General features: G+C 36.9%; 3 protein-coding genes across 6 annotated transcripts; 1 reads left to right on the forward strand and 2 right to left on the reverse strand.

The window, feature by feature from the left end:
* Positions 1 to 1,165: 1,165 nt before the first annotated feature.
* Positions 1,166 to 15,393, reverse strand: MS3_00006957 (uncharacterized protein; the record flags this gene model as incomplete). Of its 3 annotated transcripts, none has more annotated exons than XM_051215199.1 (5): positions 15,098 to 15,393; positions 14,964 to 15,060; positions 14,828 to 14,927; positions 4,353 to 14,793; positions 1,166 to 1,482 (listed from the first exon to the last, which is right to left on the reverse strand). In XM_051215199.1, the coding sequence occupies exon 4, from the start codon at positions 6,956 to 6,958 to the stop codon at positions 6,200 to 6,202; it is 759 nt and encodes a 252-aa protein (XP_051068391.1). In that variant the 5' UTR covers positions 6,959 to 14,793; positions 14,828 to 14,927; positions 14,964 to 15,060; positions 15,098 to 15,393. The 3 variants fall into 3 exon arrangements, with proteins under 3 accessions (XP_051068391.1, XP_051068392.1, XP_012800940.2); XM_012945486.3 differs by lacking the exon at positions 1,166 to 1,482 and having other exon boundaries at positions 6,200 to 6,961; positions 14,592 to 14,793; XM_051215200.1 differs by lacking the exon at positions 1,166 to 1,482 and having other exon boundaries at positions 5,402 to 6,961.
* A 194-nt stretch (positions 15,394 to 15,587) lies between these two features.
* TXN2 (thioredoxin 2) lies at positions 15,588 to 43,608 on the reverse strand. The gene is made up of 9 exons (XM_051215201.1): positions 41,865 to 43,608; positions 41,781 to 41,817; positions 41,585 to 41,721; positions 38,295 to 38,415; positions 37,507 to 37,594; positions 32,722 to 32,762; positions 30,395 to 30,644; positions 23,109 to 23,181; positions 15,588 to 15,869 (listed from the first exon to the last, which is right to left on the reverse strand). The coding sequence occupies exons 1-6, from the start codon at positions 41,885 to 41,887 to the stop codon at positions 32,749 to 32,751; spliced, it is 420 nt and encodes a 139-aa protein (XP_051068393.1). The 5' UTR covers positions 41,888 to 43,608; the 3' UTR covers positions 15,588 to 15,869; positions 23,109 to 23,181; positions 30,395 to 30,644; positions 32,722 to 32,748.
* A 5,593-nt stretch (positions 43,609 to 49,201) lies between these two features.
* SLC3A1_1 (Neutral and basic amino acid transport protein rBAT) lies at positions 49,202 to 54,621 on the forward strand (the record flags this gene model as incomplete). Of its 2 annotated transcripts, XM_035734038.2 has the most annotated exons (10): positions 49,231 to 49,600; positions 49,638 to 49,930; positions 49,969 to 50,088; positions 50,131 to 50,238; positions 50,271 to 50,392; positions 50,427 to 50,564; positions 50,597 to 50,757; positions 52,228 to 52,469; positions 53,354 to 53,473; positions 54,126 to 54,621. In XM_035734038.2, the coding sequence occupies 10 exons, from the start codon at positions 49,231 to 49,233 to the stop codon at positions 54,372 to 54,374; spliced, it is 1,923 nt and encodes a 640-aa protein (XP_035590129.1). In that variant the 3' UTR covers positions 54,375 to 54,621. The 2 variants fall into 2 exon arrangements, with proteins under 2 accessions (XP_051068394.1, XP_035590129.1); XM_051215202.1 differs by having other exon boundaries at positions 49,202 to 49,600; positions 50,271 to 50,564.
* Between the last annotated feature and the right edge of the window lie 17,468 nt (positions 54,622 to 72,089).

Below are 72,089 nucleotides of genomic sequence, written 5' to 3' on the forward strand. Positions count from 1 at the left end.
TTATTCTTTGGATAATTATAATTAAAATCTAGTGATTTTAACTTGAATATCATTTGTTTCTAAACTTCATAAATTTCTTGTTATAGTATATGATGTAAATTATCTTGAAATATTCTAAAACTATCACTTCTAGCTTTATAAGCAAACATGGAGTGACTAGCAGTGGAATTTAGGACGCGCGTCTCGTCCTATTTGGGACTCGTCAGCTGGATGTACCTGCACTTCAGAGTTCATGTTCACTCTGGGGCTCAGATTCAGTACCGTTTGCTTCAAACGCCATTGTGTTATCCACTTAGCTACGAGTCACAAATAAGACGAAACATGCATCAAACTGGATTCCACTGCTAGCCACTATCCATCTTTGCATATAATGCTTGTGACTTAAGGCAATATCGAGGCAATACTCACAGTATGTATATATACCCACAAGAGACTGATCAATTGCAGTCCTGAACATCAATGGGAAGATTCAAACAAACAATACCAAGTGAATTTATAAATAGATATTGTTATTTCTTGATTCGGTTGACCTACAAAAAGCTTACTTCTTACTTTAATTATTGTCTAGACGGGATAAATTTTAATTAAGCAAAACAATATAATCAATAGTAATGTGTTGAGGTGGACCATTTAGATTTTGATCAAACTCTAAAAGTTACCATCCTATATTATCTCTGAATAATTAACAACCTAAACACTCCAGTCATTTTAGACTAGATAATATAAAACCAAAAGTTAACTGTGAACGTTTATAGAAACGAATATTTTATGAAACCAGTAAATAAGAGAGAACAGTTAGAGAACACAACAGTAGTCGATTTGAAACAGACAGAAGTATATACATATTCAGCCAGTATGACAAAGAAATGCAGTGTACACTACCCGAGAAGCATGAAATAAGACTGACTACTATACAGGCAATCCAAAAATGGATTACATAATCGGTTTGGGCACCCCGGGCAGTACCACAGCCCTCAGACAAATCAAATGAGACTTGTGTGGCGCATATGTATCTGGTGCCCTCTTGTACCAATACCTGTGTTCAAGGAAATAATTATTAAGAGTTCGACTAAACCTACAAGTGTGTAAAAAAAAATAAGACTAATCTAAGGGTATATCACTAATGATTTGTGGTCTACATATGATATTTTAAACCAATTACTTGCTAAACTGTAACGCGGAGTTATATTAATCTGTAAATAATTTTCAACAGTGTACATATTGGAAGACTATCTGTTGAATAGAAGACTAGATGATTCCGCAAAAATGTAAATAACAATGATATCAAGCTTCCAATAAAAATTGAATCACTATATTTCAAATAAAAGAAAACTAATACACTGACCTGAACAGGGTCAAAAATAAATGGAATTAGTTTAGAGTAAGATTGGTCATCTGATTAGGTTAAGAGTTCACATGAACAACACACGTGCATATAAGAATTATTGCATTGATATCAACAATTCATTCTGGAAATTTATTCTGAAAATGAATGGATAAGTGAAATGTGTGAAACTTTGAAAGTTATTCTCCAGAGGATGTATATTATTTATGCGTTGAACTACTGGTTTAAAGTACTTTCACGTTACTCTAATCTCATTTGGTTTCATTAAACTCATTAACTGTTGATTTATCTATAACCGTACAGAATTTTCAACTCATTATTTATATATTTGTTACTCAGTTTCAGATCATAAATAACTTAGTTATGTACAGATTGAGATTTCTTATTTACGGTATGTCTATATATAAGGCCATTTGGAAATGAATAGAGAATTAAATAGGGTAAAGCAATAGTTACACAGAATTCGGAAATTGATAAGATGGACTGTGTAATAACTAGAGAAGATTTAATGAGTTTACAGAGATTTTAACAATCAGTTTAGTCAATATTACATATGAATCAAAAGATAGTTATAAGGTGGATAAAATAACGAACAACAAAATACAAATTAATAATAATAATATTTGGAAGAAATTGAAGGAGAATAACGAATTTAGCATAGCAGTGATTAATTAGCAACTATCTCTTTCCGCGCATATTGGTTTAACAGTCGAATTCACAAGTCGATCTAAGTGAGACCACCATTGGATACCTAGAAGCACTGGACGACTGTTTCATCCTTGTATGAGACTTCTCAGTAGTGCATAATCACGTTCTCGAATATGGGAATAGAACCCAGGACCTTCGGTGTTGCACGAAAACACTTAACCTCTAGACTACTGAGCATGCATCCAAATGTGTTAATGTCTAACTTCAATCGATCCATAATCTTGTGCAACTCTTAATTCATTATCTGAGATGGATAACTGTCTCTATCCGATACGGTTGGACTCCATTGGTCACGACTTCTCACGAATCAACTAGTGAGCACATGATTATCATCAGTATGGGGATCTGTAGAAATGGTTAAAATACTCCAATCTCTACAGTGATCATATTAATTTAGTTTACTTTTAAACAGTTACCGCTTCAGTGAAGTATTTGAAGTTGTGTTTTTTTATTTGCGGATAATTTCGAACAATTGATAAAAGTCGGATAATGTGCCTATTGATGATGAAGTGTTGAACTATTGTATTGTAGCACCTTTTAATCATAAGTTCATTGAAATGTATTAGATCTTACTTAATTCATAATAAAATATATATACTATCTACTAATATGTTTTGAATATCATTGCAAAAACCAAATACCTACTATCATAGATTTCATTAGTTTATCAAGAATAATATAGTTTTACCGCTTAATTGTATACAACTTGCAAAATCATTTGAGTCTATCAGATTTCTAACACTATTCTCTTTCTTGAAAACAAAATATAACCGACAGTTACTGTTGAATATTTGGGGTCGGCGTAACTATCGTAACCGGTGGTTGGAGATTTTCTGTGACGTGGCTTAGAATCGATCACAATGGTGTAGGTGTATACACTCCCTATCTTCCCTTAAACTAAGAGATTAAAATTGCTTCATATCTTTCTTTCTACGAACTAATTCTTTCTTCCTGTACTATATCCTCATATGCAATCTTTCTCCTATATATTACCACCTTTGACGTAACCACTCCTATGAATCCGGTGTTCATCTTGCTGTGCTAATGCGGTATGGCAACCTGGACCGATGCATATATGTGCCTGGTCCTACGTTGTAGCTGACTGACTGACTGAATGTATTGTAATGTATTTCTATTGTAATTACAATAATTATAAAAGTGTTGAATAAAATGTCAAAAAAGGTACTAATATAAACTGAAATGATAATATTGTAAAGAAAGTATAAACAGGGGGGAGGGGCAAATCATATGATAATTGACAATACAAAAAAGCTTGATTTTAATTCATTATTATAATGTATAAATAATTATTTATGAAAAGAGAATTAATGAAAGGATCTACAACAGGATTTTGATTCCTTTTTTTCATACTTGATAATGTCTTAAACGATCGGGTTGTATGATCTCTATAAGATTTGATCCAGAATGTTGTGATAGGCCAAAAGATTTCAAGCCAAAGTAACTATTTATCATTCCACAGATATATTCCATAAACATGTTATATCCCGACGAGAATAATGAATGCTAACTGTTAGAATCTATTTATGGACTAATACTATACACATATTTTTATTGTGTAATTGTTAAGTAACTAAACTATGTATATTCATATCCCTCTTATTTTAAGCTTTATTTTGACCTATGAACTATTATTATACGATTTACCGTTCTTGGGTTATGCCCTGTCTATCAATCACTATCTCCCTTATTCATAGCCACATTTGACTAAATCTTGTACAAATGTTGTTTTCTATTTTACGGTGCGATGTGATCTGTTTGGTTTGTATATAAACCCAGTATGTTTGGAATACATGATTCATATCTCAGAGGCTGAGATTGGTGTTCTGGACTTAACAGACAGGTCTAAGCAGGAAGAAGGACCGATAAGGACTGTTCGTACGGGTTTACGCGTCATTGGTTCGGCCGATAAGTCACTGTTCCCTAATTGACGGTGTATGATGATTAGCAGCATTTGAATTATAGTACGAACTAAGAATCCCAGAAATAACGTAATCCGATCAAGAAGTACTAGATAAGCACGAACGACTGTACCGTATTTGGAATTCGAAATCAAGCATTCAACAAGTACAAAGGAATCATTAGTTCATTCAAACACCACACGTTATATATTAACAGAGCACAAGTTATAAAACGAACCTCGCCGCTTTAATTTTTCAGTCTAATTATGACATCGGTAAACTGGGTTTAATACGGAAGGCTCCAAATATACTAAAAAGGGACACCCATTTTTAATAGATAATTTTAAAGAATAATTATGTACAAAGAAACAAAACCTCACCTGGTAATAAAATGTGGTGACACGTATGAGGGTCTGAGTATTTGAAAGGGAAAAAATGAGTGATCAATAAGTAACTAAATGAAATCTGATTTACGCTTCAAAAATGAGCTCATAGCATGTTTTAGGAAACCTGATCAGTATGTTAGTAGTCACCGATGGGACCCGACATATTCAAGAAAATATTACGTAGATAAAGCATACCTTTTATGAATTTACTGCAGAGTGCAAAAACAATTAATTTCCCACACATTTTCCGAACCGTTCAGACGATTCGCTCACCAGAATGTCCCCTTTGTCATAGAAAAAGACTGATATAGGCTGTCTGAAAAAGACTACTTGTGACATTATAATGAGTAATGTTTCCTTTAAAACTCCGCTTTCTTGGACAGACTGATGTCTACCATTCATGGAGCACACGCAAATCTGTTGTTTAACTATGTTCTCTCCCCAGACCTGAAGGACTTTGGATAAATCTCCCTGAGGCAAGGAATAAACATTGCCGAAGTCTCGTAACGATGACTATCCTGGGAATTTATTAATCAATCACTTACGTGTCATATAGTCTAAATGAGATCGATAAACCTAACTATTGTAATTACTAATTAAAAATACATATTCATCTTACGATCATATTTGCCTGCTCCTTGGTGCTAATCGAATTCTACTGACCACTGGTTTAGAAAAACACTTACTACGTGTACCACTTTTCTACGTTGAGAGACTCCACGTACCTGATAGGAAACCCTGACCGACATATTTCAAGCTAGTTGACACTCGTTTACATGATGAGAATTGTTGCTACCGGTGAGGAACGAGACCATTTCACCCCGGCATCACACTCAAAAACGTCACCACTAAACTATTAGGACCGTAACTGACAACCTGTAGGACTGAGATGTTTGCACTGTTATTGTCAATAACATATTTTTGTAAGCTAATTGATGCTGATTGAATTTTAACGCCCAACGATTTGTTTTCTGTCAACTGATACTTGTAAAACCATTTTACATCAAAATATTAATCCTACTTCACTTTGTAGAAGACTGCAATAAAAACTCAGAATGTGTATTTTCTGCCATAAAAAACTCAACCAACACATCATAGTTCACAAGTTCCGTGTGCTTTCTCTTTTGATATTATTAGTTAACTGAGATTTCAAATAACCGTTTGAGGTAAAAGAAGATAAACAAAGCATAAAATAATGGTAGTTCAAGATAGAAAGGAAGATTGTTTAGATAATCAAATAAAAATCGTTGTTAACTACAAGGAGAAATCAAAGATAACCGGGAAGAAAACACAGGCATCATTTCATCACAAACAACTCCCAACATACCTCTGCTAGAGAATACATAGTCGCTAAAGAAGCACGTAGAACTGATGATATCCAGTCATTTGTCTTTCTTCAGATGTACGCTCAATAAGCATGTGAATAAAACAATGCTGGAAGACAAAACCGTCAAATTGTAATGTTAACAATAAAAATAATAATACATGTGATTACAAAATAAAGATAGAAGAGGAATTACGATAGCCAAGCATGTGAATAAATAAATAAATAAATGAGTCAATAATTTTGATTTAATTCCCATAATTAGCTGAGATTAAACTTGAGTTTACACTGTGAATATCACAGAATAGGATGTGGAGGATAGATTGAGCAAGATAAATAAATAAATAAATAGATTTAATACACAATAACTAAATATGTATAAATCTTGAATTAGATAGTGTGCGTGAGTGTGCAGATTCATTTGAAGGAGAATAAAGACAGTGAAAGAACTCTTGAGTCGATTGGAAATTAATAGAAAAAATAGAATATAATGATTGTATTTTTTAAAAAAAATTAATCATAATAAATCGTCAATAAACTCTTTATACTGTTGAACGTGACTAGAATTATGCAATGACGACAGCTCTCTAGGTAAATTCATCTCATTCATGATTAAGTTGCAAGAAGAGTTTATTGTATGAGGTGATGATGATGATGATGACGATGATGTTGATTTAATGTCATGTTTAACTTGATCATCAGTGAGTAAAGATGACTGATCAATAACTACTAATGTAGAATTAACATTCTTAGGAATCATTGAATTAAAATTATAAAATGCATTATCACCTTCACGTATATCTTTTGATGGCTGTCCACATTGTTGAAAGTTCACATCGATAAGACTGACCTGTGCATGAGTAGTAACAGACCCTGGTACTAGTGGAGGTGGCGGTGGACATCGGACAATATTTAATTTATTCGAATGGGAATTACCTTGAGAAATTATAGGAAATTTTGGATTAAGTTGAGTACGCTTTTCAGTACTAACTGTGGAATTATTAATATTTGTAGTCGGCGCAATTGTAAGTGTTGGTAGATTATTAGATGAATAAGTGTAAACTGAAGATTGACCTATTAACGGATTGATTTGAAGTAATGACTCTGTTGAAGGATGTATGGATCCGATAGATTCAGAAGGATTTTGACTATCATTGGTACTACAGTCTGTATAAATTGGTAAAGTATCACAGTGTAATTTTCGACTGCTAACGGAAGGCATTTCAGTATTCTGGTTAAAAATATTAGTTAGAACAGAATCCATGAGGAATGCCATTTTCTGAAATTAGAAGTAAATAAATAACTCTTGACAGAGAAAATTGGTACTATATTAATTGAATAATTTCAACTGCTGTTAAAGTATACAGAAAACACTATAGACAGAGATGGATGGTGGCTAACAGTGAAGTTCAGGATGCCGTCTCGTCTTATTTGGGACTCGTTAGACGAATGTACCTGCATCCCAGAGTTGATATTCACTCCAAGGCTCGAAACTAGTATCATTCACTTCAAACGCCATAGTGTTATCCACTTAGCTACCGATTTCAGATAGTCACTAGCTTAATGTTCGCAATAACTATTACAATTTTAACATAAATCAATCAATCAATCAGTTAGTCATAAACGTATAACTTCATAAATCTGTCCATTGGTCCCAACAGATACACTACATCAGCACAGATAGATGTCAGATTATTAGTAGTGGGGGCAGAATCACTGGTTGTAGAAAACATTTGGCACAGACAATATGATTCGGCAGGAAAGAATGAGTTTGAACAACAAAAAGTATGAGATAATTTTAAAACTAATGATCTAAGAGAAGACGAAGAATGAGTGCATCTGTTCCAATGCGAGTCATGTTATAGTGAACAGAATACCAGTGTGGACCAATCCAATGTATTTAACACAAAATTACAAGACTTGTTAATAAAATCTAACAATCATAAAGTAAATGCTTAATTTGCAAAATGTCCGCAAATTGTCTCAAAATGACTCACACTTCATTGTTCTTGTATTTTCATACAAATTGCATCCTGTCCCCATTCTTTACTGTTCGATCCTCTTGTCTCTCTGCTGTCAGACCTATTCACGACTAGCATCATATACTACTTATGTCAATATAAGTAGCACACACCACAATGTCACTTAGCATCTATAATCACTAGTCACAACAGTCACGCGGATTCCAATCAAGTTATTTGGAACTATATACACTGCACAAACCAACAGTCAGCGAGTTGATAGACTGATACCACGTCTTAGCTTGATCGTCCTCAGTTTTGTTCTAACCTACTCCTACACCAGTCAACGTATTGTGTCGAGGTAGGCAGTGATTGTCCATACGCAACATATATCCAAATTTCAACTTAGTCGATGAAGAGTCACCACCTTATCAATCTACTTGCCATTTATAACTCATTAACCAACCATAGGTTTTCAATACTTTAGGCTTTGAGTCACAAGTGCTAATAAAACCACAGAGGTTTATCCGAAAAGAAATAAATGAAGTGATGTTCGGACTAGTGAGTTAATTGTTTAATTACAACTGATTTAATCAATAAGTTACTGTTCCACAAAAGTGTAATTCAAACTCCCTTTATAATCCTGTTTAATGACCATTTGATAAAATGTTACACAATAAACGGGATAGTATGATAAAACTTCGAACAGATAATTATGGTGATGGGTTTGTTACTTACATCCACGTAGAAGTTAAGGTAATTAATGACCAGTAAATGACAATAAATATGTTGGTTACACTAAAACTTGATGAATACATACACAAATGTCATTATTTTTCACGTATAATTATTCAAAGTTTACAGGTAGAAGCAGTTATCTTACAGACTTTAACTAAAAAGGAAACGCTTTCCTAAATGAATGAAATTGATGGTGTAAATCTGCACAATCGGTTCTGTATGTGAATAGGCGCATATGCCATTTGATTACAGAGCCCTGTTCACAAAGAGATTACATATATATTTATAAAGACAAATCAGTCATGCTTTCTATTTAATATAGTAATGCCTAAATAGGTGATGGTCGTTAAATGAATATAACTGACTATTACGGTAGATTTCCCTTTTTCTCCCAACCTCTCTTATTAGCTTATAGTTTTCATCCTTAAAGTGTCTTTTTGTATAGCAATTGTTAAATCTATTCGATGGTGTTTAATATCTCCAATCCCCTACTTCGAACTCCAACTAACAACACAAAATATAAAAACCATACTAATTAAATCTACCTTCGTTATCTAAACAATCAACAATGAGCAGCAGAATGGACTACCTTGTGTTTTCTCTCGTAATATGACAGTAGTTCAAATGTATAATAAAGATTATTCAACAAGCTCCATTATAAGCACGGGCGGTAGTGACATAGCCTGGTTGCACAAAACGAATTAGCTGGAGCGGAGTTCGAACTAAGGACTTAGTGACCCGAAGTTGAACCCCTTATCAACTAAGCTACAACTCAAGAATTTTGCCACTTGGTAGCTCGTTTATCAGGTACAGACTCGTGTCCCTGACTTTGAGACACACTTATTGTGAGGATTAGTGGTACCAACACGGAACCAAAGCCGAACCAGGTGGAGCGAGATTTAAACCTGCGATTTGGTGGATGAAAGCTGAGTATTAACAAATGAACCAATTAAAATGGTAGTGAACAAATAAAAAAATTATCTAATATCCAGCAAAGATGTGCACTGGTCGAAGTTGAAACGACTGAGATCAGTAGACTGAAGTTAATAACAAGAGGAAAAATCACTGAAGATTATTACAGTAGCAGAAGTTAGAACATAAAAATATGAGAATACAACAAAGGGAGTGAAGGTGTGAGGGAATGAAAAGTAATGAGATGATAGAAATTCCCAAGATCAACAGCGGGTTGACAAATGAACGGACCTGTGTCATCAAGACCGATGTCTGATAATGAAACTTTTACATTCATGTACAACTTAAATCAATGACTTCATGAACTTACTCATCTATAACCCACTTAATACCAACCCAATTTTATGCTGAATACAGTATCAAAAAAGGAGTTGGATGGGTATTTACAGAACAAGCCCTAATAGATTAAGTCAGTATAAGTTTACAAAAACATATCCATTAATTTCCCATAACTACCTAACACTAAGAGGAACAAAAGTACAGTTCCCATGACAGTAACACTATAACCAGATAAGGCTTTGATGATATCCAAGATCAAATACTTGTAAATTAGTTTTTGTATCTATTTTTATCATGTATATGTTGAATTGACTGTTAATGTTTGTAAAGATGGTGTTTTATTTTGTCAGTGAACCCTGAAAACTGAATATATGCTAAAAAAAATAAGCGCAGTCTTACGTGTGCACGAACTTGATAAAATGACTGAACTGTACAATCTTTTCATCCTAATTTAACCTTGCATCAATCGAAAAGCGAGTTGTTTACAGTGTATGCTGGACACAGGCACATATTATAACTACATGGTTCGCAGTAAAATCAAAATAATAGCGAATGAGATTTATTAATCAATTAAAACAGATGACCTTATATTGCTTTTACAACAAAAAAAACAGAGCAAGCTTACTAAAAAATAAATATCATCCATTAATACTGTCAACTATGAGTAATCCAAGCTCAGTTAGTTAACAATTCAATCGATGATCTCAAGTATGATCGATAGCTTTGGATTACTTAAGGTATGATCTAAGTTCTATGGCGAATTAGATTACGAAGTACTCTATATATTGGGATTAAGGCTAAAAAACTGACCTGTTACTTTGAAAGTTAAGCGTCTTCATACAGTTATAATAATTCGAGAATATGAGTAAACAACACATCCCCAGAAAAAATGCAATGTTTTGGACATAACATTCAGTTTTTCACACTACATACTGTCATTCCTAGCTCATTACAAACTTATAGCCAGTCAGTCAGCTTCATTATCAGAGTCTGGCACGGATGTGCAGAGGTCAAAGTTGTCATATTTCATTAGCATAACCAGATAAAATCAACAAGATGTGTAGCAGAAGGGATCTAAGTAACATAGTACCAATCACAATGAAAAATAAAAATTAAGGGTAGGATTCGAAAAAACAGTGAAGAGTTATACATAGAGGAACATCGGGATTCAAGATCGAGAGGATAATAAAGAGTGCATCTGCACAGTCGCGAACGATTCTAAGCTATTCCACACACAGTATCCAGCCACTGGTTGGTGTTATCGTGTATACCCCACCCAGATAGTCTGCATCTGCCTACATCACTTAGACCAACAGTCATCGACTTCATTTCATGTTTTGTCTGAACTTACAAAACAGTAGAATGACTTTACGACAAATTTATATGTGGTAAATTGTGAATATAAGCTTCATCTCTAAAAAACCAGCCTCTGACTAATTCAAATGTTTTATATTTGTCTGTGAGTGGAAATTATTGAAAGATGAAAATATCCTTTTGAGGATTTTATCTAGGATTGAGGTTGATTTGAACATTACTACTTAACTGGTTTCAAGTATCATATATTGGTCAATTTCAATGAGGCTTATCTTGCATTTGAATGATACAGCTCACCTCCCATGGAGTAAATCCACTTTAAAAAAGCCCATTGAAAAAATAAAAATCCTTTAATTCGGAAATCTCACTGCCATTATGAAACAAAAGAAGTACAGTGATTGCGTCACAAATGGTTTTATAAAACCACTTCTATCAAACAACTACAAGTTATGAATATGGTACGAGTGGTTATAGTCAGACAGTTTATAGAAACAGAATAAGAATTTTTAATGGCTATTGATTGGTACTTTAAGGTGTGCATAAATTGTCAAGGATAATACAGTTGAGAATCGAACGTCAGCTTTTACACTAAGATTCGGTTTTTCGATTAAAGGAATTTTTTGGTTTACTTTAAAGGTAAACTGATGGGGTTACAGAGAGGTATGGCATTTATCGAACGACGCACTTTGCTATTGGTACACTGAAGATGTATCCTATTTCACACACTACAGGGAGTGCTTCAAAGTACATATGTTGTTTTTCTCAATGTAAGTGACTAAGGACTTACATTTTGTAATAAATCACTACCACACACAGGACTGGAAAACCTAAACATTAGGTCAATATTTCTTAATATAGTATGAAGTATAACTGACTCATCTATTTTACGATCAGTTATCAGGGCTTAATTCAGTACAATAGATAGCCTTCAGGTGTGAGGTTTACTTCCGAGCGGCCTTTCAACAAATAATCGACAACAGTAGACGTAGCTCAAGTCCACAAAACGTACTAATTTACGAGCGCCACATAAATCATTCGATTTGTGTAAGGGTTGGGATATTGCCTGGGTGCCTAAACCGAAGCAGGTGGTTTTCTTAGGGGGGCCACACCCCTAAAGGTCTGATCCACAAGGCAGTGGGGCAACGTTAAGAGATGCAGTCCCATGGTAGCCGATGACCAACGATTGGTTCACACACCGATTGTTCCTTCAGGATACTGGTTCTCATGTGTATCATTGGTTTGGAGTCAGGGTTCTCCAATTCCCCTAGGTGGACTCTCCGTGTCCACTAACCCGGTTAAAGCACTGGACATTCGCTTTTCGTCCTCTCAATTTTGTAAACAACACCCCGCTGCGCGGAAGAGAATCGAATGGTTTATGTGGAACATATCTATTTGGTGCCTCCTTGTACCAATGTTTATGCGTTTAAATAAATAAATTTACGAGAGCTATATTCTGAACAAAAGCTTTAGTCGTTTTGTTATTATCAACCAATACGATCATCTCATAGTAAATACAATGAAGAGGTTCTGCAACATATGTTCAGGCACAGCGACGATAATCCAATTAGTGTCACTATTTTGAAACATTGAATTCGGTGCCTTGGATATGTATTACGGATGTCGTACCAGAGGATTCCACAGCGTTGGTTCTTCACGACTCACTGGTTGAGGTCTTACAGATGGTGCAACAGTGGCTGGAGACGTTATCAGACATGACTCAGAATAAAGCCAGTTGCGATTCCGCTGTAACTCTTTCTTACTTTCATCATAAAAATAGACGTAACTTCTTTGATTTAGTTCTTTTTGGTTACATTTTTGCTAACTGAACTGTTTCTCTGATTATTAGTATTATTCCACTCTCATACACCGATTTCTGTTTGTTGTTGTTCTTTTATTATACGCACTTTACATTATCTCTCCATGGCCTCACTGTTATTGTGTGGTGCATATGTATTTGGTGCCCCTTTGTACCAATGTGTTCAAATAAATAAATAATAAACTCCTTAGTTGCATTCCTAGAGATGAGGCAACACAGTGGCCTGAGATGTTGTCAAACGCGGTTCAGAATGGATGCCACTGGCGGTCCTGATGTGATTTCCCCCTACTTTCCTCATATGAGAGAAACTTTCACTGGAAGGACCCTTTCTAGTTGTATTTTCCTTAGCTGAACTGCTTCTCCCACTTTTTTTCTTTTATATCATACTCACCTTTCTTTAACTATCTCTTTGCAATCTTATTTTTATTGTGACGCATACATATATTGGTGTCCAATATTTGATTTCAAATAAATAAAAAGCGTTGTGAAGAGCTTTTCCTATATCAAGAACCTCGAAATGAAAGCAGATTTATATTGATATGTTCAGTGAAAATCCATGCAAGGAAGAGACCTGAACCATAGGTAGGTAGTATCTCTGGAAATAGTAATGTTTTGTGGGAAACATCTCATACCAGCTACACTTTAGCAAGGCCAGCAGTATGAAATGTCGTTTTTTACCTAACTACTTTTTGATTAATCTGTATGGTAGAACCGGTAAACTTTATACGTGGAAACATGGCTATCTTCTAAGCAGGCCTTAAAATACGAGACTGATTAAACAAGCTAACATAATCTAGTCTTTTTTGGAGGGGTTGTGTAGGTTGTGAAACGTCAATCAATTCACGATATTCAATACACGCAGACAATTAAATCACGACCAATGTAATTTAAAACTAGGATGAAAAGCACGATATATTGTCTCTTAAATCGTTGCATTATAGCCGAATTATTTAATACCTTATTCCTTACTCAATGTTAGGTAAATCAATGTAACAGTTGAATCTTGTGCTGATCTAGGTTTCTCTAGAAATAAGGGAGTTGATAAACCAGTGGCCAATTAGTGTCCAACATGCTAATCATTTGTTACAAACGAAGATTATAAAATTATCATTACGCCCCTATCTAGCGACCGAAAAGAATTAGGACCAATTTAGATAGATAAAGCCGATATATGTATGGAGTAACATATTCTTTTTCATCACAATCTGAACAAACCACACATAAAAGACATTTCCTTAAAGCTACTTACATGATGACTACAACTTCTACATCTGCACTGTTTGATTTCAACCGACACTATAAGCAAAAACACATACATTCACTGATTTCACGGTGGGACTATAATTTATGGACGACCTTTGAGCGACGCTAAAAGGACATTGATAATGTCCACCTACATAATACGGCTAAATGAGGGTTATAAACCAGTGTGAGGAACTAAAATTAATATCTAAATTGATAGTTAGGGTTTGGAAATAGATCTTTGGTTTTCATTACAAACTTACATTAACTATAATGCTAAAAATATTTAGCCAAATGAATGAATTAATTTTGAGCCAAAATTCAAGACCTGTCGTCGTAAATCTGACTGGTTCGTCCATAAATTATAGTCTCACAAGCTGCGGTAAACTGTGGCTATGCCGTAACTGCTTTTTCTGTCTATTTCCTATAATGCAGATTATGGCTTTTATAGCAAGTGCCTCTTGTCAGCAATATAATAAAATAATAATTCATAAGCATCGAAACCGTGCTGAAATGCATAAACTTGCTTTGAAGGTGTAATACGATGAAACATCAGGAGAAAAAAGATAAGGGAACTAGTAACTAACTTCAGGTTTACAGCTCTCTTCAACCCATTTTATCACTGATGCTGAGAGGTCAGTAAAAGAATTGAATACAATATAATTGTCAAATGAACGGAACATGGCGTCAAAAAACACTCGAAACACTCCTAGTTTTGTATCATCTGGAATCGGCTCGACTGATCTACATTCGTAATTCGGACTGTTTTGAACTATTTTCTCATAATTCCTGAATTTAAGAAACAACTACGTTGAAGACTTACAAGCATAGTATTCGAAGAGCTTTAACCTCCTTTTCTAGACTTTCGACTTCTGACAATTTTTGGTACTTTTGCCTTCCAAGCCTTTCAATCATATAGATAGCTGTAATGGTTGAAAAAATATACTACTTTTCACTACCTTTATGTAATATGCTCGATTTACTCATCCTAACGGACGGAGAGGGTGATTCGTTTTTCATTGGATGGACGAGCTCTAATAACCCTTCAAAACCCCTCTAAATTAGGCATGGAAACTATAGCAGTACAACCAACCTTTATAGCATTTCGACGACGCTGCTCCGCTTCAGTGTGCAGCTTACGCCTACGTTCTCTAATGCCATAACTTTCCACAGATGAGTAGTTTTCATCTTCTAGGTCTGATTCGTATAAAGTTTTAACACCTGTATTATGTGATAAGCTGCTTTCTGTGTTCAGCGCCATCTGCTATCGTCCAGACAACAACCCGAAAGATCTAGCGCAATACTTGACCTTCCCTCTGAACTCGAAATTCAAACTCCAAACTCTGATAGACGAATTAGAAAACTATCATTATGGACCTGCTTAGAAATAGAGCTTTCACGTTTCTTAAAACAACGGAAATGTAGGGGAGAATATCAAAAAGGTAATTGTTTCCTTTGAAATACAGAAAGAAAATTTAATAGTGTTTATAAGATTGGTAAAATAATATATTTTCTTATTTTATGTGACACTGTATAAGCACCTATCTTGGACTGTCAGGTTTTCCTTTGAACTACATGAGGTTTGCGTGTCAGATATTAATTAATTTTCGTTGTTGCAGTGGGGCGTGATATTTGCGGAGATAGTTAGAATTGATATACTTTTGGTTCACCACATATTCAAATATTCATATTTTGGCAACGCCTTTACTGGTAACACCTTTATGATCGATGAATAACAACACATTCAAACCAGAATTCAAACGGTTCAAATAGTTCAAATGGTTTTGGACGGAACAGAAGAAGCTTTCGTTTAACGGGCTTCCGTGTCTAATAGCAGGGGATCACCAAATTCTCCAGGCAGGAACCTAGGTATGTTAACAATAAAAGAGTAAAAGAAATTGGTAAATCATAGTGTGACGCTGTCCTTGGTCCTTAAGAATAGGTCAAGTTGCCTCTTAAAGGACTCTTGGGAAGTCGTTTGGACTAGGTCGGTCGGCAGCGAATTCCAGCATTTGACAACTCTTAAAGAGTAGAAGTTGTGTCTACAGTCCGTTCTGCTATATTCTGTCTCCAATTTCTGGGTGTTACCCCTTAGTTTTGTATTGGAACTAAGCTTAAGTAGGTGTTTAAAAGGATGTCCAGAAGTGTTAGGGATACTGTAAGCCATTAGAAGGTCACCTCCAAGATGCCTATACTCTAATGGGTAAAGGTCTAGTGAATGGAGGCGCTCTTCGTAAGGTTTAAACTTGAGTCCTCGAACTGATTTCGTGGTTCGCCGTTGGATACGCTCCAAAGTGTCCTTATCCTTTTGGAGTGAGAGGGAAGTACTACGTTTCCTCACTGTAAGTGGGGACGGATGAAACTACTGAAGATTGTTTGGAAAGTTCTTCCATCAAACTGTCCGAAAATGCGCTTCAACGTTACCAGTGCAAGGTTTGCTCGGAAGGCATTTTTGTCACAGTTAGCGTAAGACTTTAAATCATGGGGCACCAGGACTCCTAAATCTTTTTCGACTTGGGATATTACTAGGGAAAAGTTTCCTAAGTTGTAACTGTAGTTTGCGACATGTCGCAGATGGACTACTTTACACTTTGAGGTGTTAAAAGTAAGTCCGTTATTATCTGCCCAACTTTGAAATCGAGTCAGATCCTCCTAAAGTGCCTGTATATCGTCTTGGTTGCGTATCTCTCTCCAAAGTTTCACGTCATCGGCAAAAAGTAATAAGTCTGACGTTACCTGTTGAGGAAGTTCGTTTATGCAGATCAAGAAGAGAAGAGGTTTTAGTACTGAGCCCTGGGGGACTCCACTAGGACATTCCATAGCCTGAGATCAAGTGAAACTAACCCTGGCCTTAAAATGTCGATTTTTCAGGTACGAAGTAAGCCAATCGATTAGAGGTGGTCTGATACTCAATCGTTTGAGCTTATTGATAAGACATGTATGGTTAACCTTAGCAAAAGCTTTTGAGAAATCTAGGTAGATGATATCAGCCTTCCCCTTGTGATCAAGGATGCTTGTCCATCTGTCCACTGCAGTCAGAAGGTTGGTTATACAAGAGTAGCCCTTCCTGGAACCATGCTGTTGGGGTGAGAAGAAATTTAAGGACAGTAAATAGTCATTAATACCATCGCATATCAGGGACTTCATGATTTTTGAAGGTATTGAGAGAAGAGCCACTGGTCGACAACTTGAAGGTTCGCTGCGTCGACCTCCTTTGAAAATTGGTGTGATGTGAGCCAGCTTCCAATTTTTCGGTGGTTTTCCCCGGCTTAGCGAGTGTGAGAACATCACTCTAAGCGGCGTTGCCAGGATTGGGGCTGCTTCCCTCAGTATGGCAGAATGGATCATATCCGGGCCAGCAGAAGTGTCTATTCTTAAGTGCTGCAGTTTCCGGAACACCAAGTCAGTGTTCAGGTTCACTTCAGAAATTCCTTTGGAGTTTCAGATGAAGCTTTCATCAGTACTGTTGATGTGGGTCGGTTGAAATGTCCGAGAGTATTGTTCGGCCAAAAAGTTAGCAGCGTCGCCGTCGTCGTTGATCGGGCCGTTAAAACCTAGCAGTTGGGAAACTCCAGTTTTGGCTTGACGAAGAGAGGCTGCATAACAGGATAAGCTTTCGGATTAGAGACTAATCTATCCATGAGCTCTATCTAGTACTGAAGCCTGTCTTCTCTTATAGCCTTTGTGCATATGTTCCTTATATGCTTGTATTGCCTGTACGCTCCGTTGTTGTCAGTTTGTTTGTACTCTGCCCAACAGTGCCTTTTGCGGCTTAGCAGGCGAAGAGTGCGGTTCCTGATGATTGTGGGTTGCTGATAGCCATGGGGGACCGTTTGTGGAACCGAATGATTTGTAGCACATATGAGCGTGTGCAGTAAGAAGTCCCACTGAGCATCCACATCGAGTTGAGGGTGAACATCCCAATCCACCTGTTGTAGATATTCCTGTAGAGCTGACAGATTCAACCGTTTGAAATCCCAGTGCACGTTGTTGGTGGGATATCTTAGCTCAGTTTTGGTGACGAAAATGAAAGCTATAACGGCGTGATCGCTTTTTCCCAAGGGAGCCAGGATTGAGAGGTTGTCAACTAGTAATTCTTCGTTTGTAAATACACAGTCTAAGCGCGATGGTGTCTGACTGTTTCTCCATTGAGTTGCCGACTTCACATTTTCGTATAATCCCAAGTCCTCAATGAGGTTGAATAACCGTGCTCCAGTTGAGTTTTCACCTCCAATATACGTATGTTCCGCGAAGTTGACCCCAGGGAGATTGAAGTCCCCTAGAATCAGGATATGAATGAAACCGAGACGCGTAGAGCGGGATAGTCCTTCCAGCATACGACTGTCATACTCGATGTCAGCAGTGGACTTCCCGTATATGACTCCGACTAGACACCTCGAAGTAGTAGACAATCTTACAGAGCACCATATGGATTCCTCAAGATTGTTAAACTCGAGGTTATGAACTTGGTGTACCTCCAAACAAGATCGTATGTATATGGCTACTCCACCCCCAATTCCTGATTTTCTGTCGTTGCGAAACAAAGACATCACAGGTACTACTAACTCATGGTCCGAGAACTGAGAAGATATCCAAGTTTCAGATATTCCTACCAGATGAGCCTTATTAATAATGGTAAGTTCACGTAGCTCATCCATTTTGTTTGATAGACTCGCGGCGTTCATGTATAAGCAGTTTATGCTTTCAATTTGAAACTCGTGAGCTTCTTCCTGTTTGTCTGTATGAGTCTTACGTGAATGGACAGGCAGCCTACCTATATAAGGTTTGCCGAGTTGGTAGGCCCTGTCATTTACACGTTTTTTTATCATCAAGACAGTCCACAAGTGGAATGGTCAGTCCAACTTGCCTTCGTGCTTGGTCCTAGCTTTATATGGCCTATCCGGGTGCATGTGGATTCCAGTTGGCAACCGACGTCTGTTGGCACGAAATGCCTCCAGAGTTGCAGCCGCCATATGGGAGGATGGGAAAGTTATCTTTGTTAGCTGGGGTCTGGAATCACTGTCCTTCTTGGCTAGTCTCGTCACACGTTGAGTCAGTATGTTTTTGAGCCTCAACCACTGTTTGATGAATTTTTATTCCCTAATATCAAAGTTTGCTTGATTAGGGTCCGTGTTTTCCGGTACACCTTGCACAATTAAATTTAGTTCGCGGAAAAACTCGCGAGATTCTTTAGGGATGTTCCGGATGAGATTGCGCTCAGAATACGGTATGTCGGGCAGTATTCTTACGTTCCCATCGGATTTCAGTAAATAACTCGCTAGCAAGACATCCTCTACGTCGGTAGCATTCTTAAGTGTTACACGAAGTAGCCTCGGGTGTTTTTGATGCTTAGATTCCTTTCCTCCAGTGAGCCGTGTGACTGTCAAAGGCTCTACTCTAGGAAGTTCAAGTTTCTTATTCAATTCACCCCAAAGTTTCCTGTCATTTTTTGTCCTGCAAACTGAGAGGACGGTCAGGGCTGTCTTTGAGGTTCATGATTATGAGACAGTCATCACGAACCGTTATTGTTTTCCCAGGTTTTCCGGTGCGTTCAGGTTCAGCACCTTGTTTTTTGGAGGTCGGAGCATGTTTGTAAATTCTAGGCTCTTTGATGACCGGACAGACGTTCTTTGCGGTAGACTGTGCGACCAAATCACTAGTTGATTTCCGTACAACACCTGAGATGTTCAACTTAGACGGTAACGCCTGATCCTTTTTAGCTCTTTTAACGTGGGTCCAATCACCTACAGAGTTTTCGGGGACCACTTTCGCATTCAAGGACCCCAAGCTGGGAGACCTGAGTTTACTGAGGGAGTCGATTACCACCGACGTAATGATGGTGCTGAGTTTCAACATGTCATCATTAGTCCTAACACATGCTCCATCAATGGCAGGCCTGTCAACATCCCTGTTCTTCTTTTCGTTGTGCACTCTTGTTTGTCTACCCGTTTTGTGACTGTCTTTTACCAGGTTTCCTGACAACTTACTCTGCAGACCTGTCAGTAGGACAATGACGTTACTCAGCAAGACTACAGCATCCGTGCTGCACGTAACACAGAAGTGAAGTTCGAAGATAAACTTGGAAGGTTACCGATATGTCGAGTAACGTTTGATCTAAGCTGGGTATTATATGCAAGGGATGTGTAGAACGGCTTACCCACTCGTGATGTGATATGGATGTGTGACCAAGCGCCTTGTAGGAATAGTTTACATATACTTATTTTGCAAGTAGTTTTTGTTGTTTGCACTTTTTATTGATTCTCATAATTTGTACAACTACCATTATTGACTGTGAAAGTATTGTTTCAAAAAAAGTGACCTTTGAACTTCCTTTCTGTTTTTGGAATACCCCATACATGATACATTGATAATCACTCACAAATATACTGCTGCGCATATGTGCTTCTTGTTTTCAATTATCTACCAATAAGATAACTGAACTCCATTATACTTGCTGTCAACGTTGACAGATCGCAGTAATGTCCTCATTACATGTTATACCTGGATACACGGCTCGAATGGTAGAAATTATTTTTGAAATCAATATTAATACACAATTTTGAGTGACAAGGCCGAAGGGAACTACAACACGCCTAGCCTTGAAAATTTAAGTAACGTCAGTATATTTTTATATGATTTATAGTTAGTATATTGACACAATAATTTTCTTCATGGTAACTTTATCATTACTTTTGGACTTGAAATATTTTGGTCCACTACGGCCTTCAGCTGCTGTATGTTCACTAAAACTACGAAGGTCAGCATCAGTGCTGAAGACTTGTATAACTATATATTTTGCGGACGTATTTACTGTTGCACCATTCTTCCTGTAGCAGTTTTAACCATTTGACTCTAGTTATGACTCCAAATTATCTCAATCTGAGGCTTGTAAGATTTCTGTCGACTGCTACCCCTGTTAAATGTTAGTGCATTGCATGAGCTTTCTGGGTCATCGTTTCGCTTTTTCTTTTGTTCTCTTTTCTAGTCCTCCCTGCTTACGCTACTCTGTGTGCTCCCCTAGTACATATAGGGCCTTCAAGCTAGACGTGAACTCGTACATTTTTATCGACCCCTGTTCACGCTTAACTGGTCGGAAAAACAACCATATGTTATAATCCTGTCGTAAGTCCTTCAACTACCCCTACCTTCTTGTCAGACTGCTTTCTCTAGTATCAAAACCTGGTGTGTATGTGTATACACTTTCTTGCTGTTTGACCCCAAACATCCAGAAGCAGCCTGGCTCGTTGAAAATATATTCTATTCGTATCTTTTTTCAATGAAATTAACACACTTAGAGTTTGTAGGAGTAAATAAACCTGCAGTGGCATTGGACCCCAACCACAGGAACTTTGTAGCCGAGCATAGAGTTACTGAAATGATTTATATTCAACGGTTAACATAAAGAGAAGGTTAACGATGGAGTATGTGGGAATATTCAGTTAGATAAATTGGATGGCATGGTTCAGCCTCGCAGACGTGGTCAATCTGTACAACTTGTTTTCACTCACATTAAATATATTACTCCATTTTTAGCCTAAATATGTTCTTCCGAAACTCCAGACGTCATATTGTTAATTGTTACGATGCGATGAGTCATTGTAGACAATGATGTGACTTCCATGCAAGATCGTAGCTTAATAGCTCGATCGATAATAATAGCTGGTCATCCATATTAATTATTAGCCACAATGGTTTGTTAACAAGCTTTAGTAGCATATACATGCTTCGGCGAAATAAACTTGTCAAGACACCAAACTCTAAGAAATATGGCCTTAAAATGATGTAAATATACATTGGATAGCAGCGTGAGAAAAGACTGAATGGTTATCTGGACCTAGTCCTTCATATTATTTCTTCACCTAACTATCCACTCTACCTTAAACTATGAACTATCCTATAGTATCTTTTCTTCAACCACTGCCTGCCTAATTTCCAGTTTTCGAGTTCCACTGCCAAACAACGAAGACAATACTCCGGAAATTTGCGGTGAGTTTAAGCTATGATGCTTTCGCAACCCTAATATAATTTCAGATTGCTTATACGTTGAAAGCCAAGTATTTACCTAGGCTCTAGGATTGTCACTAAATCAACCAAGTAGCAAATTCAATAGCACCATACACCCAGGAACTACTTGGAATGCTGGGTGTTCAATCTAGTTGCTTTTGGATCATTACTACTTGTCGCAACTGGTCTTATATACGTCAAATCTGTTGGATGATCTAATCCCTAAAAGTAATCCAGGTGGGTTTTGCTATTTTGCTGGGTGATTTACTGTTTTGATGCTTAATATGTATATATTTTCACTCAGACTAGCCTTATATATTTCATACAAACCACTCGTAAATCGCTTATGGCATAAGGTAATTTAATAACCTTTACAACAACATACTACCATGGAAAAGTATGTTGTTTACAGGAGAAGCGTATTAGATTCAAAAAATTATTTGACACATAGTTGTAATTGCCTCTGTCATACATTTATAACTATCACCAGACTAATTACAGCATTTTCTTATGAAAAGCTTATAACTCCTCATATTCCTAACTGAAGTACAATAAGCCGTCTCAACTTCAGAATTTTTTTATTTTTGCCGACTTATTTCTTAATTCTGTTCCTTATCAACCTGCATGTTAGCCTAGCTTATACGTGCATTGTATTATATCATGACAAGTCAGGGAATAGAAGTTGCGAAGTATGTAGTGGAGTACTCTGCTTGGTTTATTGTTTTATCCACAGAAATTGTATACTGTCGAAATATCGAAAGGAATATCACTACTTTAACACGACAGACCGATTCAACATATAAATACATATTCTTGTAAAGTCAAGTAGACACTTAGTTCATCGAAGCCATATCTTCAGAGTATGTAAGAGCTCTTATGTAGTCCATTTTAATGACCAATTTCTTGACGCTCTTCCCTCTTTCACGTTCTGGATTAATCTTAAAGTATCTAAATATCGTTTATGTGGAAAATGTAGAAGTCAGTCATCTAGTTTTATGTCCAACAGATAAGTATAAATCGGTGATTAATAGAAGTTATTATGCAACCAATGTCATGATAATAATTAATATTATAATTATCACAAACAATTCATAGCTCACGATGGTTTGATAGACACAAATAGGATATAAACGATTGTGTCATATTCTACTGTGTGCACCAATTAATAATTACCTGTGAATATAAACGAATAGAGATACGTAATCTTAATTTGCAAGAGAACGCTGTAGAACATAAATTTTTGAATAGATAAATAAATTACAGTAAATATTAAACATTTATCGTGCTTCATAGCTGGTTGTCGTCTTTTTAGAAATATTTATTTTCTACGGGATGGAATTGCCGACCCGATGCCTAACCTTCATGCCTTAGCCGGCCTTGGAACCGGCAGTAACTCTAGGTGAGCTATATGCGGACATGAACAAATCCAGATGAAGACAACCAGTGTAGCAGTAGCTTCTGCATCAGTGAGTTTCAACATTCAAAAAGGGAAAAAGTATGATCATCAAATACAATACAGAGAACACCAACACAATCACACTTGGTGGAGAAACTTTGAAAGAGGTTGAATTCTTCCACGTACCATGGTAGCATCACTGATGAACAAGGAGGATCCGATGCAAATGTACTGGGGATGATTGGCAAAGTAAGGGCATCATTACTGCAGTTGAAGAGCATATAGAACTCAAACCAACTCTCAACCAATGTCAAATTGGGAATCTTCGGTACGAATATTAAGACAGTTCTAATCTCTGAAGCTGAAACGTGGAGAACTACCACAACCATCATCAAAAAGGTAAAAGTATTCATAAGCAAGTGTCTTCGTAAGATACTGAATGTTCGTTGACCGGATACCATCAGCAACAGCCTACTGGGGGGAGAACAAACCCGCTTACAGCTGAGGAGGAAATCAGAAAAAGACGCCTGGAATGTGTTAGACATACTTTACGAAATCTTCAAACTACATCACGACGCAAGTAGTAACTTGGAATCCTGTAGGGAAGTGGAAAAGAAGAAGGCCGAAGAACATAATACGTTGAGAATCGGAAGCAGATGTAAAAAGGATGAACAGCAACTGGAAACAACTGTAAAGGATTGCTCAGGACAGGGTTGGATGGAGAGCACTGGTGTGCATCCTATTCTCCTAGATGTGAGGTAACAGGAGTAAGTAGGTAAGTTTATTGAAACTTACCAGTCCTTCGGGCGCGAGTAATTGCTTGATTGCGGCCGGTTCTGGGTAATGAAGAATGACCACCACTTTTATTTTGCAGAGATTGGATGTCTTGAACATCAACAGTGTTTCTGAGGAAATATAGTGAGTCATTTCCGATTTAACATTTCTGAATGTTCACAGTAATACCGTGCTTTTGAAGACAAAGTCCAGATACCGGAGATGGCATTCTCTGTCCGGACTTGCAATCGAGTAGTCATCAACATACGCATATACGAAGTTGAGATCTCGGAAAACGTCATCGGTGAACCATTGGAAGGTTGGGGCAGCATTTCTTAAGCCGAAAGGCATGCACGAAATCCCGTAGAGACCGAAAGGATTAGTGACACAGGTTTTAAGAATGTCGTCAGCAGCCATGGAAATCTGGTTATATGATTTAACCAAGTCGATTTTTGAAAAAAACAGCTGTACCTTTCATGGTAGCTGTCAAATCATGAATGTGGGGCAACGAAAATCGATCAAGAATGGTTTACGCATTCAATCGCCGATAGTATCCAGTTGGACGCCAGTTTTTGCTGTCCTTTTTAGGGACCATATTCAGGGTAAATGCCCATGGACTGTTTGACGGCCGAATGATCCCTAAATCTATCATGTGATTGAATTCGTTCCAAGGTAACCACAGCTTTTCGAGAGCTAGGCGGCGCGCTTTCGAGGATATAGGTGGTCCTGTATTCGTGATGTGATGTGCGAAACTGCTGGTTGAACACGACAATTTCGGTTGCGTCTGGTATATCTCAGAGTACTCATCGAATATTTGTTGGTGGTATGGATCGATCGTGTGCCTTACTGTAACTGGAGATAATCTACAACCGTAAAAAGTTACACAAACAGATAAATTGGTGTTTCCGTCTACTCAGTATATGTGAACGAATGAACTGGTATTTACTTTTATAGATTACATTAATTTAACAGCGAATGCTTGGGATGCATACTGTGAACCAGTGAATGTTGTAATTTGTAGGTCATGCCTTTAAAAATGGGGTGTACCTGCCCTTGCAGAAATATATAATAATAACCTCCGTTTGCGAGTATCGATAAGTAAATTGTGATCTTGCAGCAAGTGTATACCAATGATTAGCACAGAAAAACCTACAACAACGAAAATCCAGTGCATCGGTTTGTGTTAACCCACGTTAAGATAGACAAACCGCTTGCCATATATGGAGATCGGTTTTCCGTTTTCCGCCTGAAAGTTTAAAACCGGTTCGTGCAGTCGATCGTCAGAATTTGCTAGAGGAACGCTAACTTCTGCGCCAGCGTCTAAGTGTTAGCGAACTTCCGTAATCGCATCAGCGACGCATAACAGACGGCTATGTTCGCCGGCCATGATTGCTGTCAACATATGTCGGCTGGGAAGTCTCACGAAACGTTTTTCATGTCGGTCGGTCTAGAGCTCAAGAATTCGCAGGGTTTTCTGCAATTTTGAGATTTTCCGTACTGATTGTGATACCAACATCACTCGGCGTTATCTGTCTCTCGTGGTATAGAAACAGGTCGTTTTCGCGAAGAACTCTTTCGAGGAGTTCGTGAAAGTTTATGGTCAATACGAATACGAAGGTAACGTCAGCGAATGACATAGTTTCGTAATGTCATTCCGCGTCGTTTGATGTTTTTCCCAGGCTGAAAAATCCCCGGTGTTAGAAGATTTAGTGATTCCTAGAATGCGTTTGGCAGATGCAACCAGCTCGTCTACAGCGTTTTTTTGAAACAAGGCAAGCACTGCTTGCACCTGTTGAGGATGTTTAGACAAGAAAAGCTGTCTAAACAGGCCATCATCGAAGGTCCATCGACCAGGTACTTCTCTCATTCGTAACAACATGTTCGTTGTTGAGCCGTGTTGTAGATCGATGTTAATAAATGAATGGATTTAACCTTTGTTGATCGGTTAGATTTCCGCGTTTCAGAATAGACAGTTTTAGAGTTTCGTAATGGTCCGAGAAATCACTTGTAAACATACTAGGTGTTATGTGCCTGTTAAATTCGCGCGTTAGTGCCTTGACTACTGCGAGGTATTGTGCACGTGTGCCGTTGATGCCATACTCGTAAAAGTCAGCCTTTGCGTAGCGGAACGAGGTTTCGATATTGTCCGGCCAGCATGGCATCAACTGAAATGAGGGTGGTGTCATATCCTTGATCTTAAGCACCTTAGGAGTCATGGTGAATATGAAGTACAGGAATGGAGGAGGAAAAGTATCCAAAAACATTGCCCCCAAATGCCCTGGTACGGCCGAGAGTGAGAAGAGTCCGCTCTTCCTCTCGAAATACTCTCACGCGGCCACACGTGTACAGCCTCTGCCCGAGAAGTCCTACTCATTGCCTTCTCGTGGCGAGGGTGTTGTTTACGAAAACGAGAGGACGAAAAGCGAATGTCCGGAGCTTTAACCGGATCCCAGACCAATGGTGCATATGGGCTCCAGTATCCTGCGGGAACAAATGGCGTGTGAACCAATTGTTGGTCACCGGCTACCATGGGACTGCATCTCCTCACGATGCTCCACTGCCTTGTGGATCAGACTTTGGGTCAAAGGCTCGGGGAGTGGCCCCCCAAGATAACCACCTGCTTCGGTCCGGGCACCCGGGCAGTATCGCTGCCCACACGCAAATAATGAACTCTCTATATCTATGGAAACTACTTTTCTAGCTTCGAATAACAATCAAATGATTATTATTATTATTGTTATTATTATTTACCACATTATTCACCCTCTTTTATACTTATACAGCGGCTCGTCTTTGGTGGAAATTCGACTGTATCTAAACGTTCTCGAGTCACTGTCCGGTTGAAAATTGCATGTTACCACTGAATATGAGTACTGAAGCAGTTTTTCTGAAACCACATGCACCATTCAAACTGGCTGCCTTCAACGTTCGCACACTTATGCAGGTTGGACAACAGATAGGGCTGGCTATGTCTTTGGAAAGTCTTAATACCGATGTCTGCTGTCTATCCGAGACCCGTATTCAAGACTCTAGTGAAGTACTACAAATTCGCTCTCCATCTGTCGCTTCGAAAAGCTTGTTTTACGTGCGCTTATCCGGAGACCCTGTGGCATCTTCATCTGGTCTTGCTGGCGTTGGTGTCGCACTAAGCGCTAGAGCTGAGGCAGCACTAATCGATTGGATCCCCATTAACAGTCGGTTATGTGCTGTTAGATTAGAGAGTTCCATCAAAGTGAGAAGAAATCGGAATGAGAAACGATGTCTTTTCGTCATCTCCGCCTATGCCCCGACAGATTGCAACCCGGATGCAATCAATGATGAGTTTTACCACCAGTTATCTGTTCTCCAGAAAGTGCGTTCGACAGATATTGTAGTACTAGCCGGAGACGTGAATGCTCAGGTCGGGCGTCTAGGCACGGAAGAGAGTCGTTTAGGTGGACGATGGGGACTCGTTGGTCACAGGTCAGATAACGGGGACCGTCTACTGCAACTGTGCACAGACCACAACCTGTTTCTGGCTAGCACTAACTTTCGGCACAGTCATCGCCGATGTGCCACCTGGCGTCCTCTCTCTGCATCCCAAGCCTGGACTCAGGTTGATCACATCACGATCAGCTACCGCTAGAGTGGTTGTGTACAAGACTGCCGCTCCTTTTAAAGTACCTATCTGGACTCTGACCATGCCTTGTTCTGCGCCAATCTTGCCTTACTTTTCAGTGGACAACGAAGTGACCGCCACCAAAAGATTGATGTTAGCAAGCTGGTTGCAACTTCTGTTGCAAGTAAGTATCGAACCGAGCTAGCCTCTAGGCTAGCTACCACTCCACCGAAAAGTATAGATGAGCATTGGTTGCAATTGCATGACGCCATGAAAATGGCGGGAACAGTCAGTTGTGGGTTTGCGAAACGTCCCGCTTTTAAGCACTGGGTTTCTTCTGGTTCCTTACAACTCATTGAAGCCCGTCGGTCTACTCCGGGTGACCGTGAGTTTGACCATAAACGAAGGAAGTTACGTACTGAAATTGGGCAAAGCTTGCGTAAGGACCGAGAAGCCTGGTGGTCGAAGCGTGCTAATGAGCTGGAAGCAGCAGCTGCATCTGGTAACTACCGAAAGCTCTTCCAGCTCATCCGAGCCACTGACAGCAAGAAGTCTGGTGTGAGCGAAACAATCTGCGAGGATGATGGGATGCTAATCACTAACATCCATCGACGTCTTGGACGGTGGGCAGAATTTTTCGAAGGGCAGTTCGACTGGCCTGCTGCTCCGGCAACATCGGTCAGACTGTCCTGCCCTCCATGGCCGGTGGCGACTGATCCACCAAATGAGGCGGAAGTCCGCAAGGAACTCCAACTCTTGAAGCGTTACAAATCACCTGGCCCAGATAACTTAGCTCCGGCTATTTTTAAAGATGGTGGTGACTTTCTGACCAAGGAACTGACGGCGTTGTTTACAAAGGTCTGGGAGTTAGAGAGTGTACCAACGTCATGGAATGAGTCGATAGTTGTCCCTATCTTTAAAAAGGGTACACGTCGTTCCTGTAACAACTATCGGGGATAAGTCTACTTCCGATTGCGTCCAAGCTATTGGCTGCCGTCAAACTTTGTAGGTTGTTCAAAACCCGAGAAAGATTGACTTGCGAGGAGCAGGCTGGGTTTCGTTCTGGTCGAGGATGTATTGATCATATCTTCACCCTCCGCCAAATGTTAGAACATCGCCATACTTATCAAAGGCCAACAATCGTAGTGTTTCTTGACATCAGGGCTGCCTTCGATTCGTTGGATAGGACTGTTCTCTAGGATTGTCTATTGAAGAAGGGTGTGCCTGAGAAGTTTATTAACATCCTAAAAGCCCTATATACAAACACCTCAGGCAGAGTGAGGGCATACAACCACCTCTCTCCATTGTTCCATTCGAGCAGTGGGGTTAGGCAGGGTTGCCCAATCTCACCATTCCTCTTCAACTTTGCCATCGATGACATTCTGGAAACAGCTCTGATGGATGTAAGTAACGGCGGTGTGGATCTGTTGCCTGGAGAAAGACTTCTCGACCTTGAGTATGCGGACGATATTGTCTTACTGTGCGATAATGCCCAAGGCATGCAATCCGCATTTAATCAGTTGGTGATCAGTGTCCGTAGGCATGGTATGTGCTTTGCACCTTTGAAGTGCAAACTGCTTCTACAAGACTAGCAGGATTCTAATCTTGTATGCACCCTGGATGGTGAGCAGATAGAAGTAATTGAGAAGTTCGTGTATCTGGGTAGCTGCATAAGTGCTTGTGGGGGTGTGAGTGATGAGATCAATGCACGTATAGTGAAAGCCAGAGCGGCTTATGCCAGTCTGGGCCATCTTTGGTGCCTTCGTGACGTCAGTCTGGCTGTAAAAGGTCGGATCTACAACGCGTCGGTGAGAGCAGTTTTGCTCTATGCTTGTGAAACCTGGTCTCTCCGAGTTGAGGACGTTAGACGACTCTCTGTGTTCGATCATCGCTGTCTCCGAAGGATTGCTAACATCCAGTGGCAACACCATGTTAGTAATGCAAAGGTTCGGAATCGTGTGTTCGGGCACAGAGACGATAATCCAACTGGTGTCACCATCTTGAAACACCAACTTCGGTAACTTGGACATGTTCTACGAATGTCGTCCCAGAGAATTACACGTCGTGCATTATTTGCCGACGATGGGACTGGTTGGAAAAAGCGGAGAGGTGGTCAGTGCATGACATGGTCTCGTGGTATGGAAGAAAGCTGCAAAGGACTGGTTTGTGTTGGTCCTTCTCGACTCCCTGGCTGGGGTCCGAGAGATGGTGCCACACAGAGGCTGGAGACGTTATCAGATATGGCTCAGAATAGAAGTCAGTGGCGATCCTGTTGTAACCTTCTTTTACTTTCTCCATAAAAAGTGGTTGTGTCCCCCTTAACTGAAAGATTTCTTCTGATTGTGCCTTTCCGTTCCCTCATTATTACTATTATTACTACCACACTACTTTACACCAACCTCTTCGTCATTGTTCTCTTTTTTTCACGCTCCTTACTTTTTTCTTTCCCTTCAAATTCTCATTGTTTTGTGTGGTGCATATATATTGGCGCTCTCTTGTACCAATATTTATGTGTTCAAATAAATAAATAAATAAAACCAAAAACACTAAAAAATAACACGACGTAAAAATTAAATTGAAGCAATGATATATGAAATTCCAAATACGAACAGACTCACGGTTTAGGAGTTGGTGTACCAGATCACGTCGGTTAAACGATGAAGATGCTACAAGTATTTGTAGTTTGACAACACCTTCTAGAATTGAATCATGCCCACCCAGTGAGATCGAAATTCAGAAGCTAGGAGGTTCAAAATTATACTTCATAGGTTATCAATACATCAAGCAGTGATTGATCTAAACTGGCTAGCGGTTGCGAGAAAAGTTGAGCACGGCGTTACTACTCGTGATCTGATGCGGATGCGTGATCTGCAAAAAACGTGAATTTCATTCCCAATAAACACTTATGAGGTCTTTTAGCAAACTAAAACACAGATAATGCTTCTCGCTGAGTTTGTGAATAATCTTATTCAGCAGCTTAAACCAATTTGAAGGAAGTAGTATCAGACTTCATGCGCGTAACAATAGAACCACCCCATGTTGAAGATCGGATCAGTTCACTTATACGTACAATATCATATGTACTACTTCTCAGAGACCATGAGGAACTAATCGCCTTTAAAGAAAGTCTAGATTACACTGTACTTGAAGTTTTATAGGTTGAATCCTCATCTATCTAACTAAAACAACGAAATTCCTTCCAGAAATGATTAAGATAATGTCTTAAGCCTTTTCAAGTTTTTTAAATCCAGTATTGACGGTCCTGTTTCACTAACACAAATCCCACAAGGTATATATGAACTATCACCTCTTAATAGCAATTCAGATCATCCTCACACGAGCAGTATGTGTCTAGTAGTCAGCGATGCTGAAACTTCAGTGGGTTTTACTACAGCCTTAGAATCTTAACATTAAAAGTTTTTGAATGAAATCATGGACTCTATACTGCCTATATCAATAATGAAATCATGAAATGAACAAAAGAAGGTACATAATCGCTCCTGAATACGGACATTGACTATCGAAATCATGGATAAATATAGATGATCATTAGAAACGCCCAACATAATAAAGTACGAACTACAGGGTTCATCACCACTAGTAGCAAAGTGTAGAGTAGCTTGATTGACCTATTTGATATGTGTTGTTTTACAACACTTAACGCATTTGGCACGACGCCAGATACATGAATTACGAAAGTGAAGTTTACTACAAAGTGAGCATTTATTAAACCTGTTTTCACCTATGTAACCTGCTCTACAGTGTTTTCTTGGATCATTTTCCATATTGCCACGAGAATGAGAACCATTAATAAAGGAACGCGAGTTTGAGCGACACCTAAAATGAATTTTATCATGACGACTGGGGAAACTACTAGACATTTTCGCTGTTTGTTGTAATTTCTTGGAACAGACGCTTGAACTTCTCAGTTGACTTTCTTTCTAAATTCGGAATACTGACATCGGCAAGCAACCAATCGCAAACTTCAGTTTTTAATCAATCTCCAAAATTGCTCTTCACGGTCCGTTTTCGTAGTTCAAGTATGAAGTTTTAACTTTCTGATCATTTTGTCACACCAAAGCTAGCACAATGTAGATGACCGAATAGTAACCCCTTAAGAGATACACGTGATAATGAAATTGGTATCACTGTGGAAACCAGGCTCTTTAGCAGGTTATAAGCTCTTTGTCGATGAACATCAGGAAATAAGTTGTGAATTGATCATTTATAAAAGGTCATTTCTAGTCATGCACCAGATTTCGAATCGGTTTATGCAGTCTTCCCACTTGGATTAATATCGAACTATCCAAGATTTGACTCCATCGTGACCCAAGTATTATAATTTAAAATATTCGGCTTAGTGTGCTAAGAATTTCTAAACTGGTGCAATCTGAGGCAGGTAGAACTAGATGAGCGCAAATGAACCTATTATATTTGGAATTCGTAATCAGCACGAAATCAAGTAAAAAGTAATCATCAGTTCGTGCAAATCACACACTGTATCACAAGGATTTTATTTTATACGTCCATCACCAAAATGAACGTAAAAGTTTTACTAAATAAGTCACAGCAATTGCTTGTGAAAGTGCCAAAAACTTTAAGTCACAATTAGTCTACAAAACACAGGAATTTTTTTAAGGTTTTCAAATAACCTTGAGGGATAAGCAGTTAGTAATTATTCAGTGTTTTGTCACCTTTACGGTAAGAGAACCTACCTCGTGGAGTAAAGCTCTGTGACGTAATTCACAAAACAAATAAATTCTACACGTATGGTCACTTCGAAAATATTGTCAACTGGTCAAACAGTGTTGACCCCATTTTTAGCCATGGACTTTAATGCCTTAAACCTACTCTACCTGACAACTTGAATTATTCGCCAAAAAACGAATTTAATACTCGGATGCTTGAATAAAGTTTAGATAACAACAAGACAACTTGAACTCACTTCATTTCGTGGTTTTTGTTTAGCGGCCTAGAACCATATTCCTATTAGAGTGTAAAGGTTGGATTTGATATGATATGGAGCGAAGGATATAAGTGACAAAATAAACCAAAATAACAATAAAGGTGTGATAATTAGGAGTATTTAAACAATAGTAAAAGCTAGGAATCCCATAAATAACACAATATAACTAAGAGGTACTAGATGAACACGAACGAACATATTGTATTTATAATTCGAAATCAAGTAGCCAACAATGACAAAGGAATTATGAGTTCATACAAATACTGCATCCGCCACAGCTTGTATTGGAGTCTAAGTTTCTGTATTCGAATGAGCGTCTTCTCCTTAATTTCATCCAATGCCTGTCCAAAAGTGTACTGAATATAGGCTCTGAACTATCTACAATGTACTCATTAGTATAAGAACTAATAACTCAGCTTGGAACGGACTAAGTTGGGTCCTGGAACTGTATACAGTCACCACGTTGGTTGTGTACTAAAACCACTGATATCTAGAATTTACATCATAGACTTCGCAACACTATCCTCCCCCAAAAAATACTATTGGGTACTGACGTCGCAATGTTATGACCAATTTGACGTTCCCGATTCGCAATGCCGGGGAAATATCATAAGGAACATTTGAAACTGTTGAGATACAATGAAGGTTGACAAATAACGCCAAGATACAGTAGTTCCGGTGGAGCACGAAGCCGATATTGACTAAGTGACATAGCCATTTAAAAAGCCCGGAACTACTAAAATTCCGAAATAATCTGCTGTGTAAATGTAGAATTGATAGTAACGCATCCACAGAGTCAAATAATCGAAACACAATAACTCAGTAACCAAGCGGTACTAACAGAAATAAAAATAAGCTTCGTATGTATAAATTTATAACACCGGAAAACCTTTTAATCGAGTCTGATTAGTCAGTATGTACATAAATCAGGACAGATCGGTTCATGTTTGTTCAGAGGTGGACAAACGATTGTCACGTCGCTCAAGAGGTTAGCGATGAAAGTTTTCAATAGCAATGCACGTTTTTAACAAATATAAGTGATCTCTATCGCTTAGGAATAGTCTTTTTAGTGAATGTGACAATTGTAGTAATAATCGCAATCACTCAATTTGGCAACTTCGTACCCAACTATTATCAGTAAACCCACCAACCTAACAAAGGATAGATCAGATACTCCTGGGAAAAGGTTTTTTTGTCTCCATTGAGTAGTGTAGGTTTGACTAGTGTTGAGAAATTGCTGAGAACACCTCAAGCATCTTGTGCCAATGAGCTGTATGTCAAAGGATCAAGCGTGAAGAGGATCGTGGTCAACTGTCATCATTTATTGCAAATACCGAACCACCACTAAAGTTTAGTGATTGAGTCAGACAAAATTACGATAGTTATAGACGAACCATAAAATAACATCGGAAGATTTAAAAAATTATAAAGATGCGTGATTCTAGCGTCATACGAACCAAAGTAGTAGATGAGTTTACAGGTAGCGGCATCAAAATGTGCTGACTTCACATTTAAGTGAATATGAGACATCTTCACATTAAAGCGTAACACAAAGAGACTTTCACAAATCATACAGAAACATACAGGAAGGGTCTTACACTTCTGTTAGATAACAGCAAGTCCTCTAAGCACATGAACTAGAAAAATAAGACATGCAGTTATCAAGGAAACAACCCTAACCTAACCGTATGGACGAGTTTCTATATCGTATGCATTATGAATTTAGAACTTCTGAACCTTTATCAAACCTTAACAAGTTTTTAAATCATGTAAAAGAAGAATATCCACTGTAATTCATTACTTTCTTATAATATATTTTCACCTTATACTGTCTTCTGATTGGCTAATAATTGTCAAGGTCATTTAAGATTCGTTCAAAGGTCGTCCCTAAATTAGAGTCTCGCTGGTATATGTACTGAAGATTACAATTTCCTATGAGGAGAGTAGAGTTATCCGGAAGGTAAAAATGACACGTTGGTTACATATTGCCTGAACTAGTAAAGTCTATCCAAAAAATGGGATAAATCACTCAGGATTGTAATAACATACCTTACAACGAGGATTGTATTAACAATATAGAAAAACTCACCAATGAATAGTTAATCAAGTCTCATATTTCCTATATTCTTCGTAGCAAACCCTTATTTTTAGTAAAACATAATAGAATGTCTCCAAATTTCACCAAATAAGCCACTGGCTATTAGTCTGAAATATGTAAAACTTACAAGTATTTACAGTAACATGAATTTTGTTCTGTGTTTACTGAATATCTAAAGGACTTGTAGATTGATAAATAATCTAGAGGACGAAATGTGTTTTCAAAAGACAACCAGTAAGTCAAACAGAATCAGTTTGAGAAACAGAAGAAATTTTTGGCTGATTTTGTGATTGTTAGCAAAAGAGATCATCATCTTTAAAAAGATTTCCCGGAAAATGTCATCCCTGTCAACAATTGCAAGGTTTTTACACTAAGTTTATTTTTAGCAACCTGAACTTCAATACAATGAATGAGAATGCCTTTATCTTCTTCCTTCCTGCCAGCCGACTACAGTGAAAAACCCAAGTTCGTACAGAATATTTTCTTAATTGAAACACCAGATTAAGTGAACTTTATTTGAATTAATCCAACTGTATATCAACCAACTCAACGACAACTAATTAGAAATATATATATATATATATATATATATATATATTGTCAAAGTAGTCAATGCATTTCAGAAACATAAACAGTGTTCAGTGTATCCAGCGCGTCTATTTGGTAGACAAAGATAGGGAAATTAATTAACAGAAGTGAACAAGATAAAAATAACTAATAAATAATAAGTTTCATAGTTCACATCACGGATTGATATTAATTAAACCACTATTTAAAAATAGGAAACACCGAACATGTTTCTTCCTAGTACGGGACTCCCCAGGAGTGTAGATCCACAATCCTGTCTGGGATGGAACCCAGGACAGTGGTGTTAACTATGAAATTCAGAATCTTCTACAAACCCCCTAGACCATTTATAACCAAGGACTCATCAGTGACTAATTTCAAGAGGCGATCCACGAAGTGCTAGCGAGCTGTGACCGGTGGAGCTCAACATTATCAGGGGTGAGACAGTCACCCAGCAATGACATCGGAAAATAACCGCCCAATATCTGGAACTGACTGAAGTTAAACTTTTATTCCAACGAATGCCAGATTATGAGTTAAACGGTTAAGTGCTTGCCGCTAGACTTGGATTATTGACAAACAGATTTAACACGAATAACGAGCCTTATAGATAAATTATTGAGGTTTTTATCACAAACTAATACTATCCATTACGCAAGAATGAACTTCCCAAGAAATCCTGACTGGTTTCTCCGTATACTTTACGCCCGCCAATCAATCCAAATCAGTCAACATTCCCATCTCTAGATCACTGACCGATTCCACTCATCGCCCTTCACCGGAATCTTTATTCAGAATCATTCATAAAGATGAACTGATTCTATCAAGAGTTGGATAACAAATACCCCTAACACGGAGACTGGCAATTTATTAATTCGACCCTTGTTTTTGTGTTCAAGAGAGGTATTTCTAATCGCTTCTTTTACCATGGTCCTAACACTCCCTTCATACGCTGTAAGCTGTTTCTGATATATTTATTCACCTGAAGAATAGAAGGAAGAGAATAACATTTTCCACACCTATTTTATGCTTAATTTTGATTCGCGCTACCCTATCATATAACTTTAATTGATACTCAGATTTTTTGTAACTTTACTAATGGTAATATTTTTCTGTGGACTGATATAATTTGCTTAACTAAAGATGCAAGACCGCAGGATTAGTAAATGATGTTGTCAAAAAAGAAATTTTCTTCGCTGAACCGTCTTTTGCTTAATGACACAACGGATTTCTTTCGTAGTTTTAAAATTGGTAAGTATAAAAAGAGATCGCTAAATTAATGGTATCATTAGTAAACAAAATCTGGCTTTGAGATTGAAGATTAGGAAGCGCATAACATGATGAAAACTCAAAAGCTAAATGATAATAAAGGGTGAATACAACTTCTTTATAGTAATTGATTGTAGAAACTGACAAATATCGCACACAACACGATGATTTCACCGATATCGACGGCGAATTGTATCCACCATTTGGAAACAGTTCAGTCCAACAAACAATAATTGACGTTATATTTTGGTTTGGTCAGCCTTATTATTATTTTATTCTATCCCAATATTGGCTTGCATAGCATTTTGTCAGCTCGAAATGTGTAGCATATATCTCGACTACCACAGTCAGTAAGAATTTGATCTTATCAACCGAATTACCATCTCTACCTAGAACCATCCACCTAAACGCAGGACTACTTACTTACCCTGCAGTTCCAGAAAGACACGTACACTTAACTGACGAATCCCAAATAAGCATAACACACACCTTTGAATTCCATAAACAGTCGCAACTAAACACGATTATTTCAATAATTTTTCATTCATTAAACTATGACTAGTTTGAAGATATCATTCAATTACAGGAAACAAAAAGCACACAATAATGATCAAGTATAGTTACACTTAAACTTAATGCAACCAGTTTCATATATAACAATCATACATTTTAGGAAATGCACATATAAAACATCCTAAAATATTTAACAACAAGGGAACAATAGGAAATCTATTAATTGGTTGATTAGTTGAAGAAAATTATCAATTCAAACGTTATTATATTGAATTGTCGCGTCTAACCATTATGCGCTAATACATATTCTATCTTACGTCTAATGAACTCCTCTTCTTTGGCTCCTTCAAAACGTTCAATTTCTTTGCCATTTTTGATGGAAATCACAGTTGGAACAACTTTAATCTAAATAACAATAAACAAGAAAGAAATAATCCATGATTTGATAGACAGATGCTGTGTAATGCATTAATCATGTACAAGTTTGATATACAAGGACTTGTAGTCATCATCTATCAGTTGAACGGAGTGTATTTTTACACACCTGCTACTGGTGATGACATTAAGTTATATCAATTGAAATCATTCGCACATAATATTAAACGATCAAGGATAAACTTCAACTACACAACCATTGTACATCGGAGAGCAATGGACAGTTGTTTTTTCATAGATGGAAACTGTTTACAAATGCATACACTTATAACCCTGACATGAAACAGGACTCAAGACCTTCAGAATCGATTCATAATTAATGATAATATTAATAGCACTACCAATTTTATGTTGCAATCGGCTTACCAGGTACAGATTCATATGCTGGGTTTTTAGCCACCTATTAATTGTGAAGGCTGATGATCTTATCAGGCTGCCCAAACTGAAGTAAATGGAGTGGAATTCCAGCATATTACCTAGTATGATTGAAAGTCGAACATAGTAACCAATAAAGTCACCGTCACATGTTTTCATGCTACTTCAGACAACCGACATTTGATTCATTAGAAAACAATATAGACGTCTAAAATTTACTCAGTATCATATTAATTGAAATGCTAAACAACAAAAAATTAAATAAATAATAGCCTGAATGTCAGAACTATTTTACCTTATATTTTTCGGCAACAGTATCTAACTGATCGACATCAACTTTAGCGAGTAGCACAGAATTCATATACGATTTCATTATATTTTCCAACCTTGGACCTAAAATTTTACAAGGTCCACACCTAGATTTAAAAAAGAGACAAATAAAGACAAAGGATTTATACGTAGGGTTATCTAACACAAACAAACCTAGTTCTTCAAGTAGTTAGAAAAAAACTCACAAACACAAATATGACAAATCGAACCACCATAAAGTACACCTTTCACATAGAATAACTCTGATATTCATTACTCAACAAATCTCTGGAATTTTACCAATACAACTTGTTCCGTTGCCGTGATTTATGGAGACTTTAATTGAAATTAGATTGATATCGACCGCATTGGACTAAATTTTTAGGAGGGGTGTTTGGTTTAGCTAAGTCGAACGAGTGGAGAAGTGTATTCATAACTGTTTACTAACATAATTGTGTGTGGGTTGGGATATTGCCAGGACACCCATAATGAAGCAAGTGGTTATTTTAGGTAGCCACCTCCCAGCTTCTGACATAGAAGTATAATCCACAACGAGCAACGTCAGATGTAGTTCCATGGCAGTCGGTGACCAGGATAGGTCTACACACCATTGTTTACACAAGATCGTAGATCCTAAGTACATCACTGGTTTTGAATAAAAGTTTTCCAACTGCTATAGATGCATCGTCCGTATTCACTAACACGGTTTAAGTACCAGAAGTTCGCTTTTCATTCTTTTCCCCCAAAACAGTGCAGCTGCATCAAGGTGGTAAATATGACTTCCTTAGCAGAGGATATAAACCCATTCCTGTGTGAAAGTATTTCTAGGGGGAGGGCTGGCCCTCTAACCTTGATCATATCAGGACATATAGGAGTGCATATTCTTGAGTAGTTCAACAATAAGATGATGACAAGATTGGTAAGTATTAAATGTAAGTCATATCGCAATTGATTGGAAAGTGGATGACCTACAAACTGACTTTCTTCAATCGCCTACATTTTATCATGTTTATTTTGTGTTCATATTTTGTACATAAGCACGTTATTTTGCTACATGAGAAAAATATTGATCTGGACAATGACCTTGTCTTTGATTTCGAATCATTTGAGGGATTACGTCAAGAATACAGCTTGGTGAGAAGCCATCACCCAACCACACTTTTTATCATTCCTTACCGTCCATTGATCAGAGTGATTTTAACGACCAAAAATTTGTTTCATCGAATCACTAAAACCCTCCTCCAAAACATAGGAAAAACTTACTCAATACTCTCTGGCTTTCAGTGTTTCACAGTTGATATAAATCTCTGACGAAATCTAACCTATCATATCAAATTAGGACGTATTACAAATGGTGAAATTTTACATTAGCACAGAGACAGAAAATTAGTAGGACAAAAATTAAACAAGCCGGATTAATGAATAGTAAAAAGTGAAAACATTAGAAGAATAATTTGAAAAGAGCTAATGAAACAGGGTATCGAAATATTTGAAACAAGATTGAAACTCAGGAAAACAGTTGGTAGGAAAAAATCGTACCACCACTACCGAGATTGATTTTAAGCCATGTTACATAAACTCCGTGGTCAGGAACTACGATTATTATATGGACCGCTTTTCGATATCGTTTTTGATATATGATGAGCAAATTAGAAGTGATCTGAAGGACAAGTGCATATTATTGGCTAAGAAATGGACTGATTTTCTAAGACGGAGATTATATATATATATATATATATATATATATATATATATATATATGCATTTTATTCGGCAGCCCAATATACTTTCTCGTCTAGTCTTGTGTTCCCACTCAAGTAGGTGGGGGGTTGCGCGTAGCACATCATGTATCACTAAAAGATTTTGGACACCAACCGTCATAACAGTTCGACTCAACCATAAATGGTTTCACGAAGTCATGTTAGGATTATAACAGACCATACATTTCAGGTATTAATGCCAAGGTTCGACCTGGTAGTTTCAAATAAATTGAACACCAAGTAGAAAGTTGACAATAATTATACTTTGTTTTGTTATATCCCAATGAGTAGAAAAGTCTATTCATGATGTTTCGTGACTTGATCCGGTCATTTACTTACTCTGGAGAAGTGGCTTAGATCAAATCACAAAATGTCATAAATACAATTTTTCTACTCACTAAGATATAGCAAAAATATATACATATTTATTATTGACCATACTTAGACTTGTTTCACTCTATTTTTATGATAACCATCATTGAACATCAAGACAGAAGGTAATTAAGTGTATGAGTAGCACATATCCTAATTACATTAGTCGATGAAAGTTCGCAACTCACTAATACACACTTGATATCCTACACTAAATCTCTGATCCATTCATTTGGTGAATATATGTTCAATTACATTATCTCCTTATTTAGTCATTATTCAACTTTACCTTGAACGAATTCTAGACATCTGATTTTATTAAGGTACTGTTTTATAAGTCTTATTTATTATGAGTTATTTTTTGGTGTTATATTGCGTCAAGCACTACGTTTTTTTCTATATTACGTAAATAATTTTGTGCAAATTTATGCTACCAACCAAGGGAGCTTTTATTGTCATGAAACTGGATGACAAGTGTTTGGATAGGTAAATCATAGCCCGTGTAAGGTTTGACTAGTATATTAATACTATACTGCCCATATATATATATATATTCCAGTGACTAGCAGTGTGATTCGAGTCGCACACTTCGACATGTTCATAGCTCGTTAACCTGATGTCCCCGATACATTACATTATTGGTGTTCACATTAAAAACGGGCATTGGGATTGAGTCTCAGTTTGCTAGACTCTACTACTAGTCAGTACCTAAAGTATGAGCATCCACTGCTTCTCAAAAATCACTTCGTCATGAGAACTTAAAACATATAAGACAAAAACTCAAAATCGATACATTATATCATGTAATTGTGGGTAGATAAAGACACTAAATGTCATAAACAGCCCCCATATGATTCAAAGCAATCGCAAAACCAAAGTATTCACAAGATTTCGAGTCTGCAAGTGAGAACGATACAACCCTACAATGACTTTCCTTAAAAATGAAGACATATTTCAGAACTATAGATTATGATCTAGTTGATAGCACACACGCTCATACTAAAAATTCTTAATATTGAACAATCGAATTTAGTTAGTCGAAACACATGAGGAGAAGTGATACACAGCTTTCAACCAGTAACTTTTGGGATATCAACAGAAAATTAGCATTCAACTCTGTATAAGTTACACAATAATTACTCACCATTTAGCATGAAAGTCAACAATGACGGGTGCTGAATTATTTAACACACGTTTGTCAAAATCACTATCATCTTGAATATTTGTGATTCCATACTCCGGATAAGTAGTTGTATTTGATAATAAACGTGAAAACGGTACCTGGTTGTTTAAATTAGCATTATTTTTCAGTATTTATTTTATTTGAAAATAAGACCTACTGAACAAAATGCAGATCCAACAGTGCATTTAAGCAGACTGAAAGTAACAAACAAAACATTACATACACTTTATTGACATCTTACCGTATTGAGGGGAAATTAATCATCTGAAATATAAGTCAGGTCAATGAATTATTTTGGAAAAAATCAAAGGTTTGAATCGAGAAGAAAGAAATTTGCAATCGATATATCTTTATTAATTAATCATTAGGTTGTACATCCATAAATCCTAAACGTGTTTCATTCTGACGACGAGTAAGTGCACCGGAAACATCAATGTAACGCTCTACACAATTGACTATACAACTCTCAGTTCTAGAGTCAAGTGAATTACTTAATTTCGTAACACATTTATCCCAACAGATTGAAGTTAACTGATGACCCAACTGTTGGAATCGTTGTTTTTGCAATTCTTGAAGCAGCTGACGCTGCAACCCTTCATCATTAGTCATTCAAATTTGAGATTTCTTAAATAACAACTACAAAATAGAAAACAGTTAAAACTTGGGACATATGATGTGGCAATTAATAATAATATTGAAGAGAGTAATCAGGAAGAAACAAAACAAACAGTCCATGTATAAACTATGGAAGCACACAAGGCTGGTTTAACAGTGATAATAAATGTGTAGATGTTATGCTGACGAATTTCCAAACCATCAGGATACTTAATACACGCAGCTGAATCAAATGGAATATCAACACAAGTTCAAAGGAACACTTTCCAACTAGCAACAAGCGCACGACTTTCAGTCACACAATCTAGCAAAACGAAACAGCACCATAAGATTCCCAAAACAAATTATTTGCGTCCAAGCATCAAACTTTAACATTCTCACTGTATATTAGGCTGACTGAAGTTGATTGATTTTTTGACAGAATTGTCCCAAGTGGCAACATTTTACAAGCATCTAGACTTGCGTTTGAAGAGGATATATGACAACTTCTGATGAAATAGTTGAGTGTTATAAAAAAGTAGAGGAATCCTAGACCAGTGAGAAAAAGTGCTGTTAACAGTAGCTAGAAGCTGGACACGAGTAAGGTTCGAAAACACTAACACTAAGAACGAAGAGTTATGATTCACTATGAAGACTGAATGAACGCAAGGGTAGAAATGAACTATTACGCCGAACGACCTCGAAATCGTTGCCTAGTTGAACGAGAGCAAGGAGAAAGCAACGACTTGCCATATGATACTTCCTCATTTTTATTGCTGTTAAGTACGTTTGCAGTATAGCCGATGTTAATTCATGATAGAAACAAGGATGCCGAAAACCCTATCTTCAAAATCTGAGGACTTTTGGGGTTTGCTTTGAAGTCGGACGAAAATGTATGGTATTCCCCCAACATCAAACAAAGCCATAAACTTTCTTCGAGTTTTGGGGATTTCCACAAAGCAAGTTGAGATTTTGACGAAAAATCTCAGATCAGGGGAAATTGTGGGGTTTTGTCAGGTTGCCCTAAACCTTTTTATTACGGCGCCACAAAAAAGAAACATGTTGCACTTAATTCAAATTCTTAAGCCCAGTGATTGAAAATGATTTAATCTGGTCAAAAAACATAATTCTTAATGATAAAGGCAAGACCCGTGACTAGTCGAGCACTCAAACACCTTATTTTTAAAATCGCCTCACTTTAGTGTACACGACCTTGAGAGGTCAAAATGTTGGCAGGCTCTCTGTTTCCGAATACCATGAAGTGGCAGTGGTAAGAAACTCAACGTTTTTAGGTAAGTCTCGTTAGCTTATAGTTTAATTTCATGGTATATATGCTTAATTATCTACAGTCAGCTACTTTAAGTAACATAGCAGTTCAGATTAAAGGATAATCACGATACCTCTTTAGTTTAGCCTACTAGGTATTTGAATGAGGTACTGAAGCATATAAGTTTAGAAACCAGAGCAATTTTATTTCTTATTCCCGTTAATGTGCCCAAGCGTTGAAATTACGAGACGAACATCATGATATTCTGTAGTCCTAGTAGAGTAGTGTTCTACGTCTTGATTAAATGCAATTGGCAGTGGATCAACACTAAGTGTCTGTTTAACTACAGACAATTTAAATTTATTGTACAGAAAATCTCCTTGGATAGTTTTCCGTAAAACGAGATGCAAGCACATTGGAATACATTAGTAGTTCGGAAATAAGAAGTGGACTTGCTATGAGAGAAATAGTTTCGGCATTAAAGTGAGTGTTATTGTAATCAACAGTGATCCTGGGAGTACTGACCACTGAAGCTGCAACGACGTTATCCGGAAATATGGTTTGAGCGAAGAAGAGCTGGAATCTCCAGGCTGTTGAATATAATTATAACAGACTTTCGGCCTAATCTGCCCAGGATCACACGATATAACAACTTCTAACTGACGTTTACAGAATCTCATAAATCGCACACCGTTTTTCAGATACCTTTTGTTGTAAGGCTGTTCCTGCATCATCTTATATGTCCCGGTTGAGATCATTGCTCAAACAAAACATGGCGATGCAACCGGTAAGCTTTGATTTATGAAGACGCCTGCATGATGACAGTTATTTACCCTTTTACTTTATGATCCTGGAAGTCTGGCTTCCTACTTCAGCCCAAACAAAATACTTACAACACATACGGTTAGCGGATTTCCGGCTTTTCATTGTTAAGCTTACGTTCACGCTTCTCGTAATTTGCCCAAGTGGTCTAATGATGCTATATATTCAATAAAAACCTTCATCAATAGACTAACAGCATTTCTGACTTGGTCTCAGATTGTCAGATACATGGGTCTAGTGGTCCTACTAAATATACCACTGGTATCCATTGCTAGACACTCAGTACTGGTTCGACTCCTTGACAGAAGAGGGTTATCCATAATACTAAATAGAATGACAAAACGAAAACCGTTTACTATCATAGTTCTCTACTACACCATTATTAATATTTAGGGGTGAATATACGGAAAGCTAAACAATCCCAGGCGACACCAACATTTTTTCCAGCCGAAAATGCTTGCCCTCGCATTTGGTATCTACAAAGAGATTATTCAAAACAAAAAGCATCACTATTTTGTCACATAGAGCACGTTAGCGTGCCGGAAAGAATAAACAGGCCAGCTGACCAAAGTACTAGCAAAAAACGAGAAGACCAGATTGATTCGAAGTCATAAGCATTTATAGAACATTTATAGAACAACGTAAATGACGGAATTTCAGTAAACTACTGGAATAAAGGTTGCAGCGACACGAAAACGCTGGCACGAATCACAGAACTAGGATAGCCGATGGCAATCGCTTACAAAGAGGGTTGAGATGATAAATTCCGCTGCATTCTGACTGGTCGCCAGGCTAACTGCCACAACTACGAACTAAGGTTAAGTATACTTCCAGTCCGAAGTGGCTGCCAGAACGCATGCCCACATAATTTTCTCGCGTGTGTGCACTCCAATTATTGCCTTTAACTTTCTGTTCTGCAGCTAACTAAGATTTCTGAAATGTCTCGGTGTTTCCTGCCTGTGGCTAAAGGCAGTACCATTGCACCAACTAATTCCATTATGGCTTTTACAGACCTGGATGTTCTCTCTTGACAGAGACTGCTCGATTAAAAGTTCTTCAGTTGAGCAAGATTCGATTGTGGTTTTGAAATTCTTTAACCAGTTCCGACAACAAATCATCTCCAAAATGCATCGCGGTTAACTAAATAGAGTTCACACTGCACAACTACATCCAAAAATACAAAACTTTGACTGTGATAGTGTCTATTGGTTGACACTGATTGTTATCATAGCATTCCAGTTTTGAACTTGACGTTAAGCATGTCGTCATCATCAGATTGCGTACTGAAAAATTTAAACTATAGGTAATTCGGGTATCTCAGGGTTTCAAAATTTTTAAATTCCTTTAGCTGAATGGTTTGCGTTTGACCGAAGCTGGGGATCACTCACATTCGACTCCAAATTAATTGAATTAGATCTCTGATTATAATTCGGTCAGTGTTTGCCGATCCTGTTTACCGAAATTCATTTTCAATCTTTAAATCGGACAAATCATAAATAAATATTCGCCAATAACTTAGTCCACTTACCACACTCGAAACAAAAGTGTATCGTTTTACTTACGTGGCTAATTAATTTGACACTTACATTAGTGATTTATGCAATCTCAATATGTGTTCAGAAGACGAACAGAAAAAGCTATTAACGTTAGTTATTACTCATATAATTTTCCCTCCTCAGACAAGTTACATATTATTATGTCAGTCCCTTCAAAAATGAAGATACTCATGATGGTTAGATTTGTTTATGTTTGTATACAAAAGACTTATTCGATATTTACAAATAATTTAAAACAGTATTATCTCAAACTGCATTTATCAAACAACCACCAGACATCCTTGGTCAACAACCTCATTATGGTGGTGAACCAAATATTAAAAAATTTTGAAGACCACTTTCGTTTCAACAAATCTGACCATAGTCCATTTGTGACCACATAAACAATGCATTTCACTTACTCGAGTTCAGATTGATACAAATGAACACACTACAGTTGGTTTCATATTCACTCAGATAGTGAAAAACAACTACGTCAAACTCCTGGTTGACTGGGATATAAGCTGTGAAATAGCCACAAACATTATGAAAATTGACGTAAGACGGCAAAAATGCTGTTCACAGCTAATAAATAAATGCATCCAAAATACTCGATGATATGTGGTGTGAGCGAGAACACATAGAATAAATTGTCTTCATGCCTGCAATGTGTGCTTGCACCGAATTTTCTACGTGCTTGCCTCGAATGTACAGAACTAAATGATTTCCACCAAATGGAAACTCAAATAAAATAATAACAAAACGGTAGTAACATACATTTGGCCTCATTGCTACTGGTTCGAGAGAAAACACGAAGAGGTGCTGTACATTTGCGCTTTAGTTATGTTAGCAGCAACAGGCTAGTCTTCACACAATCACGCATATAAAAGAAATAAATTGGAAACAAATCTAACCATACAAGAACGACAAAAGAACAATGAGAATAACGTATTTTATTTTGGGAAATGAGAATACCCAAAGACTAATGACCATTCGTTGAAACAACAGCTACATCTCTTTCAAACCAAGAATTTAATATAACGACTAAACTCTTGATATTTAAGTTCAAAGTTTAGAATATATCTAGCCTCCTTAACAGTGACCTGTGGATTCTGTAGACTCAAAATGCTCCATATCAAAGTTATCCCTCCTTCTCATTACTCGATAAACTCCGATATTATGAAACCAAATATAATTGCTAAACAGAATGACATGATTTCCAGTATACTCTAAATTCAGTGAGTGTCATGAAGAAGGTTGCTTTAGTATGTCTGTGCACAATCAAGCGATCAGGTGAAGTTGTAGCTATTTCTAACTACCCATGGTTTTGACAACGTTATCATCCTAGCTTTATATCCTCTTTTCACGACCCACATGTTTTATGTTGTGGTGGACCAAATAATATATTAACTCAAAAATGATAACAGAGTTATTAAGTACAAATAGTAATGTCAATATATATCAGCTAAACGTTATAAACACAACAAAAATTAGAGACGTTACTTAGTTCAGCAGGTTTTTGCGTGTTTCGGCTGAGTTTGGTACCAAAATCCACAATTATGGATGATTGAAGATTCCAGTAAGATTGATGTCTTTCCACTGACATAACCAAGCGTAGAATATAGTCTAATTTGGTTGCAGTCTATATATGTAGACGGTAGTTGATTTAGAGTTCAGTTAACACAGTCACGAGCAATGAAGAACAAAAGGTATGTGTATAGCAGTGTATTTGTTAGTAGGTAACAACGTGTGTTATGCTATGAGTGTAACACGACGGAAGAAAGTGTGTTCAGGGTTATGCACTTAAACAGTACGTGCAATCATTTAATGGTAAATGTACAGGCTATGAAAAACTAACAGAATAAATACAACCAACATCAAAAACTATTTACAAAATAAGCTTGTCATGCATATCTCCACATAGCTCCCCCCAGAGTGTCCAGAGGTAACACTGGTTATAATAACAACAACGAAAAATTGTGAGAGTAAGGTATACACATGTATGCAAAATAATATTTGCGGTAATAACCAAAAAGAAAAAACGTGGAGATGGGTACGAACTGCGCGTTAGTAATGTACATTGCGATAGTATACAAAGTAGTATGAATGTAGGGTAGCACGACAAAAAAATTGAGAATGCGGTCATTCACTGTCTTGTTTTGTTAATAATAACAATAACGTGCAAAGCTGTTAATAAGCCCACAAAAATTGAATTGTTTACTTTATGTACGATAAATAAATGATTAGCTAGGATTCACTCGTTTATTATTGCGACAAAAATTTTTAAAAAATCTGTGACAAAACGAGTAAAATGTAATTAATTATATACACGTGTGAAAAGAAAAAATAGTAGATTTTATTTGGAAATTGAGTGAATTTAACAGTGCAATATATAAGTGATTGTTTGTTCTGATTTTTTTATTCAGCAAAATGTACATAACGTTTGGGTTTCTTTACAGTCCTGTCTGAACGTGTTAAGCAAGTGGGCTTGATGCTTGGATTTTCATCCTCCTCTGCTCTCGTAGTAACTAGTGGGAGGGGTTGATTAACTGCAGTGCTATCTTTGTCTTGTTGCGCTTCGTAGAAAGCTGGCTTTATTCTACCAATAGCGATAGTCTCCTTCTTTCCACTTTCGTTGGTGATGAAGTGTTTGTTTTTTTGTTTAATTACTTGGTAAGGTCCTTCGTACGGTTGTTTCAATGGCTTTTTAACTGCGTCGACTCGAACAAAAACAAATTTACAAGTCCCTAGGTGTTTATCAAGTCGTACGCGGTTGTTGCGTTCACGCGGAGGTATCGCTTTAATGTTTTGCATTGTTTGTGATAGACGGCTTACGAAACCACTTGGATCATTTGACACTGTTGATTCTTGATCAACCAACTGACCTGGCAATGTTAATTTAGTACCATAAACTAGTTCAGCTGAAGTGCAACATTTGTTTAAGCGAGGTTTCGTCTAATTTGTACGGACCTGAGAGTTGTTTCATATGCCGTAACAAGTGAGATGGTCTCTTGTCACCTAGTTCGCATGCTGTTAACAGTTGCTGAAGTCTTTTTCGTCAGATACTGATATGCGTTGTATTACAGCTGCTTTAATTTCTTGGCAAGAATCGGTCTCTGGTACTTGGTCGATCAGGTCTCGACTTCAGTAGCGATTTAGATAGGGACTGCGCTTGTCATCCATATCTCCACAATGTTGGGCGTTAAGTCAATAAGTGAATACTAAAAGATTTTAAAGTTTGTCACGTCATCAAAAATTTGTATAAGAGTAAAAGCCTTCACCTTTATATTTCGAATGACCGATTAAGCAGCTTGCTATTTTGTTTTTCTTTTCTATTGTCATCTACATTTCATCATTCTCACTTTACAAGCGGTTGGTTTGTGTAAAGTATGAGTTTGAGCGGTACCAATGGTAGAGTTCCATACGACGAGGAGGTGGGGTTTTTACCAACCTCAAAAGATAGTCCTGATACAAATGAAAATGAAGCAGGACAAAAAGACACCTATCGTTTACTTACAAGAGAAGACTTGATGCAGCTAGACAGCAAAGAGCCGTTGTGGTTACGTCTTAGATGGGGTCTATTTATATTGTTTTGGATTGTTTGGATTGGACTTCTCTTAGCGGCAATCTTAATAATAGTGTTCACTCCCAAGTGTCCTCCAAGACCTGTTCTGCCTTTCTGGAGATCAAGTGCTGGGTATTGGGTCAACCCATTTGCTTACGCGGATTCTACCGGTGACAAAATCGGAGATCTACGAGGTTAGTTAAGTTCATATCCTTCTTCTCTTACATTTAGGCTTGGTCGAAAGACTCGGATATATCAAAAGTACTATAGGTGCGGGATTCATTGTCCTCAGTTCTATTTTCTCCGGTCAGTTTACTAATGACCAGAAAACATTGGGTCTTGTGGACGATTTCTATACTATTGATCCTGCCGCTGGTACTATGGAGGATTTTAAGTATTTTGTGAGGTCATGCCACAAAAATGGTATTCATGTGGTCTTGACCATGGACTTTAATTCTGTCTCTGCGAAACATTCATGGACTGATTCAACGTCTATGCTCGAACCATATCCGAGTGGTGGACGGGTAAGAACATGATAAAAACGTTTCTACTATTTCGTTAGATTTCCCGTTTAGGTGGCGATGCAAGAACCGTTATACAAGGCACCGGATATTACTCTGTTCTTGGTTCACAGTTTGTTGATCTTAATCTGAGAGAGTCAGTTACATTAGATCGTGTTTCTGTAAGTTAAGCCGTAGCATAATGAAGTTTGAATCCATTGTAGGATGTGGCAAAGTTTTGGCTCAATGAGGGCATAGATGGCATTCTTTTAGACAATGTTGCTTTCTATGTTGAAAACAGTGCAGAACCCACCGCCCCGATTACAAAAGAGGTGCGTTTTTCTCAGTTAATTTTATTCAATAGTTGGGTTCAAAATGGTTTGCTAAATATCCGACATCACAAATTTACCTGAATGAATCAGTGGAGGTTGTTCGCAGAATTAGGAAGGTTGTCGATGAAATGTCGGAGTCCAGTGGGAAACCAAAGTAAGTTACTTGTGTGTTACTGTAAACGTCTAAGGTTATTGGCAGTTGATGCTGGTAATACAGGATATGGTATTAGTGAGAAGGAAGACCCTTCCATGCAGTATCTCGGGACGAAAGATTCGCCAGCAGCACATGTAGTTGTAAGCCGTCAGTTTGTTAAGCAGCGTGGTTGGTAAGCTGTTCTATTCGAAGCTTATTTTGTAGGAAAGCATCTCCAACTAATCCTCTCGTGATAAACAACAATATTTTGACGTATGATATGCTAAGTGTGGATGACAGAGATTCCATGGCTTTGGCAGCTGCTTCAACTACTGACCCTAGACAGTCTGATCTAGTTGCTTTGGCTTCTACGTTTCTGCTTCCAGGTGAGCGTCGTCATTTGTGTTGAATTTATTTCCTTTTCAATACTATAAACAAACTTAGTGGTGATTCCTTTAACATGCTGAAATTCCAATTGTATGTTTCAAATAAGTGCTTATTTAGTCTTTTAAGTCACTTTACATGACGTCACGTCATTTTACACACTATTGAGTTATGTGTCATGTGTGTTCTGCAATTGAGTTTGTCGTTTGTCACAAGAAGCTTAAACAATTGTTTTTACATCGGTTAAAAACGTACTGAAGAAGAACCATGGACTTGTTCCTGACTAAGTTCATCAGTATCCCGAGTAGTGGCAGTATTGAAGAGCTATAGAGATCTGAAGTCCCGAATTATCAAGCTACACATTACCATTTATATCCTTTTACGTGTCAAGATTACTATGTACTAATAATTGCTTTATGAAATACTGATTTTGTTGCAGTAAAACCTTTCAGCACTAATTACGCAAGATAACAATAAATTTACCTTTTAGCGTACGCTGAGATGTAATTATGCGAATAGTGTGTTCTGCGTTCTTTAGTAGTCCCTTTCTGCACCAATCTGTATTGAGAGGTTGATGCCAGCTTAATTGGTACAACTTCATCCATCATGTATTGGATGTAGAAATTCCCATGTAACTGTCTCTGGTTCCTTCCAAAGGTAAGAAACAGTGAACATGACAACAATCACGGGTTCTTCAGTCTAGTCTCACCGTTACTTGACATAGTGGTGTTTAAGCCCTTTATAGAAACATGTAAGTATGTAGAAGCACGACTTTTAATTATTCTATTTGATGTAACGTGAGACCGAAAGATTTATTGCAATATCTGCAGAGTTATGGAAATCGATGGCCCAAACGTCTAAGTAAACCGATTAGTCATTCAGAAATGTATCGCTCCAAAACAGTATCAAACCCATCAGAACAGTTTGTGAATTTTCTAGTCAGTCACTAAAGATGTGGTGACAAATGCAAATTATCTCACGTTACCTTATTTGATATCAGCATAATAGGAGGAGTTTCGCGTAGTGGAAACTGAGATAAAAACACTGATGTCGACGGTAGTAGACAACTGCGTATAGGAAACTTAGTTCGAAGATAGCGAATGAAATTACGACTAGTAACAAGTTCAGAGCTCATCATCAAATATGGGATGAACGCATCTACATCACTGATCGGTTTTAACCTGTCTCGAACCACAGCAACTGGAAACGAATGTGCTGTCGATTTTTATGTTATTGTTCCAATAAATAACAACCTTAACGATTTAGCATACTGTAAACACAGTAAGTGAATGGGGAGAATGAATTCATTACCAATCTGTAAATTAGTTAGTTGTGACCATCATAATAATCCGTCACAATTACGTTGCTGTGTTCTGTCGCAAATACAGTCAGTTATTCCTTTAGCAAACCCTGTACTTTCCCTGAGTTTTGCAATTTTTGGGAGTATATTTTTGTGCTTGCTGTATTTCTAGGCACTTGTCTACTGTATTATGGTTCGGAGTTAAATGAGGAGACGAGAAACACCAAATTCACTGCCGATTTTTACCCGTTTGATGAGAAGACTGTGTTCACTGGCTCTAACGAAACTGATGTGCTTTTATCTCAATTAGCCATGCCTTGGGATCAATCTGGAGTTGGTTTCTCGGCGATGCTATCAAATGTTACTTCTTTTACAGAATATTTGAAAGCCTTCAAATTTAATGAAACAGTCGAGGTACGTATAGTGACTAGACTACTAGAGATCGAATATGCCAGAATATTATTGAAATTTTCTCTTAATTGCTAAGTATTTATTTTACGTAGGTTTAACGGTATTATCATTAAAACTAACGGGATCATTTGCATCAAACGCAAAATTTTCAACCAGTTTTGTCATGGAAAATTTCTCAATAGATTGCATAATAAACAGTTGCTTATAAGCTTGCTATACATGTCTAAAACGTACTGTCATTTGACACTGAAAAGCAAGTAGATTGCATTGTCAGAAAACGATTATCCAGCTTCAACTATCAAAGTATTAGTTGCTCACTCCTCTAGCCTTGAGTAACTGTCTGTTTTGTTCAGTACTAATCACACATTCAACTAGGTTGATAAATGTAACCTGAAATAAGTTAATGTTACCTCAAATACGTAGTTACGGGAATTAGAAGCATTGACTGACTCCCGATATATGATCAGAGTTGCTTCAATTTTAACATTCAAAATGTGATTCTTACTATGTCGTAGTTAACCACTCACCCAAACCTCCTTTAAATTTTCACTGCAGATTTTTCTGGGTGAAACTTCCTTTTCTTGTCATTGTAGGAGTTCATTTTCTAGAAACATATGTTTTGTATAGATTATAATATTTTCAATTTCTGAAAATACAACATGTTAACTGTGAGCATTCATTTCACTCAGTTCTCTTTATTGCTTCTTGGCTTAAAAACGTTTAGTTTATTTCGTATATTTGTTTTTCATGAGATGTTAACTAGTCTAATGATGACGCTCAAGATATCGATGGCTGTTGATGTGCATAAAATCGGTTCCCCAAGTGTTTTGTTGAATTAAAGTTGTCATGTACAAATAATGGATCATTTGTCTTCCCATCTGTTTTAGTCCGCAACATCAAGTGGTCGTGGGATTACTTCTCTCTCACTTGTTCAAGATCTTGTAGCGATCCGTAAAAATGAAAGCTTGCTATGGGGAGGTTTCAGGATGTTGCAACCCAGTCGCATTGTAAGTTGATTATTATTGTACTGATTTCTTGCATCATTTTTAATTTGATTGTAAAATTTGAGGTAATACTTCTCTTTTCAGCAATGAACCTGATACTTAGTTATTTAGATACTGAATGCAGTTACTGGGTTATCAGTTTGTATTTCATCTCACCCGAGTAGTCTTAGTGATAGTTGCACAATGTGTGTATAGACTGTAGTGGAATTATCATACTGTATGTTGAAGGGCCTATCATGCATTGTCTTTCCGTTTGTATGCAGTATTGTGTCAACGGTATGATTGACCATTGACATACTCATACACTGTTGAAGAATAATGAGTTTCATTCACACTAGGTACTTGGGTACGAACCATACTCTATGTGGGAGTGCTAATAGTACTATTTGAATTCCCAAGTCGAAGTAGGTGAATCGGGGTTCGAGCTTGAGACTTAGTGGCTAGAAGTCGAACACTTCTTAACTTACACCGCTTACCAACGGTATAATATTCATCCTAAAATGAACTAATATTATTTAAAGTCTCTTGTAAAAATAACGAGATGCGTACATCAAAACAATCAATAACCGAATGCTTGTTTACAGTAGTTTTGTGATTCACTTCTCTATCAGGCTTTACGAAGAAATGTTTTTGCAATTCCCTCCTTGTATTTCAGACAGAAGAGTTGAATTTTGAGATATTTGAACGCAAAGCCGAAGGTTTCCCAGCTTTCATAATTGTTTTACGCAAAGAGTCCAATGCGGTCAGTGGGACATTTGACTTTTCTAGTGTGTGCCCTAGCATCATTCCAAAAATAATCTATCCTCCAAATAGAAATTTCCCAATTGATCAACCAGTTAGTAGTCAACGTGTTTACCTGAAATCTGATGGGCAACCTATGATATATGTTTTCAAATGTGAATGAAATAAGTAAACTTACCGAGGTTTCATATGTATGCAGTCAATAACTGATTTGTTGTGCTTGAACTGTCAGCTATTACTTTTTCAACTTATCGAACTTTATCTGTTGTAGTACAAAATGCTTTCTTAGTTTACCGCTAAATTGTGTGCTTATGTTCATTCCGACCAATTTACAAATATATATTTCTTTGCTCAAACTCCTCAGACTTTTGTACTGTTTAAAAATGAATTGGGTATTACGCGCATTATATTGAATAAACGGTTATTATTAAATTAAGATCAGCCTAAATTACTTATATACATAATGTGGTTATTGACGAGATTTTATGAAGTGTATTAAAATAAACAAGATGATTATCATGTAATTTGAAATTTTGTAGGATTGTTTTTGTGTATCTCTATTGCTAATTTCACGAATAAATGATCTAATCACCGGGACTAAAATGGAACTTAAGTTCAAATGTTAAGGACTGTCCCAACCAGTTTAAAAATATCTTTCTCATATAAGGTGGATGGAGGTAGTGTACTGGATGTCTTGAACTCAAATCTCGTGCTATTTGATACTTATCAATAAAAGATAACTGTAATCTTGAGGAAACTGGTATTTCCTGTTAGGTTTGATCCCGTGTCACCAAACCGAACAGTCTGAGACGTTACCACTGAACTATTGGGGCAGTAACTCACTTATCGAATTTTTTTCTACAACAGACTCGATAAACTGAATTAGGGTGATCTTGAATTTTTAATCCAAGTAGTGAGTCTTCTATCCGATCATTCAGTATGCATACTTTAGGATATACAAGTTGATCAATAAATATAGTGCCAGGAAACTAGAGCAGACATCTTGTCTAACTATGAATGCATAATATAATATACAGTTTAAAGTAAAAATGAGTCCACACTGAACATTACTGTGTTAATCTGTTTACTGGTTTATACATTGTTCAATCTCAAGTGTAAAACGGTGGATTTCATTTCTACACGTATTCATATTCTTGAGTCAGTTTGTCCTAATATTTCCTTGATACATAGTCGTCAATAAATGGCCTCAAATACAATCCATTGCCTGTCAATCGCGTGTCATCAAATCTCTTTTGCAGTTTACTGTATCGAAATTGTCAGTTGGAATATTAAAGATTCCCGTTGTGAAAATTAGGACAACACATATAAGCGAACAATATTGTTTTCAATTAGATCGTCATCAGGCTTTACTCTAATATACATGAATATTTATACGAAAATGTAAACCAATCAAGGCAATATGAGTCAATAATCACAATGAAATAGAATAAGTCTCTACACACAATGGGTAAAAGTACAAGTTGATAGTAGGAAGACAGGTGAACTGATAATAGTAAGAATAATCTTAAATACAATAACAAAACTCTTATCAATAGTTAAACGTCGAAAATAGGAGGTCAAACATGGGTAAATAGACTAGGAATAGTAATCATAAAACATTAAGATCATTGCGTAATAAGATGTGTGTAAATAATTAGATAGTGAAGAATACAAAGAGGCGGAAAATTACAAACAAATAATGGATGTGGAAATAAGGTTAATGATAACAAAAGAGAATAAAATAAATGAGGATAATAATAAAATTTAAAAATATATCGTTAGTTAAGTTATAACTGGCCATTGAAGGGATAGGAGGGTTACGTATTTCTTCTGTACACATAAATTGGGGTTATATGTAGGAATTCCAATGGCTTCAGCTATATGTAGGAGGCGGGAACGAACTCCGTCGGGAAATGATGGAGGTATACGATAGATAACTCGAAATGATTTTGATTTATCTACAACATGACCGCTATCTTATCAATAGTTATCTGGCCCTTTAACAAGTTGGTACGATGTTAACTCATTCGATAAGTTAAGTTGCCTGGTAGTTATTGCTATCTTAGCAGCTGAATGTAAATGCACATAGAAGAGGCCAACTCAGGTAACTTATCCTATCGTTTGAGTAGACATCTCTGGTCGACAAGAGAATGTTAACGCAAGATTGGCTACGTAGAATGTCCTGGTGATTACTTTAGTTAACCTATATTTCAGACCCATTGTGTGTAGAGACTTATTCTATTTCTAATTGTGATTATTGACTCATATTGCCTTGATTGGTTTACATTTTCGTATAAATATTCATGTATATTAGAGTAAAGCCTGATGACGATCTAATTGAAAACAATATTGTTCGCTTATATGTATTGTTCTAGTTCGAATATTACCGAGTTCACATAGAAAACACACATGTACAATAATTGTAAACATCCTCAACTATTAGAACACTTAGTCGATAAGCTATCCACTTTACCAAACTAAGAGATTTGAACAAATTATACAGATTCCGGGAAACTTCAACTAACTTCACTAACGAATTGTGATTTTGCCATTTTCTGAGGGTCAAATCAACAAGGAATAGAGATATTACTGGTCAACATCCTCTCATCGACTACCCTTGAGGTGACTGGAAGTGGTGACTCAATTATCAATAACATTGAAACCTCATTTAATTTACCATAAATCTCATGTCTAAAAACATTTACGTGATAATGTAACCATGGATTTGTAAACGAGAACCCTACCATAATCATTATTGTTATTAGTGTTTTCGATGCACTCTGATGAACTTGCGACTTTGTCGATAGATTCTGAATGATGATTTGGCACAAACTTCCAACGAAAACATTTTTAAATCTGTGTTGTATACACAAACGTTCACTTGTCTGTCTGGTCAAGTCAATTGCATTTGTTGTTAACAATTATAAGTATAGGTCAATGTTTCCAGACAGTGTGTAGAACGATTGAAAACAGTCAATATATGAGGGTTCACTATTCACAATCGTGCACAATTAAACTATACACATGGAAATCGCTGCCATTGTAAACTGAATTTCAAATATCAAATAACGTTTGTTAAACCCTCTTTGATCACAAGTTAATGCTCATCTATCACCCTCTCACGCCACTAGCTCATATCACTCACTACCTTATGATCCACACTTGAATGCTCCTATGTTGTCAAATAGCGGTCACCTACATGGATAGTCGGTTAGCCTATGTTGTGAAAAGATCACCATACTCTGCACAACTCACGAATCCAACATTCCACATTCATCATGTTGAACGGATTAAGATGGATATTTAGTATATATGACATATGCATAGTTTAAAATGTGTGTTATTTGATGGGTTCTCGTGGTCGAATGATCAAACGTTTGGGTGATATGGGCGTATCAGTTGTCGTTGTATTGACGTAGTATGCAAACGTTGTATGAAACCATCAATACACACACACGCACATGTGAATATGCAGATCTATATCGATTGTGGACAGCTATTGCACCGACAAACTGGTCGATTGTCACTCGTAAATATAAGTTTATTCCAGGTGTCAGCATTCACATGTGAACTGGTCAGTCTGTGTTCACATCACAGCCTCTTGAATGGTTTCCTCGGAAGTAGCTGCATTCACAAGTTGATAGTATTTTGCAAAGCACCAGACAGCGACATTCAACAGAAATATCTCGTTCTATTTGTGATCGGTGGAGATCGATAGCTTGTTTGGAATATCCCAATAAACCGATACAATCACTCGATCATCATCATCATCAACAACATGTGTTTACCGTATATCACCAAAATAACTAAATCCATTATCAGAAGAAACAACGTTCCATTAATCAATTGAAACATCACATTGCAACATGTTTGCGAAATGCAGTTGACAATTCATTCACCTAATATGTCACTACACTCATTCTCACCAAATTTATCACTATTCACACTCTATTCAATCATCGGTCAAACTTCTAACAGAAACACGTGTGATTTTCACATTCGAATATTCCAACTAATCAATTATCATCATAGATCATGTATTAAGCACTAATTAATCGGAATTATGTCGATTTGTAGAAAAGTGTTAATCAGTGTTGACCAACTTCATTGTAACTTAATGCATATATTTTATACGCGTGCTCACACACTCACAGATACACGAATGAATAAGATGGACTAAATAACTGGTGTACACAGCTTTGATTGTTTATCCACAACTCATCTGTTACCGAATGGAAGGTGAAGAAGACCCACTGTTCTATGGGGATTGTTATATGCATGACAACCAGTTGATGTGAGATTGTGAGAGTGAGACACGAAGTGTGAGATGAATGAAAGTTGATCTGTATAAGTAAATATATACATGTGTGTGTGTGTGTGTGTGTGTGGTTGAACCTGCCTAATAATGTATTTTCATGTAATGTCAGTCTGTCAAACTGGTATATTTACCAATCTCCGAATCCAGTAGTATCGTCTGATTATTATCGTGTATTTTGTTACACGGCATTTTATCATGAGGAAACTATTATTTGAGTGTTACACTTAGTCACTACTATTCTATCAGACAGATTATCGAAAGTTATCCACAATACACCCGGATTAGATGTATAATATATTGTGATTATTATGTAATACGAAGATTTCAGGTGTTCATCTGTCGATGCTTTCCAACATCTACTGATTTGTACCTAATCGACTACTAAGTGAGCAATGCTAATGTGGAATAAAAATGCTGCAAGTGAATTTGTGAACCAATCAACGGTCGCCATATTAATTGATCATATAATCTCAACATGCAATAATTGCTGAGAATGAATTAATGTTGAAGTTAAGAATGAGAGAAAAACCAAAAGCACAAGACTTGTGTGTGAATCATAAAGATTTGTGTTCATCGAGTCAATGGACTCTTTAAAATTGTAGGAATTTATCACGGTGCACTCTAGATGATGTACTGGTGGTCAAACGCCATAACACAGATCAATAACACCTCTCTCATTTCCGAATTTAAATCAACCATATCGAGCATGTGATGGGTATCGTGCATTGATTGATGTTCGGAATGTAAACTGTTCATTGTTAACCGGGTGGTTTAAAGGTATGGAACTACTCATTAGACGGGACCTTCATTAACTCTGATAAAGAGGCCCATACAAATAATTGTAAACTGTCCAGTGCTACTCAGCGTTTCATACTTATCATTCTAAGGTCTCTCGTTGGCCTAAAGCAATAAATAATTACTTCCGAGTTCGTTTCTCGTATTGAATATGCATCATGTCGATTCCCAGTTATTTGCAATACTACATAATCACATTTCTTGACTCACTGACTGTCATGTGATCCCTTTGCATTACTTTAAAAAACGCAACTACGATGAAATCCAACACAATTATTAATCCTAGCAGTTAGTTACTTCACACCGCAAAACTAGTTTCGAAAGTTCTAGCGAAAATAATGTGTTGTTCAATGCTGCAAACTACGTTGACTGCGAAGTTCTGTGCCGATATTAAACTAGGTGATACAATAATGTGACGAAGAGTTCAGCTGTCATATGTAAAAGAATTTGATAGACTTGGGTTTTCTAGACCTATCACGTGATGTCATATAAACAAGTCAATCATTCATTGTTCCAAGGTCAATTGGTATCTGAGATATTACTTGGGTGCCATGCTACTGAAGAAAATAATTTATGTCCTAGTTAAGCTCTCAAGTGATGCTTTTTTATTTACATAATCTTAATTCGGTTTGACAGTTAAATCGTCTTGCTCGCATATCATCTTTTTTTGGATAGTGCGATTCGTACACAGTGAGAAGTGTGTGACGTAAACGAATTGAGTCACAGAACACAGTGGAATCAGACTAATTGTTTTAAACTTCTGAAAAGAAGACTCCCTACGCAAATTATTAAAAGGTTAGACTAACTTTATTGTCACTTACTTTATTGAATCACTTCATATTTGAATATTCTGTCATTTCTAATAAGTTTTTGAATATTACATTTTGTCGCAGTGTGATATTAGTCAATACGAGTCAACACGAGATCAGATTGTGTTTTAAATTGTAATTCATTAGGTCGATTCTTTATCAACTACTGTCTAACCATGGCCAGTTCATGATATGAAATTTTAATGAGATTACGTGACAATAATATTATTTCATAGATTATTATTATTCATATTGAGAATGAAAATAGGTCAATATCATATTGATTCAATCTCAGTCAGCACTCATGAATCAATAGAATATTTGTGGAAAGCCACCGCTCAGTTTTGATTGTCAGATTACAATACCGCAAACTGATTGAAGTTAGAAATTTAAACCATTGGATACCAACTCAGCGAACTGAAGGCTAAGAGCTAACTGTGAGACTTGAAGGTCCTGGGTTCGAGTCTTCATGGGGCTGTGGACACATTGTTAAGTAGTCGAATATTGGAACAAAATAGCTTTCCAGTGGTTCTCGGTTCTCAGTAGTTGTCTAACTGAAATTAGTCCGTTATATGAGACTTTAAATTCAACGATCTCTCAAAAACCTTATGATGAAACTCCCTAAAATTTCTTCAACCCACAATTTCAACTGCTTAACAATCGAATTCATGTGTATAGTTGTCTATGTCCATTAATGTCAATGATGACAGATTATGCAGTTTCCCTACCAGTCCATACTGATGCATTCGTAAGTAAAGCTCACTTCAAAAGGAAGTAGGATCCAATGACGTTGTTAGGAACGTCAAGGAAACCTCTATAATTAAACTATTCATTCTAGAGAATTCAACAACACCAAAAACACCCATTTAAACTACAAACCGTTTCCATCAATATTAAAGTACATTTATGAGTTAACACAAAGAAAACACTTGTTAGAAAGTTCTTAACGGGTGGTATAATAGGACGGTCGATCAACGATCAAAGGAATTCCTTCGCATAAACACTAGGTGTGCTGAAATTCAGATGTGAAATGATTTTCCAATGCTTCTATCTTATCACTGAATTAATTCTTTTTTTGATCGGTTGTTTGAATCAATGAATTGTTCAGTTGTTATTACTGTTTCTATGCACGCACGTATTCACTTCAAAATTCTTGTAAAATAGTCTATCAAAAGGTGACAGTTTGATAATCGTGTAGGTATATTTTATGTGTGTGTGCATGTGATTACTAAGTATTCTTCTTACAGTAGATTCAATTTTGTTATTACAGTGTAGAGTTGTGTCGGTAATTTTCTGAGCATATTCGCACTAGATACTACTGAATTGTTACCTAGTTAGTAATCGCAATGTCCAACATTATGTTTTGAAATCGTCCACATTGAAATATTCACAAGCACCATGTTCATATCATAACTATTCGATACATAAACTACGATCACCTAAATTTTGTGTTGTCATTTGTTGACGATCAGTATGGAATGGTGATAAACCATACAAATCAAGCTGGCTCTAATTCGTTCAGAATATATGAGATTATAGTATTACGTCAAAACATTGGAATTACACATAGAGGTTGAGGCCAGCCGACCGTCATATTTAGACAATCATTCACAATGGAGAATTTGACAAAATACGATTAACTGTAATTATATCATTTATTTAGCAGTCATAGATCTTTTTACTTTGAAAAAGACAGAAACTGACGATATTATTATTTAAATATTTTCTAACGAAATAACTCGAATACAAGTAAGGAAGATGTTGAGAGTTGGGAGGATAGATTTATTTGTTTCTATTCAGATGGAGCACAATGTGAGATCACTAAAGTGACTAACTAGAGCTCGAGAAATGTCTCACAGTAGGGCGTTATGCAGATAATTTATTGAGGAGTTGCGATGCAGTTCACAAATATGGGCGCAAGTCTAGTCAATTCCTATCCTGTGGCATGTTTCACTCATTTAATTCATGTGTATTTCGTAATTCTAAATGCTATAAACGTGGTGCGATTGGACACGTTTAGTCACCTGTAGTGAATAGAACATCCGTGGGGAAAACCGAATGCATTTAACACAGAATTACAGGACTTGTTAGTAAAATCTAACAATCATAAAGTAAATGTTTAATTTGCAAAATGTCTACCGATTGTCTCAAAATGACTCAGACCTCATCGTTTTTGCATTTTCATACAAATTGCATCCTGTTTCCATTCTTTGCTGCTCGATTCTCTTGTCTTTCTGTTGTCAAACCTTCTGTTCACGATTAACATCATATACTACTTATGTCAATATAAGTAGCACACACCACAATACTACGGTTCATTCCACTGCAACTATTGCTAAAATTTGTGATTGTGATCCCATTAGGTAGGATATTTCTAATGATCATTTATCTTTATCCACGACTTCGAAAAGTGGTATAGAGTCACACAGCAATACAGAATTAAATGAAACTCAGAATCCTTGTGAGACAACAGTTTCTAATCTACCAACTTCTTATCAGATCTCTCATGTTATGTACCAGATATAGTTTGTCTTAATGATTCACATATTCCTGATGAAAGTTCTTATAAATCTGAGGAACATATGTTGAGTGAATCTAATCTTGATCGGAAACCTGATGCAGTGTTGATAGATGCTGATCTTTCTAATGACCCTTTACTCTGCAATGACGTTCATAATAAATTTGAGGAAAGTACTTCAGAAGAATCAAATCTTGATGTCATATCATATATTATTTGTCATTGTAATGCATTTGTTTCTTGTGGGAAACTTGTTCAATGCGAAGCACGAGTACTAAATGAGCTCGATTTTGATTACAATTCGGATGATTTCATATCAACTGTTGTTTCTCCTTATCATGAAGTTACTTCTAATGAATACTCCAGTCATTGTGAGAAATATATTTTAAATGGAGCCACATGATTCAGAACTTGGGGATTTGAAGACCCAACATTATTTCGTGAGGTGAGGTAGCGTTGGAATATCTATGGTTTAAATTCTAGATATCAATGATGTCAGTACACAAACGACATGGCGATTGTATGCAATTTCAGGACCCAGGTGGGTCCGTTCCAATTTCAGTTACTAACTCTAATACTAATGAGTATATTCTAGATCATACAGAGTCTACATCCAATACACAGTCGGACAGACACAGTATGAATATAAGGCGAAGATGTAAATCGATTGCGGAAAATTAGACTATAATTTAAGCTGTGGCGGATGTGGTGTTTGCATGAACTAATGATTCCTGGTACTTGTTGACTGCTTGATTTCGAATTCCAAATACATTATATTCATTTGTGCTTATCTAGTACGTCTAGATTCAATTTCATTATTTCTGGGATTCCTAGTTTGTATAATAATTCAAGTACTTCCAATTATCACAGTTTCACAATAATTACTCACCATTTAGCATGAAAGTCAACAATGACGAGTGCTGAATTATTTAACACACGTTTGTCAAAATCACTATCATCTTGAATATTTGTGATTCCATACTCCGGATAAGTAGTTGTATTTGATAATAAACGTGAAAACGGTACCTGGTTGTTTAAATTAGCATTATTTTTCAGTATTTATTTTATTTGAAAATAAGACCTACTGAACAAAATGCAGATCCAACAGTGCATTTAAGCAGACTGAAAGTAACAAACAAAACATTACATACACTTTATTGACATCTTACCGTATTGAGGGGAAATTAATCATCTGAAATATAAGTCAGGTCAATGAATTATTTTGGAAAAAATCAAAGGTTTGAATCGAGAAGAAAGAAATTTGCAATCGATATATCTTTATTAATTAATCATTAGGTTGTACATCCATAAATCCTAAACGTGTTTCATTCTGACGACGAGTAAGTGCACCGGAAACATCAATGTAACGCTCTACACAATTGACTATACAACTCTCAGTTCTAGAGTCAAGTGAATTACTTAATTTCGTAACACATTTATCCCAACAGATTGAAGTTAACTGATGACCCAACTGTTGGAATCGTTGTTTTTGCAATTCTTGAAGCAGCTGACGCTGCAACCCTTCATCATTAGTCATTCAAATTTGAGATTTCTTAAATAACAACTACAAAATAGAAAACAGTTAAAACTTGGGACATATGATGTGGCAATTAATAATAATATTGAAGAGAGTAATCAGGAAGAAACAAAACAAACAGTCCATGTATAAACTATGGAAGCACACAAGGCTGGTTTAACAGTGATAATAAATGTGTAGATGTTATGCTGACGAATTTCCAAACCATCAGGATACTTAATACACGCAGCTGAATCAAATGGAATATCAACACAAGTTCAAAGGAACACTTTCCAACTAGCAACAAGCGCACGACTTTCAGTCACACAATCTAGCAAAACGAAACAGCACCATAAGATTCCCAAAACAAATTATTTGCGTCCAAGCATCAAACTTTAACATTCTCACTGTATATTAGGCTGACTGAAGTTGATTGATTTTTTGACAGAATTGTCCCAAGTGGCAACATTTTACAAGCATCTAGACTTGCGTTTGAAGAGGATATATGACAACTTCTGATGAAATAGTTGAGTGTTATAAAAAAGTAGAGGAATCCTAGACCAGTGAGAAAAAGTGCTGTTAACAGTAGCTAGAAGCTGGACACGAGTAAGGTTCGAAAACACTAACACTAAGAACGAAGAGTTATGATTCACTATGAAGACTGAATGAACGCAAGGGTAGAAATGAACTATTACGCCGAACGACCTCGAAATCGTTGCCTAGTTGAACGAGAGCAAGGAGAAAGCAACGACTTGCCATATGATACTTCCTCATTTTTATTGCTGTTAAGTACGTTTGCAGTATAGCCGATGTTAATTCATGATAGAAACAAGGATGCCGAAAACCCTATCTTCAAAATCTGAGGACTTTTGGGGTTTGCTTTGAAGTCGGACGAAAATGTATGGTATTCCCCCAACATCAAACAAAGCCACAAACTTTCTTCGAGTTTTGGGGATTTCCACAAAGCAAGTTGAGATTTTGACGAAAAATCTCAGATCAGGGGAAATTGTGGGGTTCTGTCAGGTTGCCCTAAACCTTTTTATTACGGCGCCACAAAAAAGAAACATGTTGCACTTAATTCAAATTCTTAAGCCCAGTGATTGAAAATGATTTAATCTGGTCAAAAAACATAATTCTTAATGATAAAGGCAAGACCCGTGACTAGTCGAGCACTCAAACACCTTATTTTTAAAATCGCCTCACTTTAGTGTACACGACCTTGAGAGGTCAAAATGTTGGCAGGCTCTCTGTTTCCGAATACCATGAAGTGGCAGTGGTAAGAAACTCAACGTTTTTAGGTAAGTCTCGTTAGCTTATAGTTTAATTTCATGGTATATATGCTTAATTATCTACAGTCAGCTACTTTAAGTAACATAGCAGTTCAGATTAAAGGATAATCACGATACCTCTTTAGTTTAGCCTACTAGGTATTTGAATGAGGTACTGAAGCATATAAGTTTAGAAACCAGAGCAATTTTATTTCTTATTCCCGTTAATGTGCCCAAGCGTTGAAATTACGAGACGAACATCATGATATTCTGTAGTCCTAGTAGAGTAGTGTTCTACGTCTTGATTAAATGCAATTGGCAGTGGATCAACACTAAGTGTCTGTTTAACTACAGACAATTTAAATTTATTGTACAGAAAATCTCCTTGGATAGTTTTCCGTAAAACGAGATGCAAGCACATTGGAATACATTAGTAGTTCGGAAATAAGAAGTGGACTTGCTATGAGAGAAATAGTTTCGGCATTAAAGTGAGTGTTATTGTAATCAACAGTGATCCTGGAAGTACTGACCACTGAAGCTGCAACGACGTTATCCGGAAATATGGTTTGAGCGAAGAAGAGCTGGAATCTCCAGGCTGTTGAATATAATTATAACAGACTTTCGGCCTAATCTGCCCAGGATCACACGATATAACAACTTCTAACTGACGTTTACAGAATCTCATAAATCACACACCGTTTTTCAGATACCTTTTGTTGTAAGGCTGTTCCTGCATCATCTTATATGTCCCGGTTGAGATCATTGCTCAAACAAAACATGGCGATGCAACCGGTAAGCTTTGATTTATGAAGACGCCTGCATGATGACAGTTATTTACCCTTTTACTTTATGATCCTGGAAGTCTGGCTTCCTACTTCAGCCCAAACAAAATACTTACAACACATACGGTTAGCGGATTTCCGGCTTTTCATTGTTAAGCTTACGTTCACGCTTCTCGTAATTTGCCCAAGTGGTCTAATGATGCTATATATTCAATAAAAACCTTCATCAATAGACTAACAGCATTTCTGACTTGGTCTCAGATTGTCAGATACATGGGTCTAGTGGTCCTACTAAATATACCACTGGTATCCATTGCTAGACACTCAGTACTGGTTCGACTCCTTGACAGAAGAGGGTTATCCATAATACTAAATAGAATGACAAAACGAAAACCGTTTACTATCATAGTTCTCTACTACACCATTATTAATATTTAGGGGTGAATATACGGAAAGCTAAACAATCCCAGGCGACACCAACATTTTTTCCAGCCGAAAATGCTTGCCCTCGCATTTGGTATCTACAAAGAGATTATTCAAAACAAAAAGCATCACTATTTTGTCACATAGAGCACGTTAGCGTGCCGGAAAGAATAAACAGGCCAGCTGACCAAAGTATTAGCAAAAAACGAGAAGACCAGATTGATTCGAAGTCATAAGCATTTATAGAACATTTATAGAACAACGTAAATGACGGAATTTCAGTAAACTACTGGAATAAAGGTTGCAGCGACACGAAAACGCTGGCACGAATCACAGAACTAGGATAGCCGATGGCAATCGCTTACAAAGAGGGTTGAGATGATAAATTCCGCTGCATTCTGACTGGTCGCCAGGCTAACTGCCACAACTACGAACTAAGGTTAAGTATACTTCCAGTCCGAAGTGGCTGCCAGAACGCATGCCCACATAATTTTCTCGCGTGTGTGCACTCCAATTATTGCCTTTAACTTTCTGTTCTGCAGCTAACTAAGATTTCTGAAATGTCTCGGTGTTTCCTGCCTGTGGCTAAAGGCAGTACCATTGCACCAACTAATTCCATTATGGCTTTTACAGACCTGGATGTTCTCTCTTGACAGAGACTGCTCGATTAAAAGTTCTTCAGTTGAGCAAGATTCGATTGTGGTTTTGAAATTCTTTAACCAGTTCCGACAACAAATCATCTCCAAAAATGCATCGCGGTTAACTAAATAGAGTTCACACTGCACAACTACATCCAAAAATACAAAACTTTGACTGTGATAGTGTCTATTGGTTGACACTGATTGTTATCATAGCATTCCAGTTTTGAACTTGACGTTAAGCATGTCGTCATCATCAGATTGCGTACTGAAAAATTTAAACTATAGGTAATTCGGGTATCTCAGGGTTTCAAAATTTTTAAATTCCTTTAGCTGAATGGTTTGCGTTTGACCGAAGCTGGGGATCACTCACATTCGACTCCAAATTAATTGAATTAGATCTCTGATTATAATTCGGTCAGTGTTTGCCGATCCTGTTTACCGAAATTCATTTTCAATCTTTAAATCGGACAAATCATAAATAAATATTCGCCAATAACTTAGTCCACTTACCACACTCGAAACAAAAGTGTATCGTTTTACTTACGTGGCTAATTAATTTGACACTTACATTAGTGATTTATGCAATCTCAATATGTGTTCAGAAGACGAACAGAAAAAGCTATTAACGTTAGTTATTACTCATATAATTTTCCCTCCTCAGACAAGTTACATATTATTATGTCAGTCCCTTCAAAAATGAAGATACTCATGATGGTTAGATTTGTTTATGTTTGTATACAAAAGACTTATTCGATATTTACAAATAATTTAAAACAGTATTATCTCAAACTGCATTTATCAAACAACCACCAGACATCCTTGGTCAACAACCTCATTATGGTGGTGAACCAAATATTAAAAATTTTGAAGACCACTTTCGTTTCAACAAATCTGACCATAGTCCATTTGTGACCACATAAACAATGCATTTCACTTACTCGAGTTCAGATTGATACAAATGAACACACTACAGTTGGTTTCATATTCACTCAGATAGTGAAAAACAACTACGTCAAACTCCTGGTTGACTGGGATATAAGCTGTGAAATAGCCACAAACATTATGAAAATTGACGTAAGACGGCAAAAATGCTGTTCACAGCTAATAAATAAATGCATCCAAAATACTCGATGATATGTGGTGTGAGCGAGAACACATAGAATAAATTGTCTTCATGCCTGCAATGTGTGCTTGCACCGAATTTTCTACGTGCTTGCCTCGAATGTACAGAAGTAAATGATTTCCACCAAATGGAAACTCAAATAAAATAATAACAAAACGGTAGTAACGTACGTTTGGCCTTGTAGAATTATGTTCTACTATGATATTAGTACTGCTCTAATAATAGACCTAATCCTAAATTTGTAGATTTGTCATGATATAACTGCCTAATCTATAAGATCTTACCTGGAAGTCACACCATCGACTACACCAACTCACTGTATCGTATCAATTACCAATACATTATGTAGAACAAGGTTAGGCTAGAGAAAGAACAATATATTTAATATGAATAGAAGATATAAGGTAACATTCAGCAGAGACCACGCCTGCATGGCCGAGCCATGCCACTCGATCAACTCCAGTCCATTCAATTCATTGTTCGCGCCTTCTCCATTGTTAGGTATTTCCCCGAGTTAAATATTGAATATCTATTTTCTGAGTAGTCTCGTGTTTACAGCTTTGTGGACTGTGTGGCTATTGTCCAATGCCACTACAAATGTACACCAGCTCTTCGTGTTTACGCTCGAAGCAGTAGCAATGAGGCAATCACGTAATATGATTGATAAAATTAATGAAACTACTAACCAAATCGGTCAGAAAATTGACTTATAATTATCACTAGTGTTGTTTTTCTTTTATCTCCATTCACTACAGATGATTACAGTATGTTTCTCTATCAGTTGCTCATTCAGTAAGTATCTCAACACCTTGTCAGTCTAATTGATGGTTTAGCGACACAATCATGCATGCAAATAATCAGTATAAGCAGTCGAGCAAATCTCCTGCAAACTGAAAACATCAATGTCGAATTTACCCCAACACTGACTAAGGTTCAAGCCATTATCATAGACATGAGTTGGGAGTGTACTCCCCCTGGTTACAACTTACGTACTCCCTGATAATCACATGAGCATCACTCACGGTTAATCATCTTGTAAAAACGTATTTGGCCGAGTACATCTTGCAGCACCACATCACTTCGTAATATAACACAGGCCTAACTGATTTTAATAACTTATAACCACTATATCTCAATTAAATCGTATTCCGCCTTATGATAAACTGCATACTTGCAACTGACTTGTATGCCCAATCAGCGGGCAAGTATAAATATAAATAGTCTGCCGCAGATCAGAACATTGAGTCTAGAGCATGTCTCTTACGAATACATTCATGTTTAACGATTTGTTCCTAGCTATCTGTCCAAAATTCATATAATTATCACTCATGTATTTAAATTTTGTTTTGATCACCATTCATGTGTAGTAGTAGAATTACTAAATTCTATCACGGTCAAGTAAAAATGAGGTTGAGAAAATCTTCCCGTAACTAAATAAACCGTATCAAACTAACTGGAACACTAGTTGGAATTCTTCTCCACGGTATACTTTTGTTCCTTCAGTTAGCCTACTAATACAGATGCAATTGGAATTCAACTCATATGGACAACTTACCGGCATAATCGTTATCTGATTTCATAATTTAAACCAAAACTAATACCTGTATTAACATTTCTACAATATTCATCACTTTAATATTTCTAAACACAAAATAATTACTACCTATACGTTAAGTTATTAACCAACGGCTATTAACACGCATCGTTTTATTATTATTATTACTGTAACCCCATTTTTTATAGCTCAAATAATCTTCACCCAAATTTTCATTTCAAGCGTTTTAAGCATGAAGGCAGATATTTTAAGATTATTACATGTATTTCCCGACCAGATGCTGCCGTCTTTTTGATTTATCTTTCAGCTAATCGATATTCGGAGGATTCTTATTATTCTTGGTAACCTTCGGCGCGCGACGATCCCATCCAATTTGGTATCGAACCAACATCACGTTGATTCTAGTGGGAGAGTAGTGTAGTGGCATTGGACAATAGCCACACAGTCCACAAAGCTGTAAACACGAGACTACTCAGAAAATAGATATTCAATATTTAACTCGGGGAAATACCTAACAATGGAGAAGGCGCGAACAATGAATTGAATGGACTGGAGTTGATCGAGTGGCATGGCTCGGCCATGCAGGCGTGGTCTCTGCTGAATGTTACCTTATATCTTCTATTCATATTAAATATATTGTTCTTTCTCTAGCCTAACCTTGTTCTACATAATGTATTGGTAATTGATACGATACAGTGAGTTGGTGTAGTCGATGGTGTGACTTCCAGGTAAGATCTTATAGATTAGGCAGTTATATCATGACAAATCTACAAATTTAGGATTAGGTCTATTATTAGAGCAGTACTAATATCATAGTAGACCATAATTCTACATTGGTAAGCCCGACTAGAGAAACGCAACCTATTATTGTTAATCTTATTTCCATTCTAAATTTCTTGATCTATTTTGTATGTATGTTAACCCAATATCCTAACAGTCCTGATTAATGCTCACATGTACTATCGTAATGTTATATTGATTAGTTCTCATGACATACTAGCTCAGTCGATAATAAAAACTGGTCGTCTATATTAACTAATTAGCTTTGATGGTTCGTTAACAAGCTTTAATAGCATTTACATGCTTCAGCGACATAGACTTGTTTAAACATCAATCTCTAGCAAATATGACCTGTAAATAAAGCAAATATACATTGACTAACAATGCAGCAAGGACTAAATAGTTACCTGGATCTAATATTCAGTGTTCCTTATCTTATCATCTCATCCTGTTTTAAACTATGCACTATCCGGTAATATTTTTCTTCCGATCACTGCCTGCCTAACTTCATATTCTCGAGTTCCATTGCCAAACAACATATGAACATTCTCCAAAAACATACGGTGAGTTTCAGCTATAAGTTTTCTGCAATCATAAGGTCATTTTTAGATGGTTCGTTCAATGACAACCACACAATTATCTGGATTTATTCAATTGTTCTGTTCCGAGCGAGTGGCAAAAACGTCAACATCATCAAGCACCCTGGAATTAATTGCCATACTGCATGTTTTATTCTGGATACTTATGGATCATTACTACTCCTCACGAATGGCGTTATACATTGTCGTCCAGTGAATAATCTAATTTTCAAAAATAATCTAGGCGAGTTCAACTATTTTACTGGATGATTTTTTGTACTTAACATGCATATGTTTTTCAGTTACTTTTGCCATATATTTGTAAGTGTCACTAAGCTAAATGCAGTAACTTCTTATGGAAGGTTTATAACGCATCATATTCCTGCCTGAAGTTTCACAAGCAGTCTTAACTTTAAAATTATTTATCTGGTCATGTTCATTATTTTTAAATCGTCATATACGTCAACAACCTGCGTGTTAACCTGGCCCATACATACGTTACACTATATCTCCATGTCTTCTAAATTTAGGAATCATCTGGATCGCCTTTAACATTTATCAATAAACCCATCATAGTCGTTGTTGCTAATCGTATTTGGGTTTATGGATTGGTTTATCATATTAGCAGCCTAAAATGCGAACATAGTTTAGATAATAAGATTAAAAATTTAGGTACTATTAACTGCACTAGTAAAATAACTAAATCATAAAGTAGCTGTTGGCTAAACAAACGTTTAAAATCAAAACTCCGTAGCCTACTAGAATTAACACT

Source organism: Schistosoma haematobium, chromosome 2 (assembly GCF_000699445.3).
Source record: "Schistosoma haematobium chromosome 2, whole genome shotgun sequence".
NCBI lineage: Eukaryota > Metazoa > Platyhelminthes > Trematoda > Strigeidida > Schistosomatidae > Schistosoma > Schistosoma haematobium.

Coding starts and splice junctions, on each gene's coding strand:
- TXN2 (XM_051215201.1), bottom strand. CDS start 41,887: ATGATTAATTTCCCCTCAATACG. Junction 41,818..41,864: donor ATTAATTTCCCCTCAATACG/GTAAGATGTCAA, acceptor TGTTACTTTCAG/TCTGCTTAAATGCACTGTTG. Junction 38,416..41,584: donor GTTGACTTTCATGCTAAATG/GTGAGTAATTAT, acceptor TTTTAAATCTAG/GTGTGGACCTTGTAAAATTT.